Source organism: Melanerpes formicivorus, unplaced genomic scaffold (genome assembly GCF_026170545.1).
Source record: "Melanerpes formicivorus ecotype bairdi unplaced genomic scaffold, bMelFor1.0.p_v2 SCAF_11, whole genome shotgun sequence".
In the NCBI taxonomy this organism is placed as follows: domain Eukaryota; kingdom Metazoa; phylum Chordata; class Aves; order Piciformes; family Picidae; genus Melanerpes; species Melanerpes formicivorus.
Window position 1 is genome coordinate 14719679 of NW_027142363.1, and position 72089 is coordinate 14791767.

A 72089-nucleotide genomic window follows, 5' to 3' on the forward strand; every position below is an offset into this window, starting at 1 on the left:
GTCTCAAACACAACTGATTATGTCCTTTTAATGAAAATCAGGCTAAATGAAGGGAGGCATCTGGGGAGCACAGCTGGTATTTGATATAAAGCATATTTTATTAAATGACCATTAAACTTGTAAATAGCCCGAGAGGCCTGGTTACGTCACATCTCCAACCAGGCTGCAAACCGCCAGCGCCTGGGAATCACATCTACCTTCACACTTGCAAGGTGCAGCAGGAACTCATTCCTGGCCAGGGTGACTGCTCAGTGCTGCTCAAGTCCCAGAATCACCTTTGCCACTGGTACCTGCCACCCAGAACAGCAGAACCATTTTGCACAGCATCATCTTTGCAAACTGGCCCCCACGCTGGGGAAATCAGCCCTGCACACATTTCCCTTCCCCTCAGGGACAGCTGACAAACAGGGCATCCACATCTCAACAGTTCCCCTGACTCCTGGCTCACCAGGCCAGAGGTCTTCTGCCAGGATAAAGGGGTCACCCTCTGATGTACTCCAAGAGAGGGGAAGCAAAATGTCATTTTTGTCACTACTTTGCACTCAAGTAGCAAAAGCTCAGCTTACTTGGTCTGGGTCATTTTGCCAGTCTGAGACAGTCAGGTGGCTCTCATTTTGCCTTGTGGTTGGGGTTTTTTAGTGGATAAGGGATCTTTTCTGAGGACATAATATTTAAACACTGCACCTTTTCTCAGTGCAAACTTGACCTAATGCATCCAGGATATCCACTGCACTCACAGCAAAAGACCTACATGTTCTGGAACTGAACCTGATACCCCATAGCCCAAAACTTTTCACATCTACGCTGCTTTTGCAGGCTGAACCAGGGACACTCAGCCCCACAGGTCAGCAAACCTGGCAATGTTACAACCTCTACACCCCTCACCAGGAGCATGGCACAGCAGCTAACCCTGTTGCAGCAACCCTGAGGGCAGAGACCCCTCTGGAGACCAAGACCATGTCAGGATAGTTTACTGCTCAGGCTAAAGACATTTCTGCAGCAGTAAAGAAAAACAGTGCATCCCACAGGGAAGCATCTTTTGACTGAGGCTCAAGAACTTGTCTCAGGGGGACAACACAAAGAACCATAAAGGCATACTGCTAGGCTGCGCCCACTCTCATGTGCACCTTTCTGCCCTTGGCTGGACACTTGCCTGTTTGCTTGATATAAGACAGATTACTAGGGATCTACAGATGTAATTGGTTTCAAGAAATTTTCCATGACTGTTTCCATTCCAGAAGTTCCTAATTACAGAGTGCTTTTTTGGTACAAACTTTTCTTTGCAGAGAGATGGAAAGCATCACAAACATGCTCACAATCTGTGAATATGCATCCACAAACATATTTCTGGTAGTGCTCATGCAGCCCTCCTCAGAGCCCTCTCGCAGGTCTGATGAATCACACCCTACAGACAGCATCACTCAAGCAACAGTCATGCTGAGTAGCACATGACTAAACCACAAGCAGAAGTTTATTCACAAAGTGTATGCAAATAGCAAACACATCTGTAAGCAGCAGCACTTACTCCACAATAATTTGCAAACAAGAAAAGGGGTTAAGTCTGTCACGCTGATTGCTTACAGAAAGTAGATCACTCAGCCTTAGTCATTTGCATTTCTTTCTGGATTGCAAATCCTACTGGCACAGAATACAGCAGGCCCTTTCATTTGTTTTTCTACTGCTCGTCCTCCAGATGTTCAAGTCAGGCTTGTTTTCTGCAGTTTGGTGGGGTTTTTTTTCGTGACTTCTCAGCCAGATAAGACCTGATAAGGTCAGTACTTTGCAGAAGGATAAATAGCTAAGCTCTGAAAATTCATAAATAGACTTGATTTATTATTTCCAGCTGTCACTCATGCAAATACCTTAAGCTTTTCCATAGAAGAAGTTTGCCTATGAATATTCTTCTTCAGCAGCAATGCAAGGTATATACTGGGATTCAGCTGCAGAATGAAACACGAAGCAAATAATTTGTTTCAGAAACATGAGTGGAGCAGCACTACTCATCAGGCTCATGTTCAGTGAACCCCATGAGCAGGCCTATACTCAGATGGGGGTGGGGGGAATAAATAAAGAAATTATAAATCAAATAAACTTGCAAGGAGTCAGAAAAGAAACAACAACAAAAAAAAGAAGACAACAAACAAATAACAATGAAAAAATCAGACATAACAAACCAAAGAAACAACAACAAAAAAACCCAACAGAAAACAACAGAAATGTCTATTCAGTCCTCCCCTTCAGTCATTCAGTGACTAAGCATTTAAATAAGTTATTTCATAGAATCATAGAATCAATAAGGTTGGAAGAGACCTCAAGGATCATCAAGTCCAACCTGTCACCACAGATGTAATGACTACTAAACCATGGCACCAAGTGCCACATCCAATCCCTATTTAAACACCTCCAGGGATGATGACTCCATCACCTCCCTAGGTAGCCCATTCCAGCAGCTAACAACTCTCTCTGTAAAGAACTTTCTCCTCACCTCAAGCCTAAACTCTCTCTGGTGCAGCTTGAGACTGTGTCCTCTTGTTCTGGTGCTGGTTGCCTGGGAGAAGAGACCAACCCCCTCCTGGCTACAATCTCCCTTCAGGCAGACAGCAATAAAGTCTCCCCTGAGCCTCTTCTTCTTCAGGCTAAACAATCCCAGCTCCCTCAGCCTCTCCTTGTAGGGCTTGTGCTGAAGGCCTCTCCCCAGCCTTGTTGCCCTTCTCTGGACATGTTCAAGTGTCTCAGTATCCTTCTTAAACTGAGGAGCCCAGAACTGGACACAGTGCTCAAGGTGTGGCCTAACCAGTGCTGAGTACAGGGGCATAATGACTTCCCTGCTCCTGCTGGCCACACTATTCTTGATGCAGGCCAGGATGCCATTGGCCTTCTTGGCCACCTGGGCACAATGCTGGCTCATGTTGAGCCAGCTGTCAATCAGTACCCCCAGGTCCCTTTCTGCCTGGCCGCTCTCCAGCCACACCGACCCCAGTCTGTAGCACTGCATGGGGTTGTTGTGGCCAAAGTGCAGCACCCAGCACTTGATGCATTTGATGCATATTGCCCATAGCACTCCACAACTGGACACACACATTTCAGAAACACCAGCTCTAAATAACCTTCACCAAAAGTCAAGCTCCTAAGAACTCCTTTCATTTGAGAAGGAGCGGCAGCACTTGTGTGGTATGGCAACATACCTCCAGTGCATCAGTAGAGGATTAATTCAGGTATCAGTTCACCTCATCACTGCTGTGGTGAGCTCCTGGCAAATAGATAGAAAGTGCAATAGGAGAAATATTTTTTTCCCCCCTCAGCAGGTGCATGAAGAACTGACACTAAGTTTGCACTACTTGGGAGTAAAATTGATAGACAAAGAGTTAGCAAGATTGGAAGACTAAATGCATTTTCATTTCTTAGTAGACTTTTGGCTGCCTCTCATGATGGTTATGTGCTATTTACTGTTAACAGCTTATGCAGTGTCTTCAGCTTCTGTCATATTTTGTCATATGCTGGAGCATGTTCAGCAAAGGGCCACGAGGATGATCAGAGGGTTGGAGCACCTCTCCCATGAGGACAGACTGAGGGAGTTGGGGCTGTTCAGTCTGGAGAAGAGGAGCCTCCGATAAGGCCTAATTGTGGCCTTCCAGTATCTGAAGGGGGCCTACAAGAAGGCTTGGGAGGGACTTTTTAAGGTGTCAGGTAGTGATAGGACCAGGGGAAATGAAAGAAAAATAGAAATGGGTAAATTCAGATTGGATATTAGGAAGAAGTTCTTCCCCATGATGGTGGTGAGACACTGGAAAAGGTTGCCCAGGGAAGTGGTAGAAGCCTCATCCCTGGATGTTTTTAAGGCCATGCTGGATGTGGCTCTGAGCAACCTGATCTAGTGTGAGGTGCTCCTGCTCATGGCAAGGGGGTTGGAACTAGGTGATCCTCAAGGTCCCTTCCAACCCTAACAATTCTATGATTCTATATAATGTCTGACTGGTAAGCATGCAAATCCTATTGCTACGTGACTCCTTTTAAGATGTTTTCTCAATGCTTAACTGCTGAAGCAATGACTGAAGTGCAGGTGACCACTGTGCACGCGAACTAAATGAAGTCTTCGTGCTCTCCCATACTATGGAAAATAATATTTCAGGAGCAGATTTGAACTTTACTCTTTGATTTAAACCTGCACTCAGGAACATGAATAGATAAAGGATGCCTCTAGACAGAGCTGCAAATCCTAGGATTTAATTAGCAGGAAGTTGCCCGGTTTCCTGGATTTAGCGTGTCACCAGTGATAAGGAGCGTTAAAAGCAGTTGCTGTGAATACTGTGTATTTCTCTTATTACAAGTTCCTCAGTGTATAATCAAAGCCTCACAACTTGCCCATGTCACAAATAAGTAGCTATAAACTTCCTTTGATGGTGACTTGGTTAACAATCCTAAAACAGGATGAGATAAACAGTTTTTGGTACATTTCACTCAATCCTCACTCACCCTTCAAGGACTTGGAGCTGCAAAGGGTGGGGTGTCTAGCTGGAAGATAAGCACAGAAAGTCTGTATTTGTGATCCTTTCCACCAGACTTAATTTCAGAGGTTGCAGAATAGAAGGTTAAAGCCTGACAGCTACAGCAGCCAGCTGGGAGTTATTCTTGCTATGGAGAGCAGTGATAAAGACTGGTAACTTCTAGGACTTTGTATTTTTGAGGGTATGTCTTTCAAACCACCTGTCTAGATTCTCATCTTACTTTGGTAAGTATCATCATCATCAACATATCATCATTCAAAACACAGCAATATGCTGCCTTGGCAGAACTGAGCCTGAGCACAGTGCAGATTGTGGTCCCAGGATGTTACATCCCCTGTGAACAACGGTGCCTGGTGCTTCTCCCAGGGACTTCCGCCCAATGCTTCTGCAGCTGGTGGGCTTCACTACAACAAGTATCTTCCCCTGGCTTTTGAAGTCACTGTGGTTTCCATTAGCTAACCTGCACATCTACCTTTCAGTGTGGCCTCAAAACATTATAGCTGGTGTTAGGAAGAACTGCTGCCTCATCTCACTGAATCCTAGATGCATCTTTAAAAATGAGCAATGGTGCTCAAGGGAGGTTGGGGGGAGAAGCTCTTTCTCCTTAAAGAGAGGCCCACCTTTATTTACCAGCTACTAAATAAAGCTGTTCCCCCTCCTTTCACTACCAGAACATGTCCCTAATTAGACAATACACCATATACTCATAAATAAACTTGTATTGGAGACACATGGAGATGGGGATGCCAAGCACAGCCACAGATGCATTTCTTTGGAAAGGGTACTACACCCTTACACATGAGGTAAAAATGCTACTCTGTGTATCCCAAAAGTGCTAATAAAAGGACTGCATATGTACTAAATGGTTTTCTTTATGACCAAATTAGAAGTAACAGGAACACAGTGTTTCTTTTCTGTCTTTCTGAAAAAACAATTGTTGATACTCCTGTTTCATTGACATGAGCAGCTTTTCCTACTTCTTTTCACTCCTTACTAATTTCAGTCTTTGGAAATTATTGGACTTGTACCATACAGCCAGCTAGGCCTGATGATTTTATCATATGCACCTCTCTGCCCTTTTGCAAAACCAGACATCAAACTGAACTCCTTCAAGTGAAGTCCCCCTAAATTACCCTCATGCGGAGGTTAAAACAAGTCTCTCTTACTTGACATGAACACTGGGCAATCAGGAGTAAGTGGTGCTGAAACAAAAGGCTTTGCTACAGTTCCTTTGACTGGGGATACGTTAATCTCTCAGTGAACAATGCTTATAGAATAAGGACGTGGTGAGTGTGATTTGGTGGGAATTAATCTGAGTTCCTCACACTGTTCAGGTGCAGGTCTACAAGCTTCTTATCAGCAGACCTGTGCCCACTTACAGTCCTGGCCATCATAAGGCTGCTCAGGCTGCACAGAAGCTCCCTCTCCCCTTGCAGAGAGCAGCAGGCAGCACAAGGGCACATATATATCCACACAGGCCAACTTAGCACCAACCAAGCCAGCTGTTTGAATGTGCTCCATGAGGATTAGCTTGAACCGTGGCAGCTTGGCATAATGCTAGGTTTGTGAGCAGGGAGATTAAGGGTGGCTGTGGTGCAGAGCATGTAAGTGTGGGAAGAGCAATTTGCATGGCGTACCATGCCTGGATTGACAGACCAGCAACATGCTGTTGATACTGAGCATCCAGAAGATGCCAACTGCTTGGAAAATGGCAAACCACATCTCCTTACTGTTTTACTCCTAGTAGATTTGTGGTTGGGAAGGCAATAGCCTCTCCAGAAGGTGGAAGCCTCCAGTTGCCAGGCCAAGTTGGCTGGTGCCATCACAAGGTGATGGTGGTGGGAGAAGAGATTTGTGTGCCTGGGGACCCAGTGGTTGTTACTGTTTGCCCTGGGCCATCACAGTACCTTTTGACACAGCTAGTGCTTGTCTGCACCAGAAAGTGTTTGTCAGCTCAGCCAAGTATAGGTCCTCAAACAAGGCAGGTTATGTTTTGTATAGCTAGCTATACCCTATATAGCTCTTACAGCTAAAGTTGCATCTCAGCTGGGCTTTCATGGCGACCACTTCATTAATGAAGAGAATGACTTTTCTCTAGGCTCCTGATAGCTGGGCCATTAGAACTTTTGATCACTGACCATAGTTTAGTAGTAAAGGGTAAAGTCAATCACAACTTCAACAACTGGGCATGATGGGATGGGCATGCACTTTGACTACAAGGATGCTGCTAACTCATCAGAATCACCTACAGCACTGCTACCATCATGCCAACCCTACTGCGATGCCTGTGTGCTGTTTTCCCCGGGCATACTCCAATGCAAAGCCTGAAGCGCCACCATCCAGAAGATACCTTCAGCCAGAAAGAGGGCTGCAACCATGCAGTCTGACCAGGACCTACTCCAGGGTAGTGCTATAGGGATGGAAGAGAAAGTGTGGGACCAATTAGCTCCAAACCCCACTTTGATCTCTGCCAGCCTGCTGTGTGCCAGGGAGTATGCTAGAGCAGCCAGGCTGGCCGTGGGGACACTTATGTACATGTGTGCTCCAGGGTCTGTGCCAACATTGTTCTGCATCTGCTCCAACAGGCAAGCAACCTGAGACTGTCACTGAGCAACAGAGTGATGCTGGTAATTTAGGAAATGGCAAAGCACTTGTGTCTGTCTGCACACTGGAAAATACATCTGGGAAAGGTTAAAACTGACTTTGCAGCAGCATGAAACAAGTGGGAGTGAACATCATGATGGGTGCACTGGTGCTGGAAGGAGGCCTGTGCCCCCATTGTGACAAAAGATGCTGCACAGTGAAATCATGTGTTGCAAGGAGACTTGCAAAGTGCTTGTTTGTCTCCATTTCTTGTCACAGTAAAGACTAGCACCAGGGGTTGGGGTTGGCTTTTTTTTTGTTGTGTTTTTTTTGTTTTCCTGAAAGTAAATTTCCCCAGATTCTTCACTTGATGGGTTGCTTGTGATGAAAACTGATACAGAAATAAATCTCTCTGATGGATATTACCTAAAAAGCTGTAGGGATTTGTTTGTTTTATTTGTTTTCTGTGTCTTCTAGGAAATAGCTGGCAGTCATTCAACTGCCTCGATTCTGCTTGTTTTTAAAAAGTAAAAAGTCAGCTGTTGCTTGAATTTTGCTAAAGAGCCTCAGCAATGCAAGCATAATGGTGTAGCTTGTGGCGCTACAGGCACCAGTGAAGCACAGTTTCAGACCGGCATCACTTACACTACAGTTCTGAGTGCTTTGGTACCTATTTGGGGTATGGCCATCTAGCCAGGGATGCAGACATATGATTAAACAGGAGTGACTGAAGTCCTTCGAGAAGCTCAGGGAAAAGATGTTGTGTGCAGCTGCAGGGTGGACCTCTGCGGTGAAGGCAGTGGCTGTGCAGCTGTGTGACCACAGTCACAGCCCTGATCAGAGAGCCACGCAGGTGGTGGGAAGCTGACATCCAGGCTGTTCCCCATCCTCCCTCCAAGGTAAAAATAAGCACGTGTCTGGCTGGGAGCCTGCTGGATGCACGTTCCTGTGAGCAAATCCTCTGTGTATGTTTTAAAGGACAAAAACAAATAGCCACCTGAAGGCACAGAGCTGGATGTGGGAAGATGCAAGAGAGGTAAACCACAGGATGGATTACTCTTGTCAAATCTGATATCTGATTTTCTAGATAGCAAATCTGATATAAGCCTTTCCTCTCTGGGCTCTAAAAAGGCTGCAGGGCAAGGTATGAGTTTACCTGAGAAGGAGGAGGCTGAGATGGCCAAAACCCTGGCAAAAGGGATAGGACTCCAGGCAGTGGGGAGAAATCAGAGCAACAGAGACTCCTTTCCCAGGACTGTTTCCAAGACTGGTCTTACTCTATTTTTTTCTCATAACCTTGGCTCAGAACATCAGCATGTGCTAATAAAATTTGCTGATGACACAAAACCGGGAAGCAACATGAATTCAAAGGATTAGAACATGCTACAGGAGGACCTCATGAAATGAAGTAATAAAAAAGGGAGGAAATTCAGCAGCACTCATTAGCAATAGCAAGCACAACTCTTGCTCCTTGTTTCCAACATGAATAGGGACACAAAATATGGATGGAGAAGAGTTACCAGGTTAATCATGGAGGGGGAGCAGGCTGTATTACCAGAACACTGTTGCTAAAACTTGTTGCTTGGGAAACTAACAGAATGAAAACTCAGAAGAAAGTCAGATGCTGTCTATAAGTGTGCTGAGAACAAACACTTGGGAAGAAGACCTGTTTAAGCACCGGGACAATTTAATCATAAGAACATATGAATACACACTAGCCATCAATGTATTAGACTGTAAAGCAGAAGATAACCATGCTCTGGAAAAGGATTTCTATGGGATCATGGAGTCAAATAATCCACCTATACTCTTCATGTGGAGCTTGAGGAGTTAGAAAAGGGAGCATATACCTGGACCGAGTGACTCAAAAAGTGCTTTCTAATCACTTGCTCCATTCTAGCACATTTCCTCAGTGCTATCTATCAGTAACATAGGTGGTAAAACATAGGGGTGTATGAGTAGCTTTGAAGTTGCAATTTTTTCTCAGGTTTCAAAAGACAATTGAAGGTGTTTGCAAGCCCAGACTCTATCCTCTGCCTGCAAAGGGTTCCAGTCAGAGAGTATGGACTCAGGTTTCTAAGTATAAAGCAGCACACAGAAAAATACATTGACATTTCAAAGACATGTCCAAAACACGTATTCTGAAGGGAAAATAAAACCCCAAACACCAACAAACAAACAAACAAAAACCCCCCACAAACCCTGACTACATCAAGGCCTAAAAAAGCCACCACAAACCTACGTTGAGAGAGCCGGAAGTAAGACTTTGCGTACTTCATTTTGCACACTATCCTTTGGCTATTTCTATAAAAAATTCTGAGCACAAGAGATTTTTTTCCTGTTTCTCATTCCCCATCGAGACACCTACAAGAAGGTCAGAAAAGACAGATGTTTCCCATCTGTCTAGTCACTGCAGTTCCACAGAGCCCTACAGGTGTGATGATAATAAATATATAAACCATTTGATTTTTAAAAATTGTTCCCTACTGGGAAGTAACAAAAGCTGACATTTTTGAGCTGGCAGGCTTGGCAGGGAAGACACTTCTAATTGTGTAGCATTCAGATTTTGATGCCTACAACACTGTCCATCATGAGGGAATTGCACAGCGCTTCAGGGCACACGTCTTTCTTTCCCAGTGTTCTGTTTAAAACATATAATCACAAACCCCATGAATTATTATCACTTAACAAATGGGACTTCCTGCTCTAAAAGCTCTTTGTTTATAAGTCATCATCCATCTCTCGCTTAGTGAATTTTCCAGTAACCCAATGTATTTGGGGACTACCTGGAAGTGTATGACTAACGCCTCCCTGTTTTATTTTCCCACTTTCCTAGTAAATCAGGAATGAGAAGGGGCCAGAGCATCTCCATCTGAGAACTATCTGCCCCATAGGCTTCTCCTTTCTACTGTATTTTCTGCATCTGTTTTTTCTTCCCCACATCATGGGGCACTCTGCCCTTGCTCCCCTGGAGTCTTTCAAAAGTTAAACAGCAAGAGGCCAGCAGTGGTTTTGCACTGACCCCAGCCAAGGGTTCTTTCTGCATGACGAGTTCAGCCACACAATTCTCATATCCACTTAAGCCCATTCATAACTCTACCCTGCAAATACTCCTCCTGTCACCAACACAGTACTCCTCAAGAAAGCTGTTTCACCTTCTGGTCATCTCTATTCACAGGTCTCGTTGTGCTTTCCCTTCCCCAAAATAGCCTCCTCTCTTCCGCCCTGGTGTGACTGAGTCCAATTCTAACGTCATCTGAGAAGACTTTCCTACACCCATACAATAGCCTCCAGGCCCACTCTTGTTAGGCTAGCAGCTTGCCAGCTTTTCGGCACTCAAAGAGCTGTAGCGTTTGAATGGATATGTCAATTACTTCTTGAAACACATTCTTATTCATGCTCCTCACTTTCTTGCAAACAAGCCTTTCCTTATCTCCACAGATCTTGTTGCTTGAGATCATAGCCGAGAACAATAAACAATCAACAGGCTCCTGGGGAATACCTTAGGTGTATTTTCACATCCTAGCATGCCCATACATGTTCATGACTCAAAGTTTCAAGATCAAAGGCACATTTTCCCAAGAGATTTAGTTCAGATTTTAGTTTATTTTATTGCTGTACCCCATCAATATCACATGCAGCCATCACTTTACTGACCCTGTTGATTTTACATGGAAAACAATTCCATGTTATGCTGACAGCAAGGGCTGATGTGGGCAGACAGACAGATTCATCACTTTCCAGATATTAAACTAGTTTTTCCTATTCATTCCAGTGCTCCACAGAACAGTAACTTTTACAGCTGACACAATTCTATGTCCTTGATGCATTTCTCCCTCTTTGAAAAACATTTCTCCCTTTCTACCACTGAAGAGAAATTTGCCCCAGGTGAGACTAGCCAGGAAAGAAAGACTGCATGACAGTGAGAGTGCCAGGAGGAACATTGCCAGGGGTGTAAAGTTGTCTCAGCCTTTGTGATCCTCTGCACTGACAGTTTTTGTGCCAGGGAAACAACACTTTCCTTTCCCTAAATTACCATGGTGTGTTAAGGGTGGAGGACAGACTTTTCTTGAACAGTTCTTCAGCTGGCCTGTGGAGGAGACCCATCTTATGACTACTTTCCTTAAATGTAGCGGCACTGAAAAAAACACCCCACCTTTTATTCCACACATAGCTTCCTCTTCAAATAAAGATGGTTTGTGGAAAAAAAGGAAATGGCTTTTCTTAGGTTCCCTTACATAGCTGGAAAACACAGGTGAGGTTTTTGGGCACACAGCCTTTTTTTATGGCTTCTTTCTCATGTGATTGCTTTAGGATGTGTAACAGATACACAGCACACATAAGGAAGAAAAAAAACCCCAAAAAACACAACACCCATGAAACCCCAACACATTCACTTCAACAATATTAGCATGAATGTGAGCTTTCCAGCAGGACCAGCCTTTTCTCTTCTATGGCACTCTTCTGATGAAAGTAAGACCTGCTTAATTATAGCCTGCTTGAATGGTGATGCTCATCTGATCTGTGCCAAGGGGTGAGGGAGCAGGCAGTCCACCCCAGCCCAGCCTGTGCAGCAAAGGCTAATAGGCATAAAGGGATAGCTTCCCCCATCCAACTGCCTCAACCTCTTTATAGACTTAAGTTGAAAGTATTAGCAAATCCTTTTCAGACATGTCTTACTACACAAACAAATGAGCCTAGAAAGCTCCAGAGGTGATTCCTAATGCAAGCAGCAAAACACAATATCTCCAACTGAAATATTCTGAAAACAAGTAAATCCACTGAATGAAGCAGAGGAAAGGAAACACACTAAAGCTCTTTAAAAACACTCTGGGAAAACAATGGCACTTGCAGTGACTTTTCTCCAGCACATCAAGGAGGAGAGAACAAAAGTCCAATTTATCAGACATGTGAAGAATGGTGTTATTGTTCTTTTATTTCCTGCACGTACCCACCCAAATATAAACGAGCCCTTCCTCCAAACAACACCAGGCTGCAGACACGCTGTGGATGTCTCAGCTGACAAGTTTCTGCCACGACAGGCAGGAATGCAAAGTACTTTACCAGATTGCTTAATCAGCACTGAGCAAGCAGGTATAACCCCTGGCAAATACATAGGGTTGGGTCTTTTTAAGCCAAATTTGCGTAGAGGTGTAAAGAAATGGCTCAAACTTGTTTCCACGTTTGAAATCTCATTAATTTCTCTGTTGATTCATTCATTCATTCAGTTACCTAGTTAGCACGAACATACTGCATGCTGAAACTTGACCTCCAAGCCTGTTATAAGCCCAGAGGGAAGTACTGGTTTGATTAGCATCTCCATAAACAAAAAAAATTCCAGTAAGAAGAAAGATTTCTGTAAGATGACTGTAGCAGGAGCCGGTATGACGTCTGTCACACCAATGATGGCTGTACTAACTTGGCTGTAAATTATCACCAGCAAAGGCTCCCTTCCAGGTCAGGGTTTCACATCTGGTCCTGATGGCTGCTTACTGAAGCAAGCTGTTGATCCACTAGGAGTTTCCAGGAGAAAAGTATCAAATGTATGATGGCCACCAGCAACTGCCACTACTTTTGTGATGAATTAGGATAGGAACCATCTGCACGCTGCCTGACACAGTGGTGTCTTAACCCAAGCTTACCACATGGGAAACTACATCTGCAGCACATGTAAGCATGGATACCGCTCTCATTTCTTCATAGGATAGCTATGCCTTTCAATCTGGTGTTTAAAGCCAGTGGAAAAGTAAAAGCAAAACAGAACAGCAAAACCAAACCACCAGATAACTACCTTTTCAGTAAATTCCTTCATTTTCCTTTGTGGTTTTGTAATTTACTGTGAAACAATTTCCATCAAAATACTTGAAGAATCTTTTGACAGAAAAATCAGACCAACAGGAGAAAGCATGGCAGCATTGTTTTCCTCACAGCTGGCCTTTGGCTTCTGAGCCACTGGAACGCTCCTCTTTTCACCCAAAAAAAATAAAAAAGGCAAACCCCAGCAGTTCCTATAACTGAGGGATCCCTACACAGTTTATTACAGTATGAGTAAAGATAACTGGGCTAGGGCAGAACACTACCTAAGTTAGGGTAGCAGCTAATGTTCAGTAACTAATCTGGGGTGGCAATTCGTCTGCCTCACTGGAGGACTCAAGTTTATCTGACCTAATTGTCCCTTCACAACCAGTGGAAAGGAAGAGGAAAATCCAGGGCAATTCATCTTACCCTAGGACAGAAAGCAAAAATAGGCCAGTTAACACATGCCCAAACCACTCCCATTTCTCCCATTGACAGCAGAAAGAGCCTTGGGTGATGTGCTGAGGGAGACAGCCATAGCACAAACACGTAAAGGTGAGTCAAACCCCAACCCCACATGGGAGCCCTCAGCTTCAGGTGTCTGGTCCAATCCTTGCCCCCCAGTTGGCTGTGAAAAGAAGACTGATCACTTCCAGTCTCACATTTCATAAAAGGCAGCCAGAGGGTCATTGTTTCTCTAGGAGGGCATTTCCCTCACCTCCAGGAGTCCTGTGGAGAGGAGGGATGTCTTCTGGCCAGCTCTTGTTAGTCATAACCTAGGCCATCACTGCTTTTCTTCCTTGAAGAAGGCTTGTTTCACCGCAGGCATTGCTGAGGAGCTCTCCAGTGTCTGCTTGCTGGGGCCCTGAAGCACCAGTCTTCCCACCAGGATTTCAGGTGCACATGCTTGTGGCTGCCAGCTCATGCCTTCACCTCTCCAAACCGGCCATGGATCATTTGGTGACCTCACTTGAGGCCACAGGCTTGATTTTCTCAGCTTTCAGTGAATGCTTGATTGATCAGGGCTATTACACCTAATTGCTGTTGCAACTGCTATTAGGGTTAACAGCAACCCTTGTAGTTAAGATAAGCTGGAACATTATGCTGAGCCCATCTGTGGTGCAGGCAGCTTGCAGCAGGACAGGGCAATGGCCTTCCTTCCTCCCTCCCACCACCCCTACTGCCTGCACCCAAGCTTGGTCATCAGAAGCAGGTCTTCAAGGGGCCAAAGGATCATAGATGTCTGAGATGGCACCTGGTGGCATAGAGCCATGCAGCATCTCCTGCAGCCTAGGGGCTGGCAACTATCCCCAGCCCTTGGAGGGATGTAGTGACCCAAGAAGGGTGCCCACACTCACCTACCACATGTCCCAGCTCTCAGGAGTTACCTGGTGGACGCTGGGGTGAAGGGCTGTTAATTGATATGCATAGCAGGGCAACAAGCATTACATGCATGCACAGAGGCATGCATTCACTAAAAGCATGTGAAACTCCTCAGCTGAGTTGGGGGGCACTTCAGCTAAAAGAAAAGCAGAGGCAAACGCAGGGATATCACCCAGCAAGCAAAAGCAGCACAATGAGGATTTAGCCTGCAAAAGGAAAAAATAGTTGCTGCGTAGCTCGGAAATATAAAAATAGTTTGGCCGTTCCCTTACCCTTTCCTTTCAGTCATCACTTCTCTGCAGCCTTGGGGTTTGTTTGTGTCAGTTGCTATGGGGAGGCTGCGCTGCCAAGCCCTGCTGAGGAACAGTCTGGCTCAGGAACCACCCCAGGGCTAGCAGCTCTGCTAACAGCAGTAACTCAGACTTTCTCCCTCTCCCTTTGAACATCTGACTTACTGTGTCTTGATGCAATAGACCATCGCTGCATTGCCTCTCCTCACCAAGTATTTTCTGCCCTTTTAGAAGAGCTGTGGAGGCTGGGGAAAAGATGAACTGCTGTTGGAGTACTCCCTGCAACAAGCACCTTCCACAGAGAAGCCACTGTCAACACCACATTACCTCTCGTGGGAGGCGAACATGACCACGGCCATGGCCAGCCTGGGTACCCAGAGAAATCTGGGCCAAATCCTATTGTTTTGTGCTGTGTGCATGCTGGTACCCTGACCTCACAAAGCTGTCCCTGCCAGAGAAAGCAGGACAGGGGAACCCATCCCCTTCAGTACCTCTCAGGCTGGGCCAGAGGTGCCGCACAGCAACCAGTGCACCCTGAAGGAGTAGTGACATGCCCACCCTGTAGGGCACAGTGTTCGGTAGTGAAGTGGAGGCACTTCCAGGGCTCACCACCCTTGCAGGAACACAAATGCTTCTGGCATATGCCTGATAACGGTGTTGACAAGTATCTGCAGACAAGGGTTTGCACGCCTGCTTTTACCACTCTGGTTCTATTCATAGGTGACTTGTAGAAAGTGTCAGTCTCCTTTCTGCACTCCTTCACCTCTGCCCTGCACCCTCCCAAACATTTGGTGCCTCAGATCACCATGCTGGCCAGGTTATGGATGTGGCAGCCTACACAGGTCACCCATTCACCTCTATGTGTCTGCTGCCTAGTGCCACTGGTCAGCAGGGACGTACTTTATGGAGTGCCTGCAGTCCATCACCTCCTAATAAATGCATTTTGGTACCCAATGTATTTGTGAGTTTAAACATTCCCTGTCTGCAGTAAACTTGTCTTGCTCGCCCCACAAGTGTCTGAGCACCATATTTCCCTTTCCTGCAATGTTCAAATATACTGTTTGGCACCTAAAGGCTTCACATTTTTATAACACCTTCTGTGTTTGCAGCACTGTGCAGACATTCATTTGCCATCTCCCAACACCTCGTCGAGGTCGGCGAGCAAATATTATTCTCTTTGCTCAGGCGGGAAGATTGAACCCAAGTGAAAGTGGCTTGTTTCAGACAACATGGCTAGGCCTCCCCAGACATACCAGGCAGCTCCTGAGCCTCCTTTCCCTTTGCGAGAGTGCTGTGTTTGCTCACAGCCCACAGACTTTCTCACACCTGGAGCCCATCCCTACGGCTGGCAGGAGCATTTGCTCTTTGTGAGCATGGCTGCTAGGCTGGAGTATCATGTGAGCAGAGCATGAGTAAGAAAACCTTCCTGCTGGGAACTTGGGTTAAGCCTGCTTTTTCACATCCATGACGTGGAAACACCCAGCTCTTGAGAGCAGCCTTGACCTTCTCTGCTGGCCAGGTTGCAAGTGCTGGAACTGAACTTTTTTAACAGGCTAGCTTGAATAGCTTGAGAGCACTTTTTAGAGTCTGTGGGTGGTTTAGCAGCCATGGAGGCAGGGACAGCGAGGATGAGCAAGAGGGGCAGAAGGGAGGATATACAACCTCCCCATCTCCTGTTCTGTGCTCCTCCTCCAGCTCTGTTTCAAATGGTTAAGTAAATCTAGTGCAAAAAGCCAGATCTTTGTTTGCTATTGCACAGTAGTTTGAGGTTTGCATGTTGAGCTTCCTGTGCATTTGAATGTTTAATTCTCAGTGGCATAAGGATTTGGTACCAAGTAACTAAAAAAAACTTAGAGGAAAGACACATTTGCTGTTCCCCATATTCTTACATGCACATAATTATTGCTGAGCTCTGTGATCTCAATGCCAGATCATCAAACACTAAACACCGAGGATAGCCAGCCACTTCGCAGGGCTGTGCTGATAAGGAATGTAGCCATCAAAGGGAAGCACAACTCCAACAGCTGTAAAAGGACTGCCTCTGGCTTTCCCTAATGGCTCACAGGTTGGGAGGAAAAGGACAACTTCATTCTTTTTCTGTTGGATTCAGCATTTATACAGGCTGGCAAAAGACTGAGGCTTTTATTTCTGGCAAACTTCCTTGCCATCGGGCTGGCACAGGTGAGCAGAGCCTGGCTGACACAAGGTGTGCCATCCAGCAGTACTCCTCTGGCAGAACCACCAATGTTTTTCAGTCCTGTCAGGCTCTGAAATACAAGAGGTTTACAGCTGGAAAGCCTGAATAGGCTGCACTTCAGTGACTTTCTAGAGTTTTTTCTCTTCGTGTGAGTTTTGACTCAACAAACTCACTGACACTCAATTAATTTTAAACTCAGAAGTTTGCTTTGGGTGTGTGTTCAAGGGATGTATTTTTTTTCAAGTGCTTAATGAGCACCAATGACACCCTTCTTCAGATCACCTCCCTGCAGCACTCACCCCGAGGTCAGACGCAAGTTTTGGACATGTTGCTGTGTCCATTAATACAAAATGGAAGAGAGGGATGGACTCAAGTGCATTAGAAAAAATTTCAAGAGCATGTCAGACATTTCAGTGGTTCAGCAGAGATTTGGTAGCATATCTGCATCAGATACAACTTCACCTGCACTGGAGTTCACAATTTCAGATTCCAGGGCACATTATCCAGGCTAGGGCACTGTTTCAAGTTATTAGTTTTATAGCCTGCTTGTAACTACAGAGAGCAATTAAAATAATTACATCCTTGCCACAAAGAGCTTGAAAACCTAGCTGGCTGGGCAAAAGGGAAGGTGTGACAACACGGCTGGGAAAGCAATCAGCCAGGGAAGTGGGCCAGAAGTGGCTAGGTGACATCCTTTGTGGAGAGCTGCTCAGCAATGTTTGCTGAATGGGCACCTCACTTCAGCTGCACTCACAGCAGCCCCCAAAACCCTCCACTAGCAGCCAGGCAGCTTCAGCACCAAACAGGCACATAGATTGTGCTGTCCACATCAAAACCTTTTTTGCACCTTTTTCAGTTTAGGAAAGATGTTGAGATGCTGGAATGTGTCCAGAGAAGGGCAACAAAGCTGCTGAGGGGTCTGGAGCACAGTCCTGTGAGGAAAGGCTGAGGGAGCTGGGGTTGCTTAGCCTGGAGGAGTCTCAGGGGACACCTTATTGCTGTCTGAAAGGAGGTTGCAGCCAGGTGGAGGCTGGTCTCTTCTCCCAGGCAACCAGCACCAGAACAAGAGGACACAGTCTCAAGCTGTGCCTGGGGAGGTTTAGGCTGGATGTGAGGAAAAAATCCTTCATGGAAAGAGTGATTGGCCATTGGAATGGTCTGTCCAGGGAGCTGGTGGAGTCACCATTACTGGAGGTGTTTAAGAAGAGACTGGATGGGGCACTTGTGGCCATGGTTTGGTTGTTTAGATGGTGCTGGGTGATAGGTTGAACTTGATGATCTCAAAGGTCTTTTCCAACCTGGTTAATTCTATTCTCTATGCTTGGGGCTTGAGAAGGGTTGGTACACGCATGGGTAGGTCTGTCCCTCCTAGGTGTTGAAGAGAGAGGCTTCTTCCACTAAGGATGTGACTCCACAAGTGGTGTGCTTGCATGAAAAACTGGACAAGAAAGCAAGAGACAAAGATCTGGATTAAAAAAAAAAAAAAAAAGGCAACTACAAAGTGGAGTTGAAAAGAAATGAGTTAAATACTAGCTAAGGTAGCACAGGGGAAGGCATCAACTGCCCCAAGAGCTGGGCAGCAGGTGCTGCTTACAGGATGTGCGCAGCACACTGGAGGAACCCCAGGAAGCCCTGCCACCCCTTCCCATCTCCCTCATGCCAACACCCCCATCAGGCAGCTGCTCTTGCTCCACACCATTTGGTACTCAAAAAAAATGCAAGGTGGTTAGTGAGAGGAAGCCAGGCTGTGGAAAGTGGCCACCTGGGGACCACTGAGCTGGGAGAGTACCAGTAAATAATCCACAGAGAGTAGCTGGCATTGCAGCTGCCCAGCCAGCTGTGCTGTTCCAGAGCAGAAAAGGTCTGCTTTCCTGGCAGCTTCTGCAGTCATAGGGACAGCTGGGAGCCACTCACCTGGCTGAGGTCACCTGCATTATGCCTCCAGGTACTAACAGCACCATGTCTGCCAAGAGAAAAGCACTAATTCCACTTAGTGGAAATGATCAGCGTTTATACTACAAATCTCTCTTTAGGGCAGAGTTAGTCATCTGCTGTGGGTGTGATTCAAGACCAAAGTTAGCTGCCCAGATTCCCTGTATAGTCAAGAAAGAGACCAAGAAAGACAGGAGTGTGGTCCAAAGTGCCTACATTACATGCCTGAAGTAGAGCAGCATCAATACTGCCATTGTATACTGAGTGGCATTTTAGTTTCTGGCTGTACTGAATTTGCTGTGGAATCTGTAAAAGCACACCAGTCTTTTAATACTTCATCAAACTGGGTTTTCCCTTTTTTCTTTCACCAGCAGGAGGTACCACACATATTGCTGGCATGTGCTCACCACCAATAAACAGCACCATTCTGGCTACATGTACCAGGTGCTCTTGAAGGTTTTGTGCAGAACTTATCCAAAAAAAACCCACCCCAAGAGTGGCATTTCTCTCCACTGTAACCAAAGCAGGGCTAGCAAGGAGCACTGCAGGGCAGATCAAAGAGAGAAGTTTTTTGAAGGAAATATAATGCAAATACACGGAAGTGAAAGAAACGGAGTAAGGGCAGAGGGGAAGAACAAGCAAACAATCAACCAAAACAACCAACCAAACAAAAAACAACAGAAAAAACCCACAACACAAAAGCTCTGTGAGAGTTCAAGTTATGGTAAATTATGGGATTGAGGGAAACCCTGGGCAGTAACAGTCACTGCACAGGTGAAGGCAGAGGGAGCCTGGGAGGTAATAAGAGTTAGGATTAGTGAAACACAGATGACAGAATAACTGAACCAAACACATATCTGCAGGGATATGGGTCATTTACTGCCAGCTGTCAAGGAACTGTGTAAGAAAGAGCTGCTATCTTTAGTTACCCATCCTTGGAGGAGGCAGAGAAAATGATGCAGCAATGCAGCAGAGCTGGAAGAGAGTAAACGTCGTAAAAAGTTCATCCATAAGAGAGGAAGGGGCAGGCCAGCTAGCCTGTCTCTAACATTGGAGAAAAAAACAATCTATTCAACTTCTGAGCACTTCTAAGATTATAAAGAGCACAGCCAAAAATCTGACACCAGTTTTCTGATCAGATTTCCAAATTCCCTTGTTTCCACCACCCCACCCCACCCCCAAATCAATCACTTTGCCTTCACACTGTGTTTCAGATTCTGGTCCTTCTTCTCCCCTTATCACCATTAAGCCCACTTCCTCCTAACTGAAGATGCTTACATATTAATCCAAGTGACACCATGATTTCCAAATCCATCTTATCTAGTGACACCATGATTTTCTATCTTTGGATAACCAACAACATGTCTATTTCCATACACATTTTCGTGATTCAGAGTGATGCAATCTCCCAGTTAAGCATCCATCAATTGTTCTTAAACAGTTCCCTGCGACTATTTGTCACTGGCAATTAAGTTTTGTTAGTCACATAAAGTTGTGTGCCATTGTTTCTATTTCCTGACTGGAGGACAAGGCAAGTCACTTCAGGGCTAATATTAACACGGTGTGATTTTCCGTTTGCTTCTGCAAATGCTTGTACCTGCAGCTTTCAAATCATCATTCTTTGAACTACCATGGCAGTATGGGTGAGTTCATAGAATCATAGAACTGTTAGCATTGGAAGGAATCTCAAGGATCATCCAGTTCTAACCCCCCTGCCATGGGCATGGACACCTCACACTAGATCAGGTTGTCCCGAGCCACATCCAGTCTGGCTTTAAAAACTGCCTCCCTGGGCAACCTGTTCCAGTGTCTCACCACCATCATGGGGAAGAACTTCTTCCTAACATCCATCTGAATTCACCCATTTCTATTTTTCTTCCATTCCCCCTAGTCCTGTCATCACCTGACAACCTAAAAAGTCCCTCACCAGCTTTCTTGTAGCCCCCTTCAGATACTGGAAGGCCACAATAAGGTCTCGTCGGAGCCTTCTCTTCTCCAGACTGAATACCCCCAACTCCCTCAGCCTGTCTCCATAGGAGAGGTGCTCCAGCCCTCTGATCATCCTCATGGCCCTTCTCTGGACGTGCTCCAGCACATCCCAATCCTTCCTGTAATAGGGGCTCCAGAACTGGATGCAGTACTGCAGGTGGGGTCTCACCAGAGTGGAGTAGAGGGGGAGAATCACCTCCCTTGACCTGCTGGCTATGCTTCTCTTGATGCAGCCTGGGATGTGATTGGCTTTCTGGGCTGCAAGTGTACACTGGTGGCTCATGTTGAGCTTCTCATCCACCAGCTGACCTAAAGCTCATAGTATGCACATGCAAATGGAAGGCAAGAACAGTTAAGCAAATTTCCTTAATTATATGCAGAAATATGAGCAGTTTTTTTGTTTAATACTGTTTACCCAATTCTCCATCACAACTGTTAGCATATACTCATATAGTCATGTTGACTTCCTTCGTTCAGCTTCATTTCAATGGTTGCTTCCTTTCCTTCCCATATTCCTAAGATCTCCCTTTTGATTCATCCTGATACCTAGGGAGGCTTTTTTCCTTCCTGAAATGGCTTATACTTGGCAACCCTTAAAGCAAATATTCTGCATTATTACCCGTGTTATTATTTGAAATCCAACCTTCTCTTTGGCAAACTTTGTTTGGGATGGGTCTTGCATTTCCCTTGAGATTTATTTTGCACACTATTTTAGCAAAACATTTTGACTAGTTGTGAAAGATCTCAGCCAAAAATACTCTCTAAAATAGGACAGCAGCCACATTAACAAAATCAGAGGTTTCAAAGGAGGAGGACAGTTATTAAAAGTAACACAGCAACCCTGATGCACCATCCAGTCTGCTTTTACATGGTTTGGAAGCAGGGCAGCCTCTGGTTAATCTCTGCACAGTCTGGCTGGCTCTTTACAGCAGACTCAGCACCTGGCCTCAGCACAGCAGAGGCAGCTACACTGCTCTTTTGATGTCTCATAGCCACTCAACTGATGCGTTCACATCTGTGATTATTTTCTCCTTTTCACAGGGGTCAATCCTGAGGATAACACAGGCAATGGTTTTTTTTTCTGGACATTTTCTAGAAAAAAAAGTTGCAGAGAAGAATGTTAAGAGTTAAACATTACAGGAAATGTCTCTGTTTCTTAGGGGAAGAGGTGTGACTTGCAGAATGTATGCCCTTCAGATAAATGCCAGTGTGAAGAGCTATCAACACGCACTGCCATTTCTTCCTGGCACACCCCACCCCAGGAGAATTCAGTTTTCTGCCCGTACAACAAGTAAGAGCTTGTGGCATACCCTTCTACATTCAAATGAGACTTTCTCAAAATAAACATTATAAGGCAAGCAAACCTCTGATGTCATGCTAGCAAAGGAGAAAGGTCTGCACGCACATCAGTAAAACACCGCATTGTGAAATACTCACTGTTGACATGCAACTAAAAGAACACACATCCACCAAAGGGAAGGAAAGAAAAATGAAATTACCCAACAGTATTCATCTCCCTGCTCATTCAGCCATGCTCCTACCTAGCTTTCTACCAATTCATTTAAAGTGAAACTCCATGTGGGTATATATTGTAACCAGCTCTAGTTATGGCTCCTTCCAGGATTTTAGAGCTTGGCAAGGTAGTTGTATTCAAATAACAGTCTGGTTTAAGCACAGTTTTTACACCCTTGCTGTCACAGTCACATTGAAAGAGTATCTGAGGATACAACACTATCTCTTTGTATCTTTTATTATCTCTCATTATGGCAAACTCAGTACAGAGAAATACTTAATAGACTTAATAATAGCAATCAGGAACTTGAAATAGCAATGCAAAACTCCAATCTCAGTAATATGATAGGCACTTAGAAGATGCAAATTTACCTTTTATTCCTTCAGACAGGCAATTAGCTGATGACTAGGGAGCCAGGCCAGGACTCACAAGCCCACGCCAAAAGTTCCAGTTCCACCACAGCTTCCTGTATTCCCTTACTCTAGTCACTTAATTAATCCTGTAGATCTGCTTACAGTTGGTAGAGGAGAATGCATGCTTTCCCTATCAGAGGGTGACTGTGAAGGTAAAATCCCATAACTGCTATAAGGAATTAGAATGTTCAAGGGCTCTGGCAAACTCTTGCTGCATTTTAAGCCAGGATTTCAAGCCAACAGGCTTCTGGTCAGGCAGAGGCTCCTGTTTCAGGGCACAAACAGATGCAATGTTTTGTTTGGAGCTACTGTGGATTTACTCCCCAGCTGCTTATCACAGAATCACAGAATTGTCAGGCTTGGAAGGGACTTCAAGGATCATCTAGTTCCCACCTCCCTGCCATGGCCAGGGACACCTCACACTAGATCAGGGTGCTCAGAGTCACATCCAGTCTGGCCTTAAAAACATACAAGGATGGGGCTTCCACCACCTCCTTGGGCAACCTCACCACCCTCACGGTGAAAACTTTCCTCCTAACATCCAATCTGAATCTACTGTCCTCTAGCTTGGATCCATTCTCCCTAGTTCCCCTAGATCTGACACCCTAAAAAGTCCCTCACCAGCTTTCTTGTAGGCCTCCTTCAGATATTAGAAAGCCTCAATAAGGTCTCCTCAGAGCCTCCTCTTCTCCAAACTGAACACCTCAGGTCTCTCAGTCTGTCCTCATAGGAGATGTGCTCCAGCATGCTGATCATCCTCGTGGCCTTTCTCTGGACACATTCCATTTTCAGACTGGGATGGCTGTACTTGTGCAGACACTGAGTTCAAGGAGTGCAGCCTGTACAGCTTTAGAGCCACAGCTTTAAAATGAACAGTTTAATGATTAGTTAAACAGTTGCGCCATCTAGGTTTAGACATGTCTTGTGTTAATACCATGCTCAATCATCCCTGAAACAGCACAGTGAGATACCTCCCACCAAAGTTCAAGTTCTGGGCCACCAGTGTCCCTGCACCAACCACATCCAAGCAGGACCAGACGGTTATGACTGCATGGAGCACCTTCCTCGTACTTCAGTTTTGCTCATGTCTGGCTTGGCAAACTCACAGACAGGTCTCACTGATGATGTGATTTCCATTCAGATGCCTGGACTAACATCAGGGTTTTCTTTGTCTTGATTCCCAGCCATGTTTGCAACCAGCTTCACCTTGCTATTTCTACATCCTCCTCCATTTCCCAGTGGTTAGGACAGTCACATCAAAGAATGTCTACTCCCAAATATCAGTGGTGTCTCTGGTTTACATGCAACAGCCTCTGGATATAATCTAGAGGAAACATTTGGGTCAGTAAAGAGATCTCTAGATCACATGTGAGCAGAAGCCTCAGTCCCACTCCTTAAGCCCTGTGAATGGTGCATACTAGATGCCTCCAGGATGAGTCAGAAGCTGAATGAAAATTATCCTGATCACAGATTCAAACTTAGTCTTTAAATGGATCTGGGCTTGTCCTCATTTTTGACTCTCAGCTTTACAGGCTGCTGCCAAAGCAATGCCCCTGAAGTGGAGAGCTTGGGTTGTAAACAAGGCAGATTTTCCAAGGGAGTTTCCCAGAGGTCCAAAAGAGCACTGAGACATTCAGCCCTTGGTGGCTTTCAGCTGTGCCCACAACTCAAATTCAGTGCATTTCAAAGCATGTTTCAAAGAAGCTATCAGCCTAGGAAGGGAGTAAGTTGTTAATTATTTGACAGTGGCTACAAGGAGCAAGGGGAGTTTGCAATCCATTAATGACTGCAGAATCATTCAGCAGCAAAACATCCAAGGGAGCCTGGGAGATGTATGAGCTGTTTATGAAAGTGATTTTATTGTGAAAAGTGTTAAAGGCATCCTTTAAACTGCTCCTCCTTGGCAGGTTCCACTAGCAATTAATTTCTGTCACACCGCAGGTCAAGTTACTGTAAACCTTGCAGTTATTTGTTTGAAAAATATTCTCATATTCCATTGGTGTATCAAAGATTGTTTTGAATCCTGTGCAAGCCCTGTGAATGGCTGGCTGGGTCCTTTTCCAAGTTAGCCTCGGCAGCAAAGCGTGCAACTTAACAGTTTCACTTTGTGCGACTGCCATTACTAAAGGACCACTGCCACACACTGGCAAACTTTGAAATAATTTTCCTAAAGTCCAGCTGATGGATTGTTCCTTCCATCACCTCTCCTTCCCAAAGGAGCTGTGTGGAAACAAAACTTCTCTCATTTCTTAATCAGACTGATTCCTCTGCAGAATTATATCAGCAGGTGAAATCAAGCTGCATCATCCCAAAAGCTGCTGGTAGGAGGAGAGAGCTGGCCATAGCATGATGAACCAAGTATTTTGTGTAAATATTTTTGCAACAAATCAGCAATGACCAGGAAAGTTGTAAGAACACTGCAAATGACTTTCTGCAGGTATCTTGGCAAGCAGTTGAAGATTTTCCATGTCCCATCAGCTTCTGAGAAAGTCTCAGTGCCATACTACAAGGATAGTTCCACTTCAAGGATAGCTTGCTACAGAAATCTCCCACAGGCTTTCAGCATTGCCTTTGCACACTCATTCGTGGGAAGATGATTAAACTTGTCATAAGGGAGATGCTAACACAGGTTGGCAAGAAAAACATCACTCAAACATCAGATTCAGCTTGTGCTGACACTTCTCAGGCATTAAAGGCGGCCAAATCCTGCACTAATTGCTGGGTCAGATGAATGGGGATGTGGGTTTTCTTCAATGTCTCAGCTCCATCATTTTGTTCTTCCTCCAGTCAGGCATTATCAACAATATTGTGGCCTAAAACACAAATCTGAAGGAATAAATCAGTTCTCTCTTTTACTTCCTTTGGCAAATGGCTTACCGACATGATTACAGAAGCGTTTTAATGGCTTCTGATACTATTTGGTGTCCTGTTTACAGGTGGCTATCTTGTTTTATCAGTTTTCTAGCTGGACTTTTTTCTTCCCTGAAAGTAATGTTCATGACCTTTCATCTTGCTTGTGAGAGTTCCTCAGAGCTACTTGCTGGGTGCTGTGGCCTGCAGTAAAAAGCTTGGCCAATACCTAGTGGAAGTTAACCAGATTGCAACAGACTTTGTATCTGTTTTGAAATACTGTCATTTCAACGTATACTTGAAAACATTTTCAGGTGTATTCTGTAGTAGCTCTGGAATTATTTGTCTTCTCATTAGGTGATCTCTTCAAGGCTGAAGCCACTTCTTCACCCTGCTTGGGAGATACTTCATCTGATACTTTTTTTTTTTAAACAGTCTACAGTACTTTTCCCTTTCTCTGCAAACACTGATCAAGCAGCATTGATTAGAGTGGTGCTCCACTTCTGCCTCTCAGGTAGAAAGCATTTCTTCTTCTGTAGCAGTACATCAACAACTGTTCAAGGCTGTTACCAGTGGAGAAGAAAGCTGATGGGAAGAGCAGTTTCAGAAGTTATTATCTCCCAGCAATTCCAGCACAGCTGAGTCAGAGGCTGAGAGAGACTCTCCATGCCTGTGTCTTCCAGAATCAGTACAAGACATACCAAATAACAAATGGAATGAGCTCCTGAAAAAGAAGCTAGAAGGTAAGGCATCTATTAATCACTCCTAAAGCCTTGCAACAGTGAAAGTATATTTCATTTGCCTAAAAAGCATCATTCCAACGCTTCTTCTTTTTCATGTTTCTCACACTCAAGCTCTACTCACTTGCAACTCACTTGCCCCACCTCTTTAGTAAATGAATCCCCAAAACTGATGCTGAGGCTGTGAGATGTTTTTGAAGTAAATGGCCACATAAAACTTCTGCCTAGTACTTGTGCTCAGTTACAGCTGCTGTAATTCTGTTGCTGCTGTTGTTACAATATTTTAATGACAGAAAAAGCCTTGATACAGCATCAACTCATCAAGCATACAGAAGTTTTGATTCTGAGCATCTTGCATTGGTCACCATGCCTGCAATACACATTGTCAGAGCATTTTTGCCTGAGTGCACCATTTACAACAAGAAAGCAAACCACGGGTAGTTACTCTGCCAGAACCTTTGTGTCTACAAGATGCCTAAACCCCTCAGCTCCCATAATCATTTGGTGGAGTCAAGAGAGCTCATGTGCCTGAACTCTGGTGGCGGGTGCTTTGGAAAACAGAAACAGATTGGAGGCATCTTTCCCCCTCTGAATTTAGTAATTTCAAGTGGATACTCAGTATTTTTTCTGCAATACATACAGAAGAGAAAGAGCACTCCTCTGCTGAAGACTAATTTTTCCTGCATGGTTTTTCCTTTCCCCCCCCCCCCCCCCCCCCCCGAGGTTGAAAGTAGCAGGTTCATCCTCTGAAGAGTCTGATTTTCATTCTGAGTTCACTGTGCATGAGACACTCAGTATAGCCCTTTCAGAGGAGAGGCTTCTGTGTGGTTTTCTGCTGCATCTTGTGCTTGTGTAATAGGTTTCTTAATAATTAGAGCTTCATAGTAATTTAAGACAAAAGACAGTAGTAGTAGTACTAATTGTATAGTACTTTTAGACAATATATGGAAAGTCTATTTAGCTTAGAATTCCCTTTGACCTCAAAAGCCATCAGATCACTGATCAATTTGTCACAAGAGCATCAGCATAATGAGAACTAATTTCTTTCAGTAGCACAGTCTGCATTCAGAGCAGTCAGGATGCCAAGAAGAGATGTGCACAAAGACCTAAACAGCTTTGGCGCACAAAACAAAACACTTTTAGACCAAGCCCAAGCACCCTGACCTGTGTTGGACAAGTCTTAGTCACAGAAATGCCTTCTTTCACATGGCATCAGCACGGTTTTCTTGGCAGCATCACTTTTACACTCATCTGGATGAACTCCACCTGCCACAGAGATGTATAGCTGAACATCCTTTTCCCAGCTCTTCTTGTTTGGTACCCTTGACGCATAGCAGGAGAGCGTAGGCACAGCTCTCTTAACAGCTGTGGGTGTCAGCTTCCCTCAATAACCACACCACGTGGCCTGAATAATCTCCTGCTTGTCTTCACATGTGAAGAGCTGATCTCCTTAGGACCTTTGCAGTATGCACTTTACTGATACAGCACAGCTTTCTTTGTCTAGGGTGAATTGTGCAACCCTTGCTGCAAGAGCCTTCTGACCCTGGTGTCACAGACCTGCCCAGCTGTACAGGGCACACCAGCAGGCAGTTGCATCCTACCCAGGATAGGCAGGTTTCCTATCTCCTGTACAGCAAACTGAAGTTCCTTATCCTGTTTCAGATCTTCCTTAATACCTTCACCTCTCTCCCCATCTCACTCCATTTTAGTACAGCATTTCTTGCTCTGCCCTTGAAAGCATCTGAAATCACTTATCAGAGGAAGGTGCAGCAATAAGTGTTCTGACCTGGCACCGTCCTGTTGCAACATCATTATTGAACTTAGCAGTCAGTAAATCCTGCCTCAGTTCTGCACTCTGTCTCTGCTGTCTGCTTGCTTGCTGTGATAATTTTTAGTGCTTTTACTAGTTTCATCCTTTTCAGAGCATCCACTTTTCCTGCAAAGCTCAGAAATCCTCCTGTCTGTGCAAAAGACACTAAAATGCCAAATAACAAATTGTTGTAGAGCACCAAGCTACAACCATCCTTAGCATTTCCTGATACATTTTTATGTCGGACTTCACATTTTCTATACTGAAAGCTGCTTGAAGCAGAAAGCACATTTGTCCATATTTCTCACCCTGGCACCCAATACAGCGGGAGCCCTTGTGTAACCATGAAGGGCTGTGCACAGTGGGAGCAGGATTTCTCACCTCTTGTTTTGCAGTGTGTGGCTCTCCATGTTCCACTCTTCCCACAGGCACATGTGAGCCTCAAACTTCATTCAAGGAGACCCCTTTCTACCCTAGAGAGATGGTATTTCCATAAAACTCTTATTTGGAAAGTGCTTGTTTCTGTTGTACTTCTTAAATTTTGATGCTTTGCAATGAGATGCAGTTTCCCAGAGGGCAACTTAACCATGGGTCCAATTTTCATCCCATTGTGCCATTGTGTAATGTCTGGAGGAGCCTCCTACTTTTATTAGCTTGCTTTTCATAACTCATCTGTGAAAGCCAAACTTTGCACAGCCAAACACAACAGAAGATGTTCTCCTGGGGAAACAGACATATTCTCCAGGCTTTGTGTACATTTACAGCAATCAAATGGAATGCATAAATTAAAAGGACAGGTAGAAGCTCCAAAGAGTTTAAGCCAGCCAGAGTACTCACACACTACGTACATTTATTAAGGATAGGGTGTTTTCACAAGGAGCATAACTGTTTCACATCTAACTTTCACAGTTGTGGTAAAATACACAGTGGCATTTGAAAGTAGTGGAACTGCTGTGAAACCCTCACTTTGAGTGGTTCCCTGGTAGGAGATCTTGGCACTGGGAGATGGCAGAGAGGAAAACCTTGGAAGAGATCAAAAGCTGAAAGAAAGCACAGCTAAACATCACAGGATTTAAGTGCTGTGAATAGTGAGCTTGTCTCCAGAAGAGCCACATGGGCCTATATCTGAAGGAGATGGGGTCATAGGTGGTAGGGTTATTTGGGGTTTTCAGCTTCTTTTGCCAGAACAAAGCTATTTTCTGCCTACAGACAGGTACCCCCAGTGAGCACCTGGGCTGCAGGGTGGAGGCCAAACAATAGGTAAGCAATGCCTATCAATATGCTGGTGCAAGTGGCAGGCTGGTGAGAGCGTGCAGAGTGGCAAGGTCTCGGCCCTGGGAGTCAGCCATGCTTCCACGCACGGCCTGCGGGCGAAATGGAAACCAGACGGGAACCTCTCCAGCCCCACCAGGCTTGCCTTCCACCGGGTCTGCAATTAATTAAGACTGAAGGGAAGGTTTTGAATAACCCCTTTGTGGAACAAAATACATGCAGTCAAAACCCAGCTGACAAACACAACAAAACTGACTTCATGGTTCCTTATGAGAAAACCATTAATGGCTAGAGAAATGAAGAAACACTTTGTTCAAGTCACTGGTGTGAATGCAGCATATTCAGATTACAAAGCAGTCCTGCCCTGCTATAATAAATATCATATAACTTTATCCATGGGTAACCAGGTATGTAAAAGCCAGGAATAACACATTAGGTCTTAAGTTAGTGTATAGTACCTACTATTACATTTTCATGGAATTCACTCACAAAGAGCCAGCCCTTTGACAGCAGCTGATACCTCTGACACAGCAAGCACCAATGGGGCCGCCACCTGATACTTGCAGCCATGGCTCTGGCTTGCTTTCAGCTTTTTGTCCATGCCTTCCTCCTGTGTCAGCACCCAAGTGAGGTGGGCTGTGTGCTACAAAGCTTAATAAAGAAAGATCTCCTTTACCTCTGTGGCATGTCACCTTCTTTTCCACAGTGGCATATGTTAGAGCCTGCTGACAAACAGTAGCAGGTTGCTCAGGCAGGCAGGAAGAAGTAGGGAAAACATTTACAGTCTCCAGACCTCAGATGGAGTGAAATTTAATGGTGTGTGTTATGTGGCAGGTCACAGCAAAGGCTGTGACAAGCTCCTTTCCCTGTATAACCTGTGAATCACAGAATTGTTAGGGTTGGAAGGGACCTTGAGGATCATGTAGTTCCAACCCCCCTGCAATGGGCAGGGACACCTCACACTAGATCAGGTTGCCCAGAGCCACATCCAGCCTGCCCTTAAGAACATCCAGGGATGGGGCTTCCACCACCTCCCTGGACAACCTGTTCCAGTGTCTCACCACCCTCGTGGTGAAGAACTTCTTCCTAATATCCAATCTGAATCTACCCATTTCTAGGTTTTTCCATTCCCCCTAGTCCTATCACTACATGACACCCTAAAAAGTCTCTCCCCAGCTTTCTTGTAGGCCTCCTTAAGATACTGGAAGGCCACAATTAGGTCTCCTCAGCAATACCCAGAAGCATCTCAGAGAGGTCCAAGCTTGGCTGCTTCTTGCCAGAAATATCTCTAGCAAAGGCTTTGTATGAAGGTTGGTTACCCTCTCTCCATGATGCTTGTGAACCCACCAACCAGGGCCTACCATTAGACAGGAAGTGTCTCTTCATGAAGCATTAGCATCTGAAGCCTCTGAAGTCAGCAAGCACTTTTCTTTCTTTCTTTTTCATTCCAGGTGGGATATCAAGTAATTGTTTTAATTCCAGAACATGAAAAGAACCCATTGCAAGACAAATGAGAAAATCCAGACCTCAGAACAATTCAACTTGCAGAGGTGGTAAGGATGCATATTCAGCAACAGTTTTATGGGCTGTATTCCAAATACCTAGCTACTCAGTAACAAGTCTTCTTTACAGACTCGTGAGCTGGAGCGATGGCAAAGCTTTTCCAGCTACTACTCAATAATCTCAAACATAACCTAGTCCTTCCTCTTCATCTTGTCCTGGCATGTTACAAGACTGAATGTTCCTTACAGGCCCATGAAATATGACATGATTGTACCATCCTCTGAGAAAACAAGGTCATGGAATCATTTTGGTTGGAAAAGGCCCTTTAAGATCATCGGGTCCAACCATTATCTAACTATATCAAGTCTGGTGCTAAACCTTAGCACCACATCTATGTACCTTTTAAACACCTCCAAGGATGGTGTGGCAGTTTAGGCTGGGTGCCTCCTGTCACTGCCACATCAGTTACATCTCCAGTGTCCCAAGTGTCCAACCCAATAAGGTGGACAGAGGAGACATGATGTTTCATAAACCCTGTGCCCTACAAATCCATCTGCAAAGCCTTTCTCTGCCTCTTTCTTCTCCCTCTGCTCCCGTGGGAGACGCTCCCTATTGGGTAACGGTGGGGGAATATCTGAAGGCCTCTTAGGCCTGGCTAGGCCTAATGCCAGGAGGAGAAGGGGGAGGGGGGAGGATGCAGTCTCAGACCTGGCCAGCCTGAGACTAACCTAGCAGTAGGGGAGGACAGAAAGAGCCCTGGTGGAATGGGGTATATCCTCAGGTGGGGAGAAGGGAAGTGTTGGGAGGCTTTTGGGTGTGGTGTAAGAGACTCTGTATGCTTTGGGATATCTTTCCCACTATGTTTTGTAGTTTTCTGTAACACACCAATTTCTTTTCCATTTAAACTTTCCATCACTTTCCAATCCATTTGTATGAGTATCATTGTTTTGTCCATTTCAGGGGCAACAGAGGATCTGTCTGGCCTTAAACCAGCACAGATGGTAATTCAACTGGCTCCCTGGGGAGCTGTCCTGGGTTAACACAACCTGCTCTCAATAAGCCCTGTTCCCCCCACACAGACAAGAGGGTCGAGATAAAGACTTTTACTGGAAATGATATGCAATGACCTCAACCTATTTGCAGAAAAATGCAGAAGCAGCAGCAGAAGCCAGAGACCTCCTTCCACCCTGTGACCTGCATCCTCCTCAGTGGAAAAGACCAACACCTCACAAATGGAAACTGCAAACATCAACCAGAACAGGAAGCCTCTTGTGTTGCAATCTGAATTTCAAGCCCCATGATACTTTGATCCAGCCACCACTTTCATTTTGAAACTGGCATGAGGGCAGCATGGTATTGAATACATGTCAGCAGATTCAACTCAACCTATGACAGAAGCCTCTCCCAGAATTCAATAACTCAGTGAAGAAGTTTCTTCTAATATCTAGTCTTCAAATACTGGTGTGCTTCCCTCTGGCTTAATTCTAGCAAGCCTGGGTTTTGTGCACTTCCCCCTGCAAATCTAGCTTCATCTCTTTCAATGAACCCTACTAGTTTTTCCCCCTTTGAGAGGTGTATCCCATCTCTTGCCAACAGGCCTGATGTCCTGTAAATCAACCCATGATTAAAGATCCCAAAATCCTGTTGGTGACACCAGGCTTGGAGCCAGGCATTAATCTGGATCTGTCTGGATGCATTCCTGTGTGACCTGCACTAGATGATACGATCCTCCTCTGGCAGGGAAGTTGGACTTGATCTTCAGAAGCCCACTCCAACCCCTAACATCCTGTGATCCTGTGACCTGCTGGCTCCTCCTGCTTATTCCCTCATCACTTTCCACAACTGGAGAGTTAGAGGAGAACACTACTTATGCTCCTGTTCCACTCATGTGTAGTCCTAGGGTCCTGAAGTCTCTCTTCATTGCCCTTGGATTTATTATTACTATTTCACCACTGCCCACCTGAAAGATCCATTGTGGATAGTAGTCTGAGGATTGCACTAAGGAAGGAAGCTTCCTACTTACATCACTGAGCCCCAGGGAGGCAGCAGACCTCCCTAAAAAATGGGTCCAGTCTGAATATCCACCTTCTACTCCTTTCAGAAGTGAGTCACCTATGACAATGACCCACCTTTTATTCTTTACTGAGGAGATTTTAATGGGGGGTGTAGACTGACTGAACTTTTGAAACATCTCCAAGATGGGTCATCCTGGTCATCATTCACTTCCTCTTGAAGTGTACTATTTTGCAAGGGCAGCTGGTAAGGGTGGGGTAGTTACTGGGGACGCAATGCCTGCAGTGACTGTTGTACCAGCCGGGAACCTGTTGCCAGTGCCCACTATCCTTTAGGTCAACACCTTTAGTCAGGTGAAGAAAGCAACAATAACCATATGGTGTAAGCCTTCCAGTTAAAAGAAATTTGCTCACTATCACATACCTGACCCACTGAGATCAAGGAGATCATGTTCCAGCTGACAGTGCCCCTGCTGTTTGGTATTTATCTGGCCACAGGGCCTTGATGTCTTTTCTAATGCATACACAAAGCTCTTTCCTCCACACCTGGTAAAAGAAGTCTGCTTCCTCCCTCTTCTTCATTTCAATTGTGTGATCCTAAAATTTATGGTTTCTAAGTAGGCCCAGGTCATATCCTCTACTAAGTGTTGTATGGACAAGGATCTTTATACAGACTCACTCTCAAAACCAGCTGGGACTACTTGATCAGCCACCCTTGGATTTTCAACACTAATCACTCCCAGCCTCTGTGAATCCTCTTGAGGGACCATAACCATTTGATCTAAAAAGAGGACCTGAACAGAACAGATAGGGGTCCCTGTGGAGAACTGAAAGACCTGACTTTTCTTTCCCCCAAATAACTGCAACATTAGCTAACACACAGATGGCCTTAGAAAGATTTCTCACTACAAGCTCATCATAACTTGAGATATATAAAAATGTTAAAGATGAAGTCAAGCTTTTTCTGAAGATGAGATTTTAATTTAAAAGAGACCACTGAAAAGCTAACAGGGTGATCATCCAGACCAAAGATGTGTATTTCCTGAGGAACATAAACACCCATGGTTTCTACTCTTTTCTCCCTAGTTCAAGCTTAGTTTTCAGATCATTCAATATGGCTGGTTACAGCTGCCACCTATGTGATAGGCAGAACTGTGGTAGGGACTCTCCTCCTCCTGGAAATGTTCAGTGACTTCCCTCTCCAAGCACTTACACAAATTGTGATTAACTTAATGCACAAATTTCTTCCTACTAAGGTTTCTCTCATTTCTTCATCAATCACCACATCTCCAGTCAGAGCTCTCCTTCTTCTAGCAACTTTGAGTCTGAGTTTCACACCAACCTTCAGCTTTCATTCATAGGATGAGCAACCCCTTCTTCCAGTCCAGCTGCTTCTTGAGATCCTTCAGAAAATACAAAGGAACAGGTTGCTTTCTCACATCCTGCTTTGACCAAACCACAGGCTTTCTATTAAATAAATGCTCTGGCAACCACAAGAACACAGGAGCTGTCTCCTCCCTAGCTCTAGCTCCAGCCCCTTTGGGTAGATCATAACATCACCCTCTGTTATAACCCACTGAATTCAACAACCCACTCAGGATTTTACCTCATGCTCTAGTCTCTTGTAAACATTGTAAACCAACAGGACACATGTAGCCCTAAGAAAGACTGAAGAACCTGCCACATTTACACACTCAAACCATTAAAAAGTTTCTGAAGATATCTCCTACCAGCTGGACCACATGCTTGATGATCTTCACAAAATAAGCCAAGAATGATACTTTTGTCTAAGTTTTCTAAGTGATACCCACATATAAAATCTTCATTAAGTGCTCTTCAACACAACAGCAAGAATAAGCTGTGTTTGCTCTCCTCAAATTTCACTTAGTGGAATTTCCCTTTTGTCAAGAGAGACCAGCACTGAGCATTCTAGCCAAAAAAAACACATGGGCAGAGCTAGGAATAGATGGAGAAATGGGCTTATGACTAGAAATTAAACCTAAAACTTTATTGTGTTCTCCAGTAACTCTATGTAGTAATTTGGACCTTGTTCTATCACAGATTTGTTAAAAGATCAATCACTTAATTATGAAAACAATAAAAAGGTCTACTCAAAAGTAAACCTCTGACTGAAGGGAGCATTGCTTTCTATAGATCACTGTCCCAAGCAAAACAGAAGAATGATACCAGGAAGGAACAGGAAGAATCTAATGAAAGTGTGACAGAGAGAAAAAGAGGACAGAAAAACAAAGAGCTCTCTAACTGGTAAATATACATAAGATACACATTGGGCATTGGAACAGGCTGCCTGGGGAGGTGGTTGAGTCACCATCCCTGGATGTGTTTAAAAGCCTCATAGAATCATAGAATCAATAAGGTTGGAAGAGCCCTCAAACATCATGAAGTCCAACCTGTCACCCAAGACCTCATGACTACTAAACCATGGCACCAAGTGCCACGCCCAATCCCCCACACCTAATATAGAGGTGGTGCTTGGGCATATGGCTTAGTGGTGGACTTGGTAGAGTAGGATTAATGGTTGGACTCAATGATCTTGAAGGTCTTTTCCAATCTAAATGACTCTATGATTCTAAGACACAGTAATCTTCACAAAAGAATTAAGTTTTACTCTGATCAAACATTATGCATAGGCAGATGTTAGAGAATAACTCAGGATTAAAAAAAAAGACTAACAATCACTTTATGGAGAAAAGGGGTGGGTAAGGACTGTATTTGAAAGTCACTGCTTTCAAAGTGATCAGCGTGAGATGCTGTACTAAAGTAATTCTCAGAAGGTAAAAAGGTGATTAGAAATTGACAAAAATCAGGAGCTCCTCTAGACTCTCAAACACAAGATCATTTAAAATTAGTATTAGTACAGGAATTTACTGAGGCCATTGCATCAAGCAAAGTTTTAATCAACTCCTTGCTCTTTCTCTGTGTCATGTTCGTCCTCCACTGCTATTTTTTTTCAAATACAAGACCACTTGTCTGCCAAGTGCTACCAATAGCACATAAATATTGTTTACATTACTATTCATAGAACAGTTTATTACAGTAATTTTTGTGTGACTGTTGCTCTCCACAAGAATGCTTTCAATGTCAAAGCAAGACGGCTGCTGAGATCCTGCTTGAAAGCATTTTTTATTATCCATGGAGTATAAAAATAAAAAGCCCACATTTCTTAGCATTTTAGTAATTTGACAGAGTCCTGAAGCTTAGATCTGAATGCACAGCAAAATATGATAACTTCGACTATTCGAAGCTATGTGGAGCATGGGATCATCAAAGAGGTGCTGAAACCCTTGCATTAAAAGAGATTAATAAAGTCATGAAATGGTCCAGCTGCCCATGGCAGGCCACTCCTCAGGCCTGCAGGCTCTGAATCATGCCAAGCACCCATTCAGGAAGAACATCCACTCACCTGATGTTTCCTCTTGGGTTAATTTTAGACAGCTGTAACAAACTCCTCTGCAATCTCCAGTCATCTCCAAACTCCAGTGTCAAAACTCAACTGGACCAGTGCTTGAGCCATCTGGTTTTGCAGTTACACATACTGGGATGTGAGGACAGGGCTAGGGGCCTCCAGAGGTCCTTTCCAAGCCAAATCTTTCCATAGTTCCGTGAGAAGATTGCATTTTCTCTATCCATATGAGTTTCCATCATGCTGAAATCTCTTTTATTCCCCTTCCCAAATAAACTGTAGAAAATTGTCTCTCAGCCCCACCTGTAAAAAAGAAGACTATCACATCTGACAATTAGTTAGTTTAACTGAACACCTACTGCCTGATTATAATGGAAAGAGAAGTACTGTGAATTGCATACAGCTCTAAAAATAGGGACTGAAGAAAACCCATAAGAAATCCTCTGTGTATAATTTCTGAGAAATATACTCAGCTAGCAACGTTAGCTGTCAACTAACTGTGACTTGGGTACATACAGGAAAAAACAACTCAGCACATATTCCTCTGAGTATCTAAAGATGAAATGTCCACACCTTTCACAGCTGAATCATTTTAAGCTTCCATTTACAAAGTTCCTATTCATTTCAGTAGTCAAGTATGCTCTGGAAGTGCATATTGACAAACAAAGGGGCTTTTGCTAGGCATGCAAACAGCAGGAAAAAGCACTATTGCTTTGCAGCTTGCCAGTATAGCAGAATGAGGTGGACTGGAGACCAGGATGAAGATAGTATGAAGGAAAAAGCAATAGAGAACTTGAATCTTCTGACATGATCTTTTGCTTTGTTGGTTTGGTTTTTAGGAGCCTTGGCAACAGAAATACCTTGAGATATATCCTACTTTGACTACTCTTGGTAAATTAAGCACATTATACTCCTATTTCCACTTGGATATTACACTAGACCATGAACTGTTTTGCACTTGTCCATAATCTGCTTAATATTAAACCAAACTCATCTCATAAACACAATAGTAAAGAATTAAATCTCTCCCACAAGTTGTTAAGTGGGTAAATCATTCTTGTCTTAGGCATAACAAATCTCACAGCTTCCACACTGTTAGGCATTCAGATTTTCTCTAAAGTGCTGATAAAAGCACCACTTTCCAATGGGCACTGCCTCCTGCTTTGCCCTGGCCTGGGTGGGCGGCAGAACAGGAATCCTATTTCTGGAGTTTGTTTCGTACCTACAGATACTGTAACAACAGCCTGCAAAAGGCTTCAGGCATAAATGCCGTGGGACAGGTTAGGCACATAGTAGAATACAAAATAGGGGAAAGGATCTCATGTCTGGAAAGCCTCTAGAATCTTCTTCCATTATCTCACTTCCTAATTAAAAGTATTACTTTTCCTTACCAGTGCCCCTGCACCATGCCTATGGCACTTTCAGGATGACAAGATCATTTGTCATGTCATTATTAAAGCAGGGAGTGCTGATGCCAAGCAACCTGCAGAGCAAAGGCTCAGCACTGTGGTGGCTCCCAGGCTGTGCTCTGAGGGTGCCTGTCCGTACCCCTTTGCTCCCACTTCCTTACTGGAAAAAGGCAGTGGAGCACAGGTTTCCTCTACTAAACACTTGCAGATCTCTGAATAGAAAATGCTTTCAGTCTCCCTGAGCAGCAGATGCTTAGCAGTCAGGTTTGAAAAATAGTATTTTCCAGATTCAGGCAAATCTGGTTTTATAACATGCTTAGGGAGCAGGAATGACACATGCTGTGTCACCTGCTGCAAATACCCTCCTCAGCAGATTAAACCCACAGACCAGATAAATGTATACAGTATTAAATGCAGTTATTCATCTACAACATCAGATGAGATTAATTAATTTACTAAATAGCAATTTATATAGCTTACAATTTTTAAAAGATGGGGGAGGAAGAAAATCTGCCTCTACTTATGAGACTCTTGTCACCATGTTACTGCCATCTAGCATTTTGGTTTACTCAAAAGCACTGCAGCAAAGAAGAATCCCATGGCTCACCATGGGTTCAAATGCAGCCAGTCAACTCTGCCAGTTGAAGGCTATAAACCAATTCAGATCCCATCTCACAGAATCACGTGCCTCAATCTGATTACCCACACCAGGAGTGGGCTCAACAGAAACAGCAAAGCAGGACGTGATGCCATGCTGCCATGCTATGGCCAACCTTGTGCAACTGTTGTTTGATGCTACCACCAACCTGTGAGCAACAGGAGGACTAATGTCCCGAGGGCTGCCACTGCAGCCAGACTGAAACAGGATGGTGGAGGCTTCCTGATTCCCAGGCCAAGCTTGCTGCTCAATCACCTCTTAAATACCCATCGCATTTCAATTTTTGCTCATCCCACCATTCATCCTCTGCAAGATTCTGCACTGTATTCCTGAAACCAAGCCACAAAGGCATCAGGTTTCTGTCATCTCTTACAGGCAAATACTGTCTGGGTGCTGTGTGTTGTACTTATATCTGCTCCTTGCAAACTGAAAGACTGAAGAGGGCTGTTTAACTCAGCCACTCTGTAAAAGATCAGAGGGTACCATGAAAAGACAGTCTGCCTTACAAGACCCAGGTCTTCCCTCTTTCTCTGCAAGAAATGCCATGACTCTTGGAGAACTGTGATGTCTTAGTTACTGGAGCTCTCAAAAAACACTTACCAAGCATTTGGATCAATTTCTTTCCATGTTACAAGAGGGGAGAAAAGAGAATATGTCCCCCAGCCTTTTTATTTTCAGACTCTCAAAGTAACCTTTTAAAATCAAGTAGAATCACTTCCATATTTCTCTTAGTTTTTCAACTTTGTTTACCTCCTTCAAGGAAAAAGAAATAAAAATCCATGTGAATTCTGCTAATCCACAAGAAAAAGAATTCCACCCTTCTCAGGTTCCTGTAATGGAATCGTTACTCATTTTAAACCCAAATGCACCCTTCTGGAGGTGCCTGCTGTCTCTGTTTTCAGAGACAATGATGAACAAAGCAATTTATTAAGATTTTGTTACTTATTCCGCAAACACAGGACCAGATTCTCCGGAGGAGACAACAATCTTTGCGGTTTATGTCCCACTGAGCAAATGACAACTTTGACATAAAACAGGAAACAAAACCATCTCAGTGAGGGAAAGATCTTTATGGTCCCACATTCGTGGGATAAAGCAACCACATATCTCATCCCATGCAAGATGGAGATCTTAGCAGCAGAGCCTCCAATGAAGAAGATAAGCAAATTGTAGCAGATGAGCCACTCCATCCTAAAGTCAGTGTCTAAAATAGCTGGGATTAATCACTCTCAGGAAGTTCCTGGCTCTCTCCATTGACTAGAAACAGGGTTTCATGTGAGGCATCATAGTAAACAACAGCCTTTTGTTGTGACAGCACAGTCTCATTCAAGACACTACCAAAACACTCAACTAGAAGGTTTCACCCAGTGTTGCTAGGGAAACTGTGGGTTTATGTCACAGCTGGTCCTGTAGAAGGGTTGGATGGTTGCACTTCTGCAGGAACTCCTGCTAGGTTCCAGCTGAGTCAAAGGGTTGCTCATCAAGCAGTTTCCTCAAAACTCGATGGCCAAAAAGGCACTTTCTTCATCCTTTTAGGGGCACAATCTGTACTTCCCATCTCACTCTCCCCAGGCCTTCCTTTCTAGGAAGGTTGTGTGGTGCTCACACCGCCTACGAGTCCAGCAGAAGTGCTGTCTTCCAGCCTGCCGGGAAGAGTGCCAACCAGAAGAGTTCCTCCACCACTGGGCATAAATGCTGATGGAAGAAAAGCAAGAGGACTACAAGAGATGCTTACTCCATTCACGCAGCCTGCACTTGCTGCCTTTTTTCAGGCAGGGATAGGGTTGTAGATAAGCAGAAGATTCATGCAGGAATTCCCCTTTCTTCAGGAGACCTGATACCTCTCTCCAGTAAGGCAATGGGGAAATTCCAGCTAGAGTAGGGTCACAGTTGGGATATTCCTGATGCTCATACACAGATAGTTGTGCCAACCACTCTGCAGAAGCTTGTGTTTTGTATTCAGGAAAAAAAGTTCCAAGAAATAGCACATTCAAACAGAAACATCTGTTTCCCACAGGACCACAAAATCCCCAGGGCCATTCTCCCTCACAGAAGCTGAAGCTCATTACCAGAACAGCCAATCTTGCAAAGAGCATTTGAAAACACATTAGCAGATGTAGCAGCAGGTTGTTCAGATGTTTAGAAAACACATCCAGAAAGGTACTGGCTATGCAAGATTGTTCATAGAGGAAAAGAAGTAACTCTGCTCCCAAAGACCGTGAGCTGCACCAAACATGCCACACTGCAGAGAAATCAACATGTGCAGGAGAAGAGAGGGCAGGACAGAAATGTAAGACATGTCTCAGCTGAAACAGGAAGCAACTGGCAGCTTTGCTTTCATGAGTATGTCAGTGGAGCTTAGACTGCACCACAACCAAAGCAGTGGCACCTTGGAGACATTTCCCTGGGGCAACTGTCAAATCTTGCAGGGAAGAGCCCTTTCCCAGTGCTGGTGCTGGGGGACCATCACCTGTGTTTCATCACCTTTCCAGGGATGGAGGTGAGGCTGACTGGCTTGTAATTTCCTGGGTACTCCTTCTTACCCTTTTTGAAGACATAGTGGCATTGGCTTTCCTCCAATCCTCAGGCACCTCCCCTGTTCTCCATGACCTTTCAAAAATGATGGAGAGTGGCTTAGCAGTAAGCTTAGCCAGCTCCTTCAGCACTCATGGGTGCATGCCACTGTGAACCTTGGATTTGTGGGTGTCCAGCTTGTCCAGGTGATCTCTCACTCAAATTAAGGGAGTCTTCTTTCCTCCAGATCTTCTCTCTTACCTCAGGGACTGAGGGCTGGCCTTAGCAGTAAAAAATAAAGCAAAGGTGCCATCCAGCAACTCCACCTTCTCTGGATTCTCTGCCACCAGGTCATCCACCTCATTCAAAGGTCTGGGGGAAATCTTCATCTCTTCCAGAAATTGTGCCCATGGTGACCTATCCCCAGCCCACAGCACATACACCCAGTGCAGGGTCTCTGTAGGCAGCCCATGTACCTCAAGCCTGAACTCCCAAAACTCCCCAACCAATATCATGATGGGGTTTCCCACTGCTTTGCCCCCAGGATAACGGGGTTTCCCTAGTGCAGCTTTTGCTGGCTCTGCTGCCCTCTCTCCACCATCCAGGTCTCCTCCCCAGAGACCCCATATGACCGATCTAGCTGCCTCACCATGCCTGTAGCCTCTGAGGCTCCCACAAAGCCTTGTTAAGGAAATCACAATGTAGCACAGATCCATTCCTGGAGTGTCCCAACATCAATCATCCCTTGCTGGGTTGCAGTGCCTGCCTTGGATGCTGAAAACATCCATGGTTCAATGGTCGTGGAGGCACTGACCTGCAGATAAGCAGTGCCAGCTGCTCACCTTGCAGAGGAAAACCCTGAAAATGACACCTCTTAGGGGATCTGCCTAGGCAGTTAGTGGAATATTCAAGAGTATTTTTTTATATATATACTTTGAGGAATGATGTTATTCTATAATCTTGTCCCTACTTCCCTTCCAGTTTTATATTTGTCTTGAAATCATATTATCCTTTAGGGGATCATACACTCCAAGGAAGACTGTTCTTAAAGGAGAAAAATGCAGTGACAGCAAGCAGTAAGCAGGGACATCCTCAACTAGATCAAGTTGCCCAGAGCGCTGCTGAGCCTCACCTTGAACATCTCCAGGGATGGGGCCTCAAACACCTCCCTGGGCAATCAGTTCTAGTGTTCCACCAGCCTCACGGTAAAGAACATGTTCCTAACATCCAATCTAAAATTACTCTCCTCTAGCTTGAAACCATTGCCCCTCATCCTATCACTTCAGGCTTTTGTAAACAATCTCTCTCCATCCTTCTTGTAGGCCCCTTTCAGGTACTGGAAGGTTGTTATTAGGTCTCTCAGAAGCCTTGTCTTCTCCAGGCTGAACAACCCCAGTTCCCTCAGCCTGTCAGAAAGAGATGTTCAGTGAGACATGGGAAAAGCAGCCATGTTACAAGCCAACATCAATTCTGTCACCAGACTGGCGAGCATGGAATAAGAAGTCACACTTGAATGCTTACACATCCACCAACAGCCAGAGGCTGTGCTCCTTCGGTTAGTGTCGTGTCCTGCACAATGTTCCCTGAAAAAAAAACATATTTTTTTTTTCCCCTAAAGTTTGTCCCGCTATGTACAGCATAAGACTTTCAGGGAAGACATTTGGTGTAAAGGAATACTGTAACCTAATTCACTTCATTTAAGGCCTCTGTTGCTTTCCCATCAATTGCTTAAATGGAAAAAAATAGAAGAAGGAAAAAACTCACCCTCAAAACCCCGGGTGAAACTTCAGCAATCCAGCTAAGCTGAAGACGTGCATGTCTTTGTTTCAAGGCATTTAAACCAGGGTCTGCTGAGTTCTGTGGATAACTGTAGCACCCAAATTTCCCCAAAAATGTCAGATGAGTTTACCACAGCAATTAAGCTGTCTACCATCTGTAAAAGATTTGTCCAAGAGTTTTCCTAATTGTTTTTCCCCCCTCCTGAAATACATTTAACTTAATTCTTTCAACATTTTGCCTATCATTCAAGTCCATATACATTCAAGTATTGCAGAGCTGGCTAGATTTTTTGAGGGCAACTTTTCCTTCTGAGGATTAGTTGTGCACTGGTGCACTGAAACTTTATATACAGAGTAACACTCTGAATACGAACTACATCTTGAGGAACACTGTGCCTATTCTTAGGAATGGAGAAGTAAAAACTTTACTAGGAATTTCAGCCAAGAAGCTGAGATTAACACTCTTTATTCTGCTCCCAAATGGTGAGTTATTTTCAGAATACTAGTCCAGGCTTGAGCTTAATGTCTCCATCACACTGTATAAAAGGGCCCTACAAGTAAATATGTGCAGTCAGACAGTGACAATGAAAGATGTGGATCTGAATTCTTGAGCACATTGGAGAAAGTTCTAAGTTTTCTCAGCAACATTTAGACTACCTTGTGGTCCAAGTAAAACAGCAGTTAGGAAAGCTGAACAGTATTCTTTATGTTTCTTCTCCTTCAAGCTTGCATATAAACTGGTTGTTCTTCCCAACTGCCTAACACCAGTGGGTGTTCTCACTTTTCACTATGGAAACTACATTTTTTATGCAACCCTCTAAATACAGATTCCTTATGTGACAAATAATCAACCAGTCTACAACGTGTTATTTTCTCTCCCGAGCATTTATGCTTTTATTGCATAAAGACTTTTGTTCTTCTATAATATACCCAAATACTAAACCCCCTGAAAAAAAAACTTCTGAAAAAGTAATCCATTAATGATTAAAAGGCTGGAAGGTTGGAGACACAACCTTGTTTTTGTCATGTAGATGTGGCATCCCTTTTGAAGCCCAATTTTGACAGAGTTGGGAACAGTCTTATGCTTCTTCTGTGACTCTGCAGAAGCATAAGATAAGGTCAGGCCTTAGAAGAATTGAGAATGAGGATGGGGTTTTTAACAACATCCAGTAAGTGACTATGTAACTGAGATGAGTGGCAATTACGAAAAGAAATAGCTTGGCCCCTTGCCTGGGTTCACCATAAGGCCTTTGAAATGCTTAAGTGACAAGATCTACCCTGTAAAATATAAAATGTTCCTTTGCTGTTGAAAGCACATGCTGAATTTTGGGATGGTGTTTCTGAGTGTTAAAAACACATCCCTCAGCCTCAGTGATTTTATAGCTGAGGCTTCACACTCATAAACAACGTAACAATGCCATGCTCCTGGCTTCTTCTTTCAGTTTATTATCCTGTGCCTTTTCTATTGTTTTGGAATTTCGTCTGAACGATGAAACCCTTTGGACATGTCATCCATTTCCTAGGAAAGTACCCAGAAGCACAGAAAAGGCTGATAACAGATGAATAACAGTCTACATTACCAGTCCCACCGTGCTGCTGGGAACACTGGAGCAGTGAAACACTACGCACGTTCCTCCAGCCAGCGCTAAAACCCCATGCACCACACAGCAGCACTCACAAAACCCCCCATCTGCAGAGCTCTTCACTCCTCCTTCCCTATATTCCCCCACTATGCCACATGCCATCTGACCACACCTCACTGCAAAACACATCCTGTCCTCCTCCTGCTCCAGAGTTGCCCCCCCTGCTGTCCTCCACAGCTGCAAGTTGAAGCCCCTGCCCACCATCCTCCTGTGCCAGCCCAAGGGGTGGCCATTCTTGGCTGCTGCAGGCTGGCACAGCTATATCCCTGCTAGCCAAGCCTGCCAGCCACTAGAGTTGGGGCAGCAGGATTGCTCTCCCTTCAGAGTCATCACTCATCACATCTCCAGCAGATTTACTGTCACTGGCCCCTGCACCATGAGGTAGCGTCTCTGTGCCCTGGCCATACAGGATGGCAACTGCTGGGTATTTTTTCACAGGCTGTGTTTCAATGCAGTGAAGAGACCAGCATGACTGATGTTTATTTTCAATTGGGATGTTGAATGCCACCCAAAGAACACATTGAGCGCTATTCAGCTAAGCCTCAGTCCTTGCTGTGTCAAATAGTGTGCTTCACGCTGCACCTGTCCTCTGCTGCTGTATTTACTTCTAGAGCTGTAGCATGAATTCTAGTGGAAGATGACTTGACACACATGCCAAAACATTGCACTGACTTAAGCCAGTAAAGGGTTTTGCTGTTTGTTCTCTCTATACAGAAAGGCAAATTTACAGCACTAAAATGAGGTGTCTCTCCACCCCACTTTACACACACTATTGAAAATATTGCTGCTATTTCAAATAGCCTATGCTAGGCAGTAGAAAATAATCAACAGTGTGGAACACATTCTTTTCACTAGTTTTTAAAGCAGCTCATGGCCCCAGAGCTACTGGCACCAAACAGGGCACACACACAAATATAGCAAAAGCATCAGAGAGGCCATGAGCCTCCAGCAGCCCTGCAGGAGAGCCCAGGTTCTGGAGATGAGACAGAACAAGCACCTCTATTCCTCAGGCTTAGTAACAGGGCTGAAAAAGACAAGACAAGCAGCTGTAAGGATTTGGAATGAAAGGGAAATTGGGACAGGGGATGAGGAGAAAGGTGACCATGAGTGCCACGAAGAGAAGAGCCATACCCCAGGGCAGACAGGGCCACACTCCCTCCCACCGCTAAAGCCGCATCAGTCCCACTGCCAGAATATTGGTGTGCTGCACAAATGCAGGGTGCCACCTTCTATGCCTCAGACCAGACCCTTTCTTGCAAGAGTATTCCATCAGCTCTGGACCCAACCCTCATCTCCACCATGACAAGGTCCCAGCTCAGGAATGCAGGTGGACTGTGCTGATATCAAATAGCAACCAGGGAAGTTGGGGAGTGATGAGGAGGCCCTATGCGAGCAAGGAACCGTGTAGTCGCCATGAAGACTGTGCTCTTAAAAACAAAGGGACATAAACAGGGGAAAGTTAAGATAAACCACTTTGTTTGAGGGTCTGTAGGGAAAGGCAGTGTGTACAGCACAAGTGCCCAGTCAATACAGGATGAAGCTCAGCTGCTGATCCTACCCTTCCCATTAGACCTTCTTTTGGATTGAAATGTCCTGGCCAGAAAATCTAACGGCAGTCTATCTCTCCTTGTTTCTCCTCCTCTCTGTCTGCACCCTGCCATTTTAATGGACTTCTGATCCCACCCTGTGTATCCTGTATGTAAATTTCCCAATATCTCAGACAGCTACATTCTGCCTGAGGCTTCAGTGGTCTCTGCTAACAGCCCCTGGCTTCCAGACTAATCATTCTAAAATCCTCAACACACCTGAAAAAGCAACAACCAGAAGTTCTGAACTCAGGAAACCTCTAGAGGAGCCAACACCCTCACCAAATCCAGAAGTACAGCACCCACAGGGGAAAGCTAGTGCTGAAAATTACTTTTTGCCACTTCAATTCAAGAGCTCCTTCTTCATACCCACCACAAAGTTTGCTCACTAGATGCAGGACAGGTTTGCTTGTGTTGTGAGGGCAGTGGTTACCATGAAGGTTTACTTGTTAGCTTTCTATTTTTACTCAGCTGCACCTTACACATTAAGAGGCACTTATTTAAGCTGCAAGCATTTCCCAGGTTCTACTGTTATGCCATTTGCATATATGTTGGCATCTAAATATGAGGGACATTCAGGTTAAATATCAAATATATCAGAAACCCATGTGAAAAAGGAAAATACAGCTACAGCCCATGTAGCTCTGAGTGCCTAACCCTTGATCATTTGGTTAAACACACATTTCTTACTGATTTCACAAATGCTGAAGAGAATTCAAGCAGGATGACAGCTACAATAGCTTGAAAGGTGAGATTTTGATTTCTCTAGGATGTGAGTCAGTGCAGAGCTGACATTTTGCAGCAAGCAAAAGAACATAAAATAATGCTATAAATCAGCCCAATGCTCCTTATCACAATAGGCATGCACAGGTCTGCTTAGGTATATGCTTGGGCAAAGGCTAAACTAATTTTGTGGTTCTTAGCATGGGTTAAAATGCTGAACAGCACATTATTTATTTTTTCCCCTCAAAGAAACCTCTGGCAAAAGATACAAATGCAGTAGGTCCTCCTTCAATTGAAAAAGTATTTTATATGTATTTTCTGCAGGAACTCACCAAATTCATTTGGGGCACAATTAGCAACAGCGTCTTTATGCTAACAGCAGTGCTGCTCAGAAGCCTAGCCCGTAAAACCAGAAATCCAATATGAACAAAATTGTTGCTAAAAACATCACAGGAAAACAAGATGTGCTGCCAGAAAGAAAAACTTTTTGACTCGTGGATATGCATTGTAAACCACAATTTCATTTCATAAAGAAAATGTCCCAGTGGGGACCCAAAGCTGAACTTTGAGCAGAGGAGCAGGGAGCAAACACTGCAGCTTCACCCAGCAGTGCAGCTTCCCCACGCAGAGCTCCACCACATTAAGTATCAACACTTGGGAAAGTCACAGGGGTCTAGAGTAAAGCAGTGAGTAACAGAGCACTTAAACTCATACCATGTAGCAACACTGCCCTCCTGCTTCCTAATGATTCCTGCTTTTTTCTCAGATTCAACTTCTCTTGGGCTAAGAGATGTCCCAGGCAGTTTCTCCTACCACAAAAGCATTGAGGCACTCATTCTGCATTTCCTTCAGTCTATTCAACTCTCTTTGTTGAAGGCAGCAAAGATGCATTTCACTAGGGAAAAGAGGATAATAAAAGCTCAGAACTTTAATTTCATGGTTTTCTCAGGGGGAATGCAAGCAGCCATTAAAATAATTTCAAAATCCACTGTTTGATTTCTGGGTTCAGCTTCAGGTTTTACAACTCAACATAACGCTTTGTAATTGATTTAACAACAAATATTGAAACTACAACTGATTCATCTTAGAATTGAAAATCATTTCTATCTGTTCTTTTTATTAGCTTAAACACAATGGAGAAGATTAAAAAAAGAAAGGAAAAAAAAAAAACACCAACCAAACAACAAAAAACAAACACCAAAACAGGAGAAATAGATTGTTGGATTAGATGAGACTTAATCCTGCTCTTTCTGCATTCAGTGCTTGGGGAATGGCAGGAAGGAAAGACACAATGGTCTCATTTTTAAATACTCTTAACTTCAAAACTGATTTAAAGAAAATAATTAAAATGCAATTAAAAATAAAAATCCCTGTGACCTATTCCTATCTGCTCCTAATGAAGTAATTTTCCACTATAGGCCATGAAACAGATATAGTGAGGAAAGTGAGAAAAAAGAGAGGACACATCCTGCTCCCTGCATGGCCCAGGGACAGGGTGAAGTCTCAGCACATCAGCGAGGCAATCCAGAGGGTTCATTTAACTGCATGACGACGAGATTACCTACTGAAATGTAAAATGATGATGGAAGCCATACCTTTTATCTTGCATAATACTTTACATTAGCCTCTATGTTTTTTCCTTCCAGAAAGAAAAATAAGCTGGGATGTGCAAATAAACCAAGAAAACAGGAGGGAAGGAAGGAACAGCTTGCAATGCAATTGTGGAAAACAAACAACAGCGGTAATGAGGAAGGAACGGAAAATGCTTCACAAAGAGAGGACATGGGTCAGGATTTAGATTGGAAAGACTCAAAAGATGCAGGGGAAAAAAAAAGTTTGAAAAGGCCCATTGAACTCAGGAGGTGAATGAGACTGAGGAACAAAACAAGAAAAAATAAAAAAGAGATTCACAAAGAAAAAAAAAAAAATCCCTGTTTCCAAGCTCCTATAGATCAGGCCCCAGGTACTGCTACTAACAAACCCGAGCACCTGGTATTTCTGTGTCCCAAACTCCCCTGGACTTCTGTCTTCCTCTGAGCATGCAGAGCTGGCTCAGTTGTCACATAAACCAACACACTTTAAAGGTAAAACCTTTAATTGGTAAAAATCATCTGTGCATCGTATGCCTTAGGAAGGACATTTCCACTTCCCAAGGAAAAAAAAAATCATTCAAAAAAGCAGACGTAGGTACTAGCCTCACCTACTTCATCACCCCAAAGCGCTTATACTTTTCTGATATGAACCAAAACCATTACCAATTTATGGATCCCCAAACTATCCACTCAAGCGCTCTCTCCCATACCTCCTTTACCCTTTGTCAATGACAAAGGAGGGTAACCAAAAATTTTTTTTCAGTTTGTGAGCACACAAGAATCAACACAGCCACATTCTCTGCTGGTGCACTCCCCCTGCTCTCACCAAGCACATGTTCTCCAAGAGCCCCATACAGGCAGCACTGTATTTTCCTTCCAGGTGGCCTGGGGAAGAGGAGTAAAGTCTTAAGAGTTTTGCTTGTGTGTTGCTTCCTCCATGCTTGCCAGCATTTTACACCATCAAAACACCCCAACTGAATAGTCCAATACCTACTTTCAAACATTACTACTCACTTAATTACCACTGATCTGCACAATTGCCTCATGCTGGCTATCACCTTCTAGGCCTTCCATGCATGTTGGGTTTTCCTGACATGTGGCATTACTTTGATGCCTTGGAAGCTTGACTTTGTTCCGCACTCGAAGGTCACACAGAGTGCTTTTTCAAAGCATCCTTTAAGCCAGCTCCCTGACAATGACAAATCTTGGTTTATTGGCTTTCCTAAGGCCTCACAGTGTTTCCTAAAAGACATCCTAGTGGTATTTTCAAATCCATCACTCTTGAAGCCAGATGTAAAGTAACCATGGAAAGCTGTATACAGCCATCAAATCATACGAACGGTTTTATAACTGCTGGCATCCCACTGAACATTAAATAAGGGATTAACATTTGTTAATGTTGCTCTGCTGGGGCTTCCTGCACTTTGGCAGCGAGATCTCCTCACTCTGTCGTACGCTCACGGAACAGGCTACAACTTTCTTCCAGGAACAATCTCAAAATGGAGGGCTTCACTTGGACTACACCAGACTGGCAACCCGCAGCCAGAGGGAAATGGTGCAACGCAACAGGACCACAGGATGGGATATGATATTGCTTCTGATTTTCAGCCTCTATGAATCAGTCTGCAGCTCTTTGTGTACATGGCTGGTGTGATGGGTCGAATTGAATCAAGGAAAAAAATGTGTTTGAGTTGCTATCAATCCAAAGCTACCCTCTCACTCTCCTCCATGCATGCCCCTATGTAAGAGATGTGATCCCTCTGGGATCAGGACCAGCTTTCCTGTGTGTAAGGTGAGAGTCTGATTTATGCTTGCTTGACTTTTCCCCACCCTATGCACCATAACATGAGTGCTTCTGTGCTCCTAGAGCTGGTTCCTGGTGTCTGCCCTCCAGAGATGCAAGTGCAAGTCCCAAAGCTGCCTCCTACCTCCTGCTTGATTTTAAGCAAGTACCTTCCTCAGCTCTCCACCCCTCATTGCTGCCTGCTGCTGAGTCAGGTACCTTGTGTAGGATCAAAGCTGCCTCTGGCACAAGGTGCTGCAACACCACGGGCACTGACCCGCCCCAATTACATCCAGCTTCCACAAAGCATGGGCAGGCTAGCTGAAATTGTCAGGTGACTGAAATTGTCACCTGGCACCTATTAGCACATATCATGGCAAACCAAACAGATCTAACTCAAACTTTAGGGAGATGCCTGATGCCAGAATGATGCCAGGCAACTCTTCTGGAGAAATCAGTGTTGCCTGTGTACATGCATTCCTCCTGACATACTATTTTACATCCAGACACAGGCTGTACCATTTTTTCAGGCAGAAGGAGACTGACTGATGGACATCAGCACACAGCCCAACAGAAGATGCCAACAGACCTATGACGGGGGTAATCACCACATTTAAAGCACCCTTTAGAGAAAGGTAACCTGTCAAGTTTGCTTATGTCAGAAGCCTTGGTCCCAGAAGACTCCGGCACGTTTCCAACACATCGAACTAATTGTAGTTTACATTCGTTTCACTCTCTATTAGAAGTGCTCTACTTTCCAGGAAAACTAATTTGATCTGCAGCACTTGGCTGGCCACAGCTTTCTGCACGAAACCCGAGCACCAATCTTCATGGAATGGGGCTTTGGGTAACAGTCAGCAGAAAACGTGCAGCGCGATCTGTGGCATGTCACCCTAAACATTGCTACACGCTGAAAATAGGTTCAGCTTCCTCCGCCTCGCATAGTCTGGAAATAAAACATATGGAGTTAGCACGGCTGCTGATTGGATTTTGATTGTTCTGAAACGCTGCCAAGTTTAAAGTGGAGAGTGCGGTCTGAAAGGAAATACAGTAGACACTAGACAATTTATTTGTTTCTGAGCAGGGACCTGGCTGACGGGCCGCTTCGAAGGTGGCTAACAAGAGCAGCATGTTCCCATATGGAAACCATATGGGGAAATCAGCCAGGATCTTGCAACATGGCACGACGTATGTTATCGCAGCAACAGAAGAACCAGAGCGCTGTGAAACCGGTGCCAATCACAACAGCAAATTGCTGACGGATGGCGCTGATAAATAACTAAAATAGTTCACATACCGGCAGGTTTCAGATAAAACGCTGCAGAAGGCGGAGAGGGAGAAGGTGCACCGGAGATGCATTCAAGAAGGCAGAAGGCCGACAGCTAGCGTTGCTTGTGAGATCTACTTGCAAAGCTCTTCTGGTTCGGCACAGCTGCTGATCCCACAAAGCTGAGGGCCCCTAAAACGAAGAATAGGCGGCGGGGGGGGGGGGAGGGGGGGGGGGAGAGGAGGGAGGGGCGGAGAATCCCTAACGGCTGTGATCTTATTAGAAACACCTGCCATCATTTTGTCTCCTGGGAGCGGCCACACAAAAAAGGCTGAACCTGCAACTATTTACATGTGGGGGAAACAAATTTCGAGCTCCGGTGCGCTTAGGACTTTAACTCTGGACTGACCCCCGGGCCCACTGGCGCGGCGGCCCGGCACAGACGGTCGCACAGAGAAACGGTGCGTCACGTCACGGTACCGCGGGCGCAGGCTCCGCGCCCGGTCTCAAGAGCCTCAGGCGGGTGCCGCCACCTCCTTCACAGCGCCCCGTTCGTCGGGCAGGGCTGGGCTCCTCGCCGGCCACCGGAGCCCCGATGCGCTGCCAGCGGCTGCCTTGCGTTGTGCCACAGCGCCCCCGCGCGGCCGCATCGCGCACTGCCCTGCGTGGAGGCACCCTCCGTTCTCGGGGCCTCCGTCCCCGCGCCTGCCTCCCGCCTTTGGGAGAGGGTTGCCCCCATGTCATCCAGGGGACACCTTCGGAGAGCGGGAAGCGAAACAGTACAGAACTAAAGTCAAAAGGGTTCCTGAATTTAGGACTAATTTATTTATTGTTTTGACAGAAGAAGCAGGCTAAATCAGTCCTCTCCCCCCCGTTTGGGACATTTTAACCTGCAGTGCTTTCGTATCTTCACCGTTTGTGGGTTTTTCCCTCCAAATAAAAAATAAGACTAACCTCATCTGGATTTGACAAAACAAAATAAATTAACCCAAACACACATTTTAAACGAGTAAATAATCACAAAACAACTCAAACTTTTCAGTCAACTACAAATAATTTTAAAGTTGGGTGGGTTTGGGTTTTTTTGTGGTGTTTTTTTGTTTGTTTGTTTGTTTGTTTTTTAGTTTTCATTTTGTTGAGAAAACAGAATTGTTTCGTGTTGATGGAGACCCAAAACAGGCACTTGTTCAAGGTTCTTTAGCTTCAGCCAGTGAACTAAAAAAAAAAGAACAAATATCCGTGCCATTTCAGTTCCAAAGGCAAAAAAAAAAAGAAAAAGGAAATAATAGAACATGCTGAAGCATCGTCTGTCCAGCAACCTGACAGCCACCAAGGCCACATTTCATTCTGCTAATTAGTGCCTGAAATGTTTCCAGGACAGAAGCACTCTGTGCAAAAGCAGTATCCAGAAAGCTAAAACACAGGACTGTGTATAGGTTGTGCTACTATGGTCTTTTGGGAATAAGATCCCCTGTATTCTCATCTCCTGAGCTACTAATTTTTCATTTCTTAATGTTATGATTTTAAAGATACAGGGAACTGATTTTTTTTTTTTTTTTTTTTAAAACAACTTTTGTCTGTGGAAAAGGCATTAGCTTTTCCACATTAACTCCATGATTTACAGCTTTCCTTTTTGCTGGTGACAGTTCAGGAACTGTTTCACTGGTTCTGTATATTTCTACATATTCACTTCATGTCTTCAGTAATATTAAGACCAAAGCAGTGATTTTGTGTTTATTAAATTCATGTATGATTTACGAGCAAGGAAGACTGTTCCAAAGCCCACAGAAGTCAACGGCATTTACTCTGACTCTGAGAAAGACCCTCTGGGGAAAATAATATATTTCATTAAAGCTTTGGCTATCCCAAAACACTTCCTTCACTCTTTCTGAAAGATCCTGATAGGAAGATTCCTGCATGCTCCTACTCTGCACACTTTCCTGCTGTTAATATCAGGGCTGGGACTACTTGAAACATGAAGCCCCTAACAACACCATCCAAGACCAGGCTGGCCAGGGCTTTGAGCAGCCTGGTCTGGTGGAAGGTGTCCCTGCCCATGGCTAGCGGTTTGGAACTAGATGATCTCTAAGGTCCCTTCCAGCCCAAACCATTCTATGACTCTATGTACTGTTGGTGAATTTTGGGCCCTGGCCCTTTAGGCTTGCAGCTGTCTGTTTACAGGGACCTGTGTGCATCTGAGGAGAATTTGAGCACGAGTGCCCAATCCAAAATGTTTGAGAAGCATCAAAGGTGGGGGCAAGGGTGGGGGGTGGGTAAGAAAGGTGTCCAGAGAAACCCAAACATGCCACACACCTATCACAGTTAGAGAAACTCTGGAATCCTGACTGCACTGAGTAGAAACCAGGCAATTCTTGATCAGGATAGTAACTGATGCCTAAACCACCCAGTTTCCATTTTTTTGTCTTTTCATTTTAAATGTCTAGAATCATAGAATCACAGAATGGTTTGGATTAGAAGAGAACTTAAAGGTCTTCTACTTCCAACTCCCCTGCCATTGGGCAGGGTTGCCTTCCACTAGATGTGATTGCTTAAAGCCCCATCTGGTCTGGCCTTGAGCACTTAGAGGAAGGGGACATCCATAACCTCGCTGGGAAACCTGTCCCAGTGTCTTACCTCCCTCACAGTAAATACTTCTTTTCCTAATATCTAAACTAAATCTACCCTCCTTCAGTTTGAGACCATGACCCCTTGTCCTATCACTAGACTCCCTGACAGAGTCCCTCCCCAGCTTTCCTGCAGGCCCTCTTTAAAGAGTATTGGAAAGCTCCAATAATGTCTCCCTGGAGTCTTCTCTTCTCCAGGCTGAACAATCCCGACTCTCAGCCTGGCCTCATAGAGGAGGTGTTCCAGCCCCCTGATTATCTTCATGACCCTCTGGATCCGCTCAAGCAGGTCCATGCCTGTCTTACATTGAGGACCCCAGAGCTAACAGAACACTCCAGACAAGGGTGAGTAACAGCACCACTCATTTACTGGCTGTGTCTGCATGCCATTTCCTTGGGCCTTTGAGATTTTTTCTTTTTTCTTCATAATTGCTGTTTGGGTTCCATGTAAACATGAGGGAAAAAAAAATTCACTGTGAGGGTGATGGAACAGGCTGCTTCTCTCTGGAGATATTCAAAACCCACCTGGATGCATTCCTGTGTGATCTGGTATAGGTGGATCCTGCTCTGGCAGGGATGTTGGTCCCTAACATTCTGTGATTCTGTTGGTTAGCTGGCAACTCTGGAACTGAGGGGAGTGAGTTATGCAAAACAGTGATGAAGACCACTGGCTGCCATTATATCTGCCATTCATCAAGTCCTAACAGGCATCTTTAATGCTAAACAATAATGATGATCTATGTGGTTAAATAAATCAACCTTCAAAAGACAAATAGCATTTTATGCAAAAGATCAGAATCTCTATGTGTTCAAAGGCCTCTCAATACTATTTCAGCAATTGTAATGTCTACATGTCAAAAATCTGTAAGTGATTATGTTAGTCCATATATATATACACACACACACACACAAGCTTACATTCACTATAATTTAGATTGAAAGAAGCCTTTTGGGATGAGTTTTAGTTTATTTCAGGACAAATCAGTGGTTATTGTATTTCAACATCACCTCATGCACCAAAAAGCTACAGGACAGTGCATTTTTAGTCTAATCATAAAAAGTTTTGCACCTATTTATGATAAATGAGGAAAAGTTTGCCCCATCCCTGTCTTCAGCTGCAAGTATTTTTTACTTGTGTAACATCCATTGCCCATTCTCCTCCAGAAATAGAAAGGTCACATCCAAGTTGACACCACACCTTCTGCAGGAAAAGCCAATATTTTGTTCATATCTTTATGAACTCTAGCAGCAGTAGCACTCTACTTTTCAGTCCCCAAGCCAGATTGTCAGTGGTAACCTCTAAACACACAGACAACACAGCTCACTGACTGATGCTCCTGTTTCCCTTGTGAACTCAAAAAACCGTAGCAAAACTGCTAGTTTCAATTAATCATCAGTCTCTAGAATATTCCACTCTGCTCTTTAAGCAAAACGTTTCAACTCTGGCCCAAGGCTGAGTACCTGCCTTTTCATGCCTCACCTTGCATTAGTTCCTTGAGGCCAAAGCAGGGGAGACAACCCAGTTAGACCTGTGCATGCTCTGCTCTTCCAGAAGTTATGACCAAATTGTCTTTGGACAAATAGATGTGAAAACTGAAGCCAGTACAACAAGTGGTCTCTTGAAAACTTGGTCCTTTTTCCTAATCCTGTTAGGGTCTCAAGCTTACAGCCAGGACATCATTTCTGGGACAGTAACACACTTTCCTGTGACAGTAACACACTTTCCTACTGCAGAAAATACTAGCACAAGCTTGCAATACCCAAGGACAATACTGCTTGGCTCCCAGTTCAAAAGGAGTGTCCACCACTTGCTCCTGTAGCTCCACATCATTGGGAACATCAAAGGAGTGGAAGGTGGTCAAAGTGAGGTCTCAGTCAGCACCCCATTTTACCTCAGCACATGGCAGATGATGAGGTTAAGGACAGATGCTCTGAGACAGTCTGCAGCAGCACGCCTTGGATTTGACCTACTAATTGCAATCAATCTAGTATTTGTTCTTTGCACTTAACAACTTTCCATCAAATTTTTCTTTCCAGAATTTGCACTTAGTGCCATTGCTGCCAGCACAAATAAACTCAGCAGTATCAGGGGAAAGCCTGGGAATCTTCCCACAGAATAACGAAGTCTAGAGTTTGCCCTTGCACCTGAGGCAGGAAAACATATGAAATGAAAGGAAGGGAGGGATGAGGATGGCAGCAAAGAGTGGGGAGGGTGGGAGGTGGACAAGGGAGACAGCTGGGGAAAGGAAAATGGAAGAGTGGGGTAAGTGCATAAAGTGATATCCCAAACTGAAGAAACCAGAGGTGGTATTTCCTACAGAGAGACAGTAACTCAGGGTGTGGGTACAAGTTTGTCATCCTTTTGCTGCTGTTTTAAGACACATTTACTGATTTTTCTAAAGCCCTACCTCCTGGATGCCAGTGACTGCCACAGCCTTAACTTTCACCTCAAAGGAGAGAAAGTTCATCCCTCATAGTTCTAGGGTAAACTCAAAACCTCATGAGACAAAGAAAGCCATCCCAAAATGTACTCAAATTTCAAGTGTCATGTTTTCTGAAGATGATTCAGAATTTGCACACTTAGAATCATAGAATCAACAAGGTTGGAAAAGACCTCAAAGATCATCAAGTCCAGCCTGTCACCCAAGACCTCATGCCTACTAGACCATGGCACCAAGTGCCACGTCCAATCCCCTCTTGAACACCTGCAGGGACGGTGACTCCACCACCTCCCTGGGCAGCCCGTTCCAATGGCTAACAGTGCTCTCTGTGAACTTTCTTCTCAGCTCGAGCCTTGGGACTATCTAGATCAATGGAGACTATATGCATACTTACTTGTCAGCAACATCTTTATATTTAAAAGCAGCACTTCACTACTAAAGAGACTTATTACTCGGTCACACTTGACTATAAAGTTTGTCTCTTCCCAGTGAGTTTTTTGATTTCTGGCTCTCACATTCTGACCAAAAGGGTAATTTCTCAATCACCAGAGAATGGGTTTGACACTTAGGATTTAGTGCCCCATAATTACATCTTTAAGGTCAGATAGTTGAAGTGTGCTTAAAGAAAATAATAAAAATCTGGGCTAGGAAAATAACAGCTGAGAAAGTTGCTGGAACAAATAATGAGAAAAAAAAATTCTTTTTATCTTTTAAACACTCTAATAATTTTGGCCAACTGCAGTAATGAGTGAAATGCTTTTTTCATCTCATTTTGAGCACACCTTTAAAACAAACCACAACAATGGACGAAGCTTCCTGCATCCACTTCCTGCTACGAACCATTCCAATTCTTTGAAATAAATATGTTTGGGGTTATTTTTGTAAGGCTAATGTTTAATATCTGCCCCTCGGTGTGTAAATGTGTGGAATACACCAAAGATTTAACATCTGCTACAAACAATTTTACAGAGGATCTCAAGTTCTCTATTTTAAGAATATTGGGACATTGTACAGGTGGCCAAATTATTAAAATATGGTTTAAATTCAACACTCGTGCATTTTCATAACATGCATTGGATTTTAAAGTCTGGAAGCCACATGTCGACGCTGAAAACAGAGAGCTGGCTTGCTGGAAGTTCAAACATTAAAGGCCAGTTTCAAAACATTACAGACTTGCTACACAGCATCACAGCTGTGGCAGCAGGCTGCTCTGCAGAAACACTTAGCAGCACCCCCTAGGCAGAGGTGATGTAAAAACTGAAGGCAAGCTACTTTCCTTTCAGACAAGTGACTGTTTCTATGAACATTACAGCATTACTTTCTTTACCCCATACTGACTAAGTCAAGACCTTTACCAACTGATCTTAATTTTAACATCTGACTTGAAGTACACACTGCAAGTGTAACACAGAGTGAAAATTCAGGCATACAAAGTCAAACCACTGCTTTTGATCCTGTTTCTTTGTTCGGAAAGCACCGTGAAAGCTACATGAGGGAAAGCTAAATGAATGTGATATTAAAAAGCCCTACTTACAGTCACTTAGGCACAGGTATTTATTCCTATTTTGAGCAAGTTACTTCTTAATGAATGAATTCTGCCTGGTGCACTGAAATTGTACAGAGCTGTGGGGACACAGCTGGGGAGGCAGAGCTCTGGATGGAAGGAAGTGCATGATTCACACCAGTGTGTGCAACATGAAAACCCACTTCTGCAGCCTGTGGTTTTACTAGGCTGCTCTAAAGACCACAGAAAGCAGTTTTTAGTGCAGGAACTTTTGTACTTTCTTTGGTGGAAGAACCAGCTGTACTGCTGTGAGGGAAGAGGGTTTGCCATACTCAACTCCCTCTGCTCCACTGGTGACTGGCCACCAGCTGGATGTGGCACCATTCACCACCACTCTCTGGGCTTGGCCCTCCAGCCAGTTCCTAACCCAGCACAGAGTGTTGCAGTCCAAGCCACAAGCTGACAGCTTAGCCAGCAGTTTGCTGTGGGGGACGGTATCAAAGGCCTTGCTGAAGTCCAAGGCAATGCCAATGGCATCCTGGCCTGCATTAGGAACAGTATGGCCAGCAGGAGCAGGGAGATCATTCTCCCCCTGTACGCTGCACTGGTTAGGCCACACCTTGAGTCCTGTGTCCAGTTCTGGGCCCCTCAGTTTAGGAAGGACATTGAGACACTTGAATGTGTCCAGAGAAGGGCAACGAGGCTGGGGAGAGACCTTGAGCACCAGCCCTATGAGGAGAGGCTGAGGGAGCTGGGATTGTTTAACCTGGAGAAGAGGAGGCTCAGGGGTGACCTCATTGCTCTCTACAACTACCTGAAAGGTGGTTGTAGCCAGGAAGGGGTTGGTCTCTTCTCTCTAGCAACCAGCACCAGAACAAGAGGACACAGTCTCAAGCTGCACCAGGGGAAGTTTAGGCTGGAGGTGAGGAGAAAGTTCTTCACAGAGAGAGTTGTTAGCCATTGGAATGTGCTGCCCAGGGAGGTGGTAGAGTCACCATCCCTGGAGGCGTTCAAGAGGGGATTGGACATGGCACTTGGTGCCATGGTCTAGTAGGCATGAGGTCTGTGGTGACAGGTTGGACTTGATGATCTTTGAGGTCTCTTCCAACCTTGGTGATACTGCGATACTGTGAAGCAATGAAGAAGGAGTCCAGAGCCCTGGGATGAATGGTTAAGGGCTCAGGAGTAAAAGTAGTATTTGCTTCTATCCCCTCATTAGCTATATTTGATGAAGGCATGAACATTAAAATCCAGCAGATTATTACGTGGCTGTGGGACTTGTGCCAAGGGCAGGATTTTGGGTTCTTTGATCATGGGCTACTTTACAAGACCCCAGGCCTGCTGACTGTAAATAGGAAATGCTTGTCTCTAAAAGGAAATAGAATCCTGGGACAAGAACTGACAGGGGTGGTTGATAGGTCTTTAAAATACTTTTAAAGGGGAAGGAGGGATAAAACAGGATCACTGAAGACAATACTGGGACAATTGCGAGCCTGGGTACCATCTCCACTGCTATCCAGGGGTTGTAGGGGATGGTGGATTATGTGACACCCACAATGGTAACAGATATCCCTCTGTTAAGTCTCTGAAGTATCTGTATACCAGCACAAGAAGCATGGGAAATAACAAGATGAACTAAAAGTCTGGGTGCAGTCGTAGCGCTATGATCTCGTTGCAATTACAGAGCCATGGTGGGACAGCTCTTATGACTGGAATGTGGTTATAGATGATTGTGTACTTCTCAGGAAGGATAGACTGACAAGGCAAAGTGGTGGAGTGGCCCTCTATGTGAATAAGCAACTAGAATGCATTGAGCTTAACCCAAGGGGAGATGATAAAAGCGTTGAAAACTTATGGGTAAGAGTCAAGGGACATACAAACATGGGTGATATGGTTGTGGGTGTTTACTATAGACCACAGAACCAAGAAGAAGGTGCAGGTGATGCTGCCTATGGGCAGCTCAAAGTAGCCTCAAGATCTAGGGTCCTGGTGCTTATGGGTGACTTCAGCCACTGATATTAGTTGGAAAGATCACACAGCCAAGCACAACCAGGCCAAAAGGTTCCTGCAGTGCATTGATGACAACTTTCTCTTGCAAGTAGTTGAAGAACCAACAAGAAGTAGTGCAATGATGGACCTGGTATTAACAAACAAAGAAGGACTGGTTGCAGATTATAAGGTTGGGGGTAATCTTGGTTGTAGTGACCATGACTTGTTAGAGTTTAATATCAACAGACAAAGGAGCAGGGTAATAAGCAAAATTTCAACACCAGGCACCAGTACAGGTTAGGGGCTGCCCTGCTGGAAAGCAGTTCCATGGAAAAAGACCTTGGAGTGCTTGGTGGACAGCAAGTTCTTCTACCCCTCTACCCTGCCCTGGTGAGACCACACCTGGAATACTGTGTGCAGTTTTGGGCTCCTCAGTACAAGAGAGACAGAGACCTGCTGGTGAGAGTCCAATGGAGAGCTATGAGAATGATTAGGGGATTTGAGCATCTCCCCTATGAAGAGAGACTGAGAGCCCTGGGGCTGTTTAGTCTTGAGAACACTGAGAGGGGATCTCATCAATGTGTATAAATATCTGAGGGGTGGGTGTCAAGTGGAGGCAGCCGCTCTCTTTTCAGTGGTGCACAGTAATAAAACAGGGAACAATGGGTTCAAGCTTGAACATAGAAGATTTCACCCCAACATGAGGAGAAACTCCTTTACAGTGAGGGTCACATAGCACTGGAACAAGCTGCCCAGAGAGGTTGTGGAGTCTCCTCTGGAGACTTTCAAAGCCCACCTGGATGCATTCCTGTGTGGACTACCTTAATTGATCCTGCTTTGGCAGCGGGGTTGGACTCGATCTCTTGAGGTCCTTTCCAACCTCTAATGTACTGTGATACTGTGTGATAATAATGGATGAGAAATTTTATGACAAGTATATTGTTTCTTACAATATAAGTTTGGTTCAGGTCTTGTTACATTCTTCTTCAAAGCTTTTCTGAAAATACACTCCAAGAAAATACAATTCTGGTTACCTCACAATAGACCTGATTTTCTTCCCTTAAGGATTTGATAGTTCAAGTGTCAGCACCACCCACAATCTGTGTTAGCCTTGTGTATTACTGAGGCATGTGAATAGTGCAACATACATATGTTATCCCTCTTCAAGCTTGCGCAGAACTCTTATGGGGTAGAAAAGACCAGTGATTTTTAACCGTTGGATATTCTTTGCCAGCTGTTAGTACTACTCCAGCATTACAAAGAGCAAATTACATACATATTGCATTTTCTGCATAATAGATGCATGAAATGAGATTTAAATAGAGTGAGACTTAAACTTTCAGACTTCTTGATTCACTTTTAGTTTGTCGAGGGTTGGAGGAAAAGGCCGGGCCTTCTCCCCCCCCGTAAAGAGAAGGGAAGAAAATTGAAAAGGAAAAAAAACCACAGCCAGATTAGCAAAGGGATTGTGTGCTGTGTTTACAAAGCAGTTTAGGAAGATGCAGGGGAATATATACACAATTTACAGTATTTACAATATATACAGAAATATACAACAAAGTAACACAGAAATGAGGTTTCGCTCCTCTGCCGAGGAGGGTTCCCCACTCCTGTACCCCCTTCTCTCCCCCTTTTCCCCAGAGAGGGTTATAAAGAGAGAGAAAAAAAGGAGCAGTTGTTAATTGGAAAGCAGTTAGTACAGGCCTTGCAGTTTATCAGTTTCAAGGTCAGTCTGGCCGAAAGCCCAGAAAGCTGCAAGCTGCCACAAGGAAGAAAAAGAAGTGCCGGACTGCCCAGAATACTCTGCTGTACTCTCAAGTTCAAAGGTGCTTTCTACCAATCTACCAATGAAATTAGTTTAGATCTGTCTTTCGTTTATAAACATTCAGCCACAATGTTCCCTTTCTTAAAGGGACAGCCTCAAACAGTCACATAGTCCTTTAGCCATTTATGGAGACTGAGAAACATTCAGAAACTCCTGAATTTTTTTTAAGATGATGCTGAGATGTCACCACATTTGATGCAGATTCTTCAGATCCTGAGTCTTAAGATTTTTAGTTCTGACTGAAAAATGGCACAGCTTTACTTAGGAATTTCTGACTGGATAAAGTTTGCCTTTATGGTCTGTTAATCTGTTAATCTACCTTTAGAATACATGAGGTCACAGAAAAACCCTAATGTTCTCTCTGTGAACATCTGCATGCCATATTTGCATTCTCTCACCACTCCAAATTATTTCTTGATAGCTCATTCCTATTAATAAGATTATCTAAACATCACAGCTCTCAGAAGTGAAAAACTCTGAAAACTACAGAAATTGGAAAAACATTATTTTCAACAATGCAGTGCTTAGGCTCTTTCATCATGGAGAAAACCATTAGCTTATGTCACCTGGATGAAGGTAAATGGCAAATCAGAGAAATCAGTATTATTGATATTAATTTAGAACTATTAAATAATATATTGTTTGGATCCTTTTCTCCTTGTGACACATAGGACTTCATAGTGGCAGTGATTCAGAACAGAGAGGCAAAGCAGTTTCCTTGACAACAGAACTACAATTTGATGCATGAGATAAAAGGTCCAGAACATCTCCCTTGCAACCAAGTTCTCTTCTCTTTATAACACTTTGCATCATAGATCATATGGGTGACCAGACACCTGTAGTTTGTTTATTTCTTGCTTTCCCTAATCATGCTGAAAAGCAGTAAACAGAAATTGTGTTCCCATAATCAGGGAATTCAATCACCTTTGAAATAGCCAAGCTGCTGAGGCAGAATTTGTTGTAGAATTGCCTCTAAAAAGGGAATGGTGGGAAAAAAGCATGAAAAGCCAGACTGAAGCCATAATCAAGTATTTTCTTTAAGTGCCCTGATTATTTGAGAATACAGTCTTTGAAATATTTTTCTTGATCATGAAGGATGAAAACATGTCTTTTTCCATCTTCATCACATCATACAGAGGTTTCACAATCTGACTGTATCCAGAAATGTGCAGTCTCCACAGTCCCACTAACCCCAAGAAACGTAGAGTTTCTTGCTTGCTCATGGGATTTGCCATGGTAGAGACTCTGTTTACCACATCCACTGGAATGTGTCGACCACCACACTCCCAGAAACTGAATCTCTCTGGTAGGTCTTTTCACCTTGTCTCACTCAATGGCCAAACAGCTCTCAAGAGAATGTCACCTTTCTTGAGGACTTCCTCAGCAGTTTTACCCCAGACAATGATATCATCGATGAACTGGATGTGTTCTGGAGCACTACCTTTCTCCAGAGCATCATGAATCACTGCATAGCAGATGCTTGAGCTGTGGATCCAGCCCACTGGCAATCTGTTGAAAGTGTACTGGATTCCTCTCCAGGTGAAAGCAAACTGAGGCCTGCATTCCTCTGCTATAGGAATAGAGAAGAAAGCATTAGCAATGTCTATGGTAGCATACCATTTGGGCTCTTTGGATTCTAGCTCATACTGGAGTTCCATCATGTCTGGTACTGCTGCACTCATAGGTGGAGTTACTTCATTCAGGGCTCGGTAGTCGACTGTCAGACGCCAGTCTCCACTCTGCTTTCGCACAGGCCACACTGGACTGTTGAAAGGTGAATGAGTTTTGCTGATGACTTTCTGACTCTCCAACTGACGAATCAGATTCTGAATGGGCAACAAAGAGTCACGGTTGGTTCTGTATTGTCTGTGATGCACAGTCTGAGAAGCAACCAGCAACTTTATGTCCTCTATCTTATGTTGTCCCACAACTGCAGATTCATCAGAAAGTTCAGGCCTAACAGACAGCTTCAATTTTTGTCCGTCAACTTCTACAGATACTACTCCAAAAGTCCATGTGTAACCCTTAGGGTGTTTGAAACACCCTTCTCTCAGAAAATCAATTCCCAAAATACAAGGTGCATCAGATCTGGTCACAACTGTATGCTTCCTCCACTGTTTACCAGTTAAACTTATATCAACCTCTACCTTAGTTAACCCTTGAGATCCACCAGTGACTCCCAGAATAGTTATAGTCTCTGATCCCTGATAATTTGACGGCATTATGGTGCACTGAGCTCCTGTGTCAACCAAGGCCCTGTACTTGTGAAATTGTGAAGTGCCAGGCCACTGGATGTACACATCCCAATAGATCCTGTTATCTCCATGTGGTAGGTTGAAAAGGACAATTCTCCCACTAGGACTGAAAAATGAGACTCAGACGAACGGATTGCAAAAGTGGTGGGAAGTTTAAATGGAAAAGCATTGAAAATTATACAGAGAACCACAAGCACCATGAAAAAAGAGAGATCCCAAAGCATACCCAAAACCATCCTATCCGCACCTGAGGATACACCCAAAACCCCCAGAGCTCTTTCTCCTCTCCCCCGGCCCCCCGCCCTGGCCTTGGGCCTAGCCAGGCCCAAGAGGAGCCACAAGGTGGCTCACCCCATTACCAGGTAGCAGTGAGGGAAGAAAAACAGAGTGCAGGGCCCCTCGTTGATGTCTTATAAGGGAGCAGGGCATTATGGGATGAAATACCTGGCTTCCTGTGCCCAGCCAGGAGCTGGACCCTTTTGGGACACTGCAGGTTTGGCTTGTGCAGCGGCATCAGGGGCAGGGCATCCAGCCTGAACCACCACACTCCATTATGTCTCTCCTCCCCCTGGCAGGAGGCAAGGCACCCTTAATTATGGGGGATATGTCTACATGTGCAGTGAGCACACTGTCCAGTGTTAGAATTGGAGCCACTGTTGGAGCTATTAGAATTATTCTGGGAAACTGTGGAAGTAACAGCTACCCTTCTGGTATTGCTACCTCGGGTTCTGACACTTTGCGGTTCCCTTTGTCTCCTGAAAAGATCAGCAGTTGGTTGACCGTCCCATCTGTTCATGTTCTTACCAAACTGATCACACAGAGTTATCCAGATACTCCCAGGGGACTGCCTCTGTGGTCTGTTTTGGTTTGACTTATTTTGGAATGTCCCCCTTGGAAGATGTCTAAGAGCTGAAACTTGTATCCATCTGGAAGAAGAAGAATTGAAATTATCTCCCTGTGTCAATTTGTATATGGACATTTTAAATTCCTCCTTCAGCTCTTTCATGCAATTCCCTTTCTCGCCAGACAGAGTTTCAATGGCTGAAACCAAAGAAACGCATGTGAGACTATCCTCCAGTTGTCTCATTTGGTCAGCGAAATGGCCGACAGTAGGGGGCATTCTACCATAATCTCTTGCCACAATTCTGCTTGCCAGAATAGTAGCATAATCAGGAGGAGCCAGTTTGATGAGCATTTTAGCAAGACCTGTTCCCACAGGAATTTCATCAGGATTCAGACTACCATGGTCTCCATACATCACTTCTCTCACACCAAACTCCCCCAAATGCTTAATTCCCTTATCCATGGTGTTCCAAGGCTTCGGGTTTCATGGAGGGTCATCTCTGGATGGGTACCTCATAAGAGCTACCAGTACAAGGCATGTCCATAGAGAAACCTTACCAAGACACCTGCCTAGATGCCTATCTAGTCTGCTATATTTCAAGAGGGTTCCAAGCTGAGATGCTGACTTGTCCCCCACCACTAAAGCAGGAGCCCCTGTATCGTAACACCTGCCTAGTCAGGTCAGAATTGGCTCATTCTCTCCTCTAATGTAATCTTTTCTTACATGCCTAATCTCCTGTCTGGTACATTAGCTGATTATATGTCATCCTCACCATCCCCATCCTCTTGAAAATGCTTTCCCTATAATCCCACTGCTACTCTCCATAGGACCTCTTTAAGTTCAGAAGCACCTCCATTAGCTCCTGACTTACCAGATCCTATGTCGTGTCCTGAATCTCCACCATGCACCGATGGCCTCATTCAGCTGAGGCAGACTTTCTCTCCGTCTTTGGAAGAATCGTTTTTAACAGAAGGGCCCTGACCAGCAGAGGGAGTTCTTGCTCTTCTTCTGCCTCTGCATCTGCCTTGAGCCTGCACCTTTTATCCAAAGCTGCAATTTGTTTAACTGGAGCTGCGTTTAAATATACAGCAGACTTTGCAGAAGCAGAAGGGGGTTGCATGGAAACAACATCTGCAGGTGGACTTTGGGACCCTGCCTCTGCTGCAGGACTCACTTTTTCTCCTGCTGCTGCTCATCACTAGAAATTTCTGCATTTGAATTAGAACTAGCCCTTCATCATCTACATCTGCTACGTCTAAAAATAGAACACCTATTCGCTGCACGTCTCTCTCAATACAATGCTATCAACAAGCACATAACTATTATCACCAATAGCAGATTCACACATAGCACTAAATCACTTTGGGGTACCAGCTACTTACATAAGCCTTCATAACAGGAATACTAAATTCATATATCTCTTCAGGAACAGTTAGAGTCATATTAGTATATCTTTTAAGCCAAACAAATCCCAAGCATCAGTCATACAGAATTTTCAGCTTATGTTTAAACCAAAGGAATAGTTTATATGCCAAATACCTACCTATTTTATCAACCATGGCTGACACGCACCATTTGTACAGAACCACCATTAGAGCAGAATATATCAATGCCACAAAACCCAAAACAGCTTCATTTTGCTTCCTTAATCTGAGCAGGAATTAATCAATCAGGTAATTGCCCCACGTTTGGCACCAATTATTTTGTAATATAGTGAGCTGAAGTTTCCCCCCAGCATTTACTTTGCCAGACCAACTCAGTTAGAAGCAAATGGAAGCTGTATTTACAAACAAAAACTACACTCTACAGTGGAATGCAATGAATGTGTACAAATATACAGCAAATGACATAAAAAAAACCCTGGTCAGAGACCAGGGAAGCTGTTTCACTGCCCCACCTCACTCTAACCCATTGCTTTCTCTCTACTCCTTCCTCTCTTGTGGGACAAACTTAACTAAAACAATGCAGCCAAGGTCAACCGAAAAAGCAGGTTAATCTTTCCTGAGTGAAACAAGCAGAGAGATCAGAAAGAGAAAGAATTATTCTGGTACAACCAATCTTATAGCTGATATTTCTCCAATGAATTTGTTTAGAGAGAGAGCGAGTGTGCTGCTGTGGTGGAGATCTGTGACTCAAACACTATGCCGCTAGGACAAAAGCAGCTAATTGCCCTGAAGACAGGACCAAGAAGTGGGTGCTTGTCATCACCTTGAATCCCATTAACACACGGGGGTGGGGGGGAGAGAGGGGGGGGAGAGAGAAGGGAGAGGGGGGGAGGGGGGAGGGGGAGAGCAGAGAGGGAAAGGAGGGAGAGGGAGAGGGAGAGGGAGAGGGAGAGGGAGAGGGAGAGGGAGAGGGAGAGGGAGAGGGAGAGGGAGAGGGAGAGGGAGAGGGAGAGGGAGAGGGAGAGGGAGAGGGAGAGGGAGGGGGGAGGGGGAGGGGGAGGGGGAGGGGGAGGGGGAGGGGGAGAGGGAGAGGGAGGGGGAGGGGGAGGGGGAGGGGGAGGGGGAGAGGGAGGGGGAGGGGGAGGGGGAGGGGGAGGGGGAGGGGGAGGGGGAGGGGGAGGGGGAGGGAGAGGGAGAGGGAGAGGGAGAGGGAGAGGGAGAGGGAGAGGGAGAGGGAGAGGGGAGCGATGTGGGCTCTGAAAGCTTCCCCTATAAATCCCCTCTTTGCAAACTGATCAGCCAAATGGCAGATTACCTATGCAAATCCTGCCAATCAGTTCAAAACGTTGTCTGGTGGGCAAAACTGCGCAGTCTTTTCATATAGCCTCTGACTCCTGCATTTGCCTCTGTGAAATGTGAGGCTCAGGGTCCAGCTTCCACCCCCTCCAGTCAGCCTCAAAGGTGCCTGCCTATTGGCTCCTCAACCTCAAACCTAGACCCTGCAACGGAGAGGGAGTAGAAAGGGCAGTAGCCAGACAGGTTTAGCTGGCTTGTTAATGCCTCTTCCAAGACAGCTGGCCACACTTCTCTTGATACAGCCCAGGATACGGTTGGCTTTCTGGGCTGCGAGTGTGCGCTAGCAGCTCATATTGAACATGTCATGCACCAGCACCCCCAAGATTTAATTCTAACTGAGCTTTAGTTTTTCCAACCAGGTCTCTTGCTGCTTGGACAGCTCCTTTATATGCCCCCATTCCAGCTGTCCTTTCTTCCACTCCTTGTACAGTTTCTTTTTGTGTGACAGTGTGTCTAGGAGCTCCTTGCTCATATAGGCATATAATAATAACTTATGTCTTTGAGGCAGAAATATGATACAAAGAGGTTTATCAAAATTTGTTTGGTGAAAGGTTTCTAAACAAGCAATTGAATAAGCTTGGGGAAAATCAGATATCAAAAGACTTGGAGCCAGAAGAATAGCCCTGTTGATGTTTCGATATGGTCCTCATAAAAGCGAAAGGGATTCAGTGCTCTGCTTATACTGAGAAGTTATTAGAAAAATGAGTGAAAATGATGCTGTGTATTAAGTATCCTGATAGTCCATGCACTCTTTCTGCCTGTAACATCTCTGACTGGTAGTTTGTTTTGGAAAGTTGAAAGAAAAAAGAAATTTGGCTATCTACTCCATTCTGTTGCAATTGCAAAAGCAATACTGCTGACACTGAAACAGGAAACGTGAGTCCTGAAAATGTAATGGATTACAAATACTCATTTTCTGCAACGTTTCTGTAATTCAGTGCTTTTTCCAAAGTTCAATGAACATATTTAAAAAACAATTTCTAAATATGCTTGAACCAAGGAAGAACTGCCACTAGTGGCTCTAATTATAACTTTCATAAGAAATGTTTGAAAGTGTGTACACTGCTGCTAATATTTGTACAGCACTTGAAAATCCAATCACCTCTTCAGAAACTGGCATAAGATACACTTTTTAATTACTGAAAATGCTTAAGGCATCTGTTTAAGCATGAGAAGCAATAATGTATGGGTTAGGCATCTAAACATATAAGTTGCATCAAGGGAATACAAGATGTAAAACTGTCATGAGCTGGTAGCTGAAGTAATATTGATCCAAATTATCATATTACAAATAAAATATGTTTCAAGGAAATTACAGAAAATTCTTATTCAAAAGCCAGGCTACATTTACAGAGTTGTTATTTATTGTAAGTGTTTCCACTGTAGCCATCACTCTCCTTTCAAGTAATGTTTAGGCAAGTGTGCTTACTGGGTTTGGATTTTTTTTTGTTGTTTTGTTTTGGTTTTTTTTTTTTTTTTTTTTAACACATATCCATCATGTAAACATTTCTGGTGTTATAAAATTTGAAAAGGAAAGAAATCACTGAGCAAAATTGTTTAGAGTGTGGATGAAAAACAGAGAGTGCTGTGTGCCTTTGAAAATCTGTATTTACTTATTTAGTAACAATCACAATTTGGGCTCCTAAGCCTAGCTTTGGGTGCAAAGAACGGTTGACTGAATGGACTGGAATGGGCATAATCAGTGGCAGAGTTGGGGAGATAGGTGAAAACACCAGCTTTGGGGGCCTGGTATCTTCAGTAAATTCCTGTTTCCCTACAGGATTGAAATGATTGAATAATTCTCCTCATTCCTGAGGATGGTTCCCAGAATCCCATCCTTCTTCTCTCAGGCTACAAGTAAAAAAGACATTTTAGACCAGTTTATACATGATTAAGTAGTAAATGCTGTTTTCCTTCTTATTGCCATATCTTCCATATGCAAGTTCAATAGGCATTCCACAATGTTGCAGTTTGGGCTGGGTGCCCTCTACTACGTGAGGTGCAGCCCAGTGGGCAGACACAGAAAATTAAGTATTTCTTACCATAATTCCTGCACCATGCCTTCCCTACTTGTCTCCATCATCTACTTTGTCAGGGTGTTCTTCTCCACATACTCTAGGAACTTGAGTTGCTGCTTTCTTCCTGCTGTGTTGTATTTCCAGCAGCCATCAAGGAAATTTAAGTCCCCATCATGTCTTACAGTTAGCCATGCCTTGATACTAACTTCCTATGAAAGAACATTTTTGAATGCTGCTTCTTTTACACCTCTGTGTCATTTAAGAAATCATAAAGCATCCTTCCTAGTTAATTTGCTTGTTTGCTCTCTAGAATTATCAATAAAACTACCAGGAGTGGTAAGTAACTTGAAATTAAACTTAAGATGCATTAATTTATGATTAATTTACCACAGTTCATTTTATTTTGGTTCTATGCAGCATTTGTTGTTTTAATTTTTCTGTTTAGTGAATTTGTAACCAAATGCTTCTTTTATAGAGGAAAGATACTGATTTCATGTTTTCTTGCATGGAAACAATTGATCATTTTTTTCACATGTTCTGTTGTAGGTAGTGGAAGAGCAGCAACACAGACTGCACTCTGTCACATGTAAATGCATTTTAATTTTTTTTTGTCTTTGACAACCTCTCTTATTGAAGGTAATTACTTCTGAGTCGATTACATTAACCATAATTATCAACTAATGTGTGGAAACATGCATTCATTTTCTAATTAAATGGCACTTACCAGGTCAAAGCTATTAAATAGTCTTTTAAGGAAAAGTTCTATTGAATCTGTGATTTAAAGCTTTTAATATTGATCTAGTAATAAAAGCTTCGAGAAAAAGAGACAAAAAAACCCTCATGTAATAAAGATGAAAATGTTATAAATGTTCCTTTTCCTCTCTATTGCAAAATAAATACAAATGAAGCTGTCAGGAGCATTTCTAGTTGTACAAGCATGGCTCAGAAGAAACCTAATTCTGTTTGAACCCATTCTCAGAAAATTGCAGCTGGCACTCAATTGCAAGATCTTACATTTTGACAGCTTGAAAGTACATAATGTTGCTTTGTTCTCAGTATGAAGAAGTGGTTTCTAATCATCAGATTTCACTGTTAGACATTCCTGTCTGCCCTTGTCAGCTCCTTCCAATCTTTAAAGCCATGTTACTCTTAGACAGATGTAGAATAGTATTAATAGAATAGAATAGAATAGAATAGAATAGAATAGAATAGAATAGAATAGAATAGAATAGAATAGAATAGAATAGAATAGAATAGAATAGAATAGAATAGAATAGAATAGAATTAACCAGGTTGGAAGAGACCGTTGAGATTATCGAGTCCAACCTATCACCCAACACCATCTAATCAACTAAACCATGGCACCAAGCACCCCATCCAGTCTCTTCCTGAACACCTCCAGTGATCTAAAGGTCTCCCCAGTCTTTTTGGTTCAGCTGCACAACAGATGATACCTGAATGGTTCCTTTAGAGGTTTCTTGTCAGCAATTTTTATTTAAAAGTTTCAACCCCCAAACCAACCCCCAAATTCCTCATTGTTATATTTTCTGTTCCTCTCCATAAAGTGTAACAGATAATGAAAATTTAAACATCATGAAAACAATAGTTTCAGCTTTTATTTGATATCCATCAAACTCTTTGAGTCTTGTGTCAGCTTGGTTTCCGCTCTCTTACACATGAGTTTTTGTGTAGTAATTTCCTCAAGTGTGGTCTTGATAAAATGAGCTGTCTGATATGAGCCTCCTTTTCTACTTTTTATTATTCATGCTTTCATCATTTCTCAGTCTACAGCCATAATAAATTTGAGACAAAGCTTTATGCACTTTCTGCTGCAATAGAATACCGTACTAGACATCATCTCAGCCATCGCCTCTCCTTTGAATCAAGCTCAGGCCTCAAAGATCTTCTGGCTTCAGGATGTTCAAAGACCCTTGTGCTCCTGCTTCAAAAGACTTGAAAAGCTACTAAAAACTCAAGATTAGGACTCATGTCACCATGCTGTTCTCCTTTGGTGCAAGGGAAATTCTTCAAATGGTTAAACTCATCTGTATGGTATTTGTGAGTTTCTTCCAATTTGGTCTCAGACGAAAGTCATTTTGTCTCAGGACTTCAGAAACCATCCTCCTTATTTTCCAGTCCTAACTCAGGATTTGTTTCCCTAAGTCTTCTTTCTATACCAAATATGTTGACATTAAAATAATCATTTAAAAAATAAAATAAGTCAGAACTATTCCTAAAAATATCAAGTATCTCTGGTCTTAAATGACAGGTAAATAACACACATCCAGTGTTTTATTCCAAAGTAACCGAATGCAATATTGAACAACAGTGATGTGGGGTAACTGCCTGTCTTAGCATGGGAGAGGAAGGCAAGATGATTTAGAATACTTAGGGAGCAAGGATATTTAGTCAGGAACTGTTTAATGTTGGGTGTGAAGACAAAGGGTTAGCAGCACTAGAGCTAGAGGCTGCTTGCTGATAGATTCCCACATGCTAATTGTTCATAAGCCCTGGAAGGCCTGAAGAAGCCTTGGGAAGATAGAAGCCCAGACAGGGCATGAATAAAGGATGCAGCTGGCGTTTTCCACTTTTACTTGTTTTTCACTCTGCTCTTGCTTTGTGTGAGAAAGTTCACATTGTTTTCCTTAAATAAATGATACTATGGTTAGTGGAAAAGTACTGA

The 72089-nt window shown here is 44.1% G+C and overlaps 1 long non-coding RNA gene across 1 annotated transcript; it reads left to right on the top strand.

The window, feature by feature from the left end:
* Nucleotides 1-25759: 25759 nt before the first annotated feature.
* Nucleotides 25760-34952, top strand: LOC137444198 (uncharacterized). Its single transcript, XR_010988096.1, has 3 exons — nucleotides 25760-26194; nucleotides 30725-30826; nucleotides 31737-34952. It is a non-coding gene; the product is annotated as an uncharacterized lncRNA (long non-coding RNA).
* The last annotated feature ends 37137 nt before the right edge of the window (nucleotides 34953-72089 follow it).